The 58542-nt window shown below is 38.4% G+C and overlaps 2 protein-coding genes across 2 annotated transcripts; one reads left to right on the top strand and one right to left on the bottom strand.

Annotated features, from left to right (window-relative positions):
- Window positions 1-25308: 25308 nt before the first annotated feature.
- On the bottom strand, window positions 25309-29822 carry LOC107818556 (vesicle transport v-SNARE 13-like). The gene is made up of 6 exons (XM_016644589.2): window positions 29678-29822; window positions 28927-29036; window positions 27250-27308; window positions 26987-27175; window positions 25939-26109; window positions 25309-25702 (listed from the first exon to the last, which is right to left on the bottom strand). The coding sequence occupies exons 2-6, from the start codon at window positions 29018-29020 to the stop codon at window positions 25550-25552; spliced, it is 666 nt and encodes a 221-aa protein (XP_016500075.1). The 5' UTR covers window positions 29021-29036; window positions 29678-29822; the 3' UTR covers window positions 25309-25549.
- Window positions 29823-52433: 22611 nt separating this feature from the next.
- On the top strand, window positions 52434-54383 carry LOC142178410 (uncharacterized). The gene is made up of 2 exons (XM_075247751.1): window positions 52434-52896; window positions 53497-54383. Exons 1-2 carry the CDS (start codon window positions 52434-52436, stop codon window positions 54381-54383), a joined length of 1350 nt encoding a protein of 449 aa, XP_075103852.1.
- The last annotated feature ends 4159 nt before the right edge of the window (window positions 54384-58542 follow it).

The following is a 58542-nucleotide window of genomic DNA, read 5'->3' as shown; positions in this document are numbered from 1 at the left end:
CTCCAGTACAGTTATAGCAAACTCTTCAGTCCTTTTCCCCGCACATTTACTCGACTCTTTACACTACAAAATTGTCAAACAGTTCGGCGAGGGAAACTTCGTTAAATTTTGAGTGTATGATTTGTCAATGTTATTTCCAACATGTTAACTTCATAACCATAAGGACTTGGCAATAATCCCCTAATCAATAAGTAAGCCTTAATCTATCTATATCTATATCTATCTATCTATCTATATTATTATAAAAGCATGAATACAATGTCAGTTTCCAAAAATAACCTTATAATATTAAGTATAATAACTCATAATAAAAGGATATAAACGGAATTCTAGATATTAACCTTATAATCTTATTAGTTTTAGGATATAATATTACACGTTAATATTTAGGACTTTAAAAGTTAACTAAATTTTAGTTATTAAATCTTTCCTTATTGAACTAGGTAAGAATTCTTAAATAAAAATATTAAATTTAACCTTGTATTGGAAGAACTTAAAGAGAGAATGGTCTACATACGTATGGAAAGGCTTTGAAAAAGTTTGGAGTTAAAAAAATCGAAAGATTATAAACTCAAGAGTCCACTTTGACTCAACGTTTAATAACTAATAATAGTATATATATTTTACCTTCTTTATTTATATTAGAAATTGAAGGAATGTTTTTTTTACTTTGAACAAAATACAGTTCCTTCATAAAAGTTGTAGTTGCATTTTATGTCGATTTTAATTAAAATTAGTTTTAAAATTATTTTAATTTATTTGTTGTTTGATCTTCATGATTTTTTCTATCTTTAATTATTTAAATATAATCAAAATTTAACATTTACAGAAAATTTTATTTACTTTTCATCTCATAAATCAAACATGTTGTTTAATGTAAAATTTACGTGAGTTTTCAACATTGAATAGTTATTGATGGGGTACATACACAATGCACATACCGAGATTAATCTATCCTTACTTATTTCTATTTTCATGTATTTTGAATTATAGTAAGTAAATAAAAAATTCTTAAAAATTATATCGTGACTCAAAGCTAATGTCATGTCCTAATGATGAGTAACCTAACTTGTCGGTTTATAAAAATAACCTTACAATATTAAGTATAACAACTCATAATAAAAGGTCATAATCGAAATTCTAGATATTAGCCTTATAATCCTATTAGTTTTAGGACATAATACTACACGTTAGGAATCCTATTAGTATAATTACTTTCGGACTGTCTAATTCATATAAAATTGAACAAGTAAATATCTTTAGTCATGTAATCCTATTACTTTTAGGATATGCTTCTTAAAAATTTCTATTACTATTTTAATTTGAAAAACGTATTATAATGTCCTATTACTAATTTAATTTGAGAATGTATTATATTGTCCAAATCCATTTAGACAAAAGAGAGCCTATATTATTATAAAAATATAAATACAATATTAATATACCAAATTAGCCCTAAAATATTAAACGGAAAAACTCATAGAGAAAGGACATAACTGCAATAACTGACTACAATACCTTCTATGCTAATTTTTAATATTTAAGATTTTAAAATTAATAAAATTTGGTCTATTGAATACTTACTAAAAAGCATGAATACAATTTCAGTTTACAAAATAACCTTATAATATTAAGTATAATAACTCATAATAAAAGGATATAAACGAAATTCTAGATAATCCTATTAGTTTTAGGATATAATATTACACGTTAATATTTAGGACTTTAAAAATTAACTAAATTTTGGTTATTAAATCTTTCCTTATTGAACTAGGTAAGAATTCTTAAATAAAAACATTAAATTTAACCTTGTAATGGAAGAACTTAAAGAGAGAAGGTCTAAATACGTATGGAAAGGCTTTGAAAAAATTTGGAGTTAAAAAAATCGAAAGATTATAAACTCAAGAGTCCACTTTGACTCAACGTTTAATAACTAATAATAGTATATATATATTTTACCTTCTTTATTTATATTAGAAATTGAAGGAATGTTTTTTTTACTTTGAACAAAATACAGTTCCTTCGTAAAAGTTGTAGTTGCATTTTATGTCGATTTTAATTAAAATTAGTTTTAAAATTATTTTAATTTATTTGTTGTTTGATCTTCATGATTTTTTCTATCTTTAATTATTTAAATATAATCAAAATTTAACATTTACAGAAAATTTTATTTACTTTTCATCTCATAAATCAAACATGTTGTTTAATGTAAAATTTACGTGAGTTTTCAACATTGAATAGTTATTGATGGGTACATACACAATGCACATACCGAGATTAATCTATCCTTACTTATTTCTATTTTCATGTATTTTGAAATATAGTAAGTAAATAAAAGATTCTTAAAAATTACACCGCGACTAAAAGCTAATGTCATGTCCTAATGATAAGTAACCTAACTTGTAGGTTTATAAAAATAACCTTATAATATTAAGTATAATAACTCATAATAAAAGGCCATAATCGAAATTCTAGATATTAGCCTTATAATCCTATTAGTTTTAGGACATAATACTACATGTTAGGAATCCTATTAGTATAATTACTTTCGGGCTGTCTAATTCATATAAAATTGAACAAGTAAATATTTTTAGTCATGTAATCCTATTACTTTTAGGATATGCTTCTTAAAAATTTCTATTACTATTTTAATTTGAAAAATGTATTATAATGTCCTATTACTAATTTAATTTGAGAATGTATTATATTGTCCAAATCTATTTAGACAAAAGAGAGCCTATATTATTATAAAAATATAAATACAATATTAATATACCAAATTAGTCCTAAAATATTAAACGAAAAAACTCATAGAGAAAGGACATAACTGCAATAACTGGCTACAATACCTTATATGCTAATTTTTAATATTTAATATTTTAAAATTAATAAAATTTGGTCTATTGAATACTTATTAAAAATATGTAGGAACGTTTAATAAAATAAATTTCATAAGAATCCTCCGTATTTGCAATACATTATTACTCCATAATATCCAATACCAAAAAAAATAAAAATAATATTAAATGGACCGCATAAAGAGTTGAAATTGAGGGGAAACAAATACCCCCACGACAATATACTTTTATATTATATTTGAACTATTTTCCTACTCAAATAATTATTTTTATCAATTTTTCGTGTAATATTAAAAAATACCCAATTATTAAACAACAACTAAGAAAATATTTAAAAATATAAATGTGTGAGAAAGAGAAAAAAAAATGATTGATAAGAGTCAATACCACTAATGATTCTACAAACATAAAGATCTAAAAGTGAAATGTCATATCAATATTTTACTCTTTGAAAATAAAATTTATGGTGTATAAAATTATAATTAAGATTAAATATTCAAAATAAGAGATGAACTAATATTAAGATCTGAATCAGCATAGAATAAATTATTTTTTAAGTTAAAACTAATAATTAAATCTTTTAATTAATTATTTAGCAAGAGAATCCAATTCAATTATTTTTTAAATTCATCATATGAGTAAAATTCTTATTCAAGTTTAAAAATCTTAGGGTACATAAATTTATTCCATAAAAAGAACATTAGTGTAACGACTCGGCCGGTCGTTTCGAGAGTTATAGCCCCATTTTCCCCATTTTTACTTTTTTTTTGTGTTATTCAGCTATATTATGTTATATCGGATTAGTTGGTTCGGGACCGGAGTGATTTCAGAGTGAATTGAGACACTTAGTCTCTTAAGTGAAAACTTAAGTTGGAAAAGTCAACCAGATGTTGACCTATGTGTAAACGATCTCGGATTTGAATTCTGATGGTTCCGTTAGCTCCGTTAGGTGATTTTGGACTTAGGAGTGCGTCCGGAATGTAATTTGGAGGTCCGTGATAGAATTAGGCTTGAATTGGCAAAATTGGAAATTTGGCAATTTCGGTCGGCAGTGAAAAAATTGATATCAGGGTCGGAATAGAATTTCGGAAGTTGGAGTAGGTTCGTAGTGTCATTTGTGATGTGTGTGCAAAATTTGAGGCCATTCGGACGTGGTTTGCTTGGTTTTGGCATCGGTTGCCAAATTTAAAAATTTAAAAGTTCTTAAGCTTGAATCAGAGGGTAATTTGATGATTTGATGTTGTTTTGAGTAATTCGAAGGTTCAACTAAGTTGGTATGTTGATATATGACTTGTTGGTATTTTTGGTTAAGGTCCCGAGGGTCTCGGGGTGATTCCGGGTGGTTAACAGATTTGTCGAAGTTGGAAAATGCAGCTGAAGTTGCTGCTACTGCTATTTCCGCACCTGCGGAAGAAAGAGTCACAGGTGCGAGGCCGCTGGTGCGCGTGGGGAGTTCGCAAATGCGGACAGTTCTGGGCTAGGCAGGATGCGCAAGTACGAGAAGTCTGTCGCATCTGCGAGCCCGCAGGTGCGAGACATGGGGCACAAATGCGGAAAATGGGAGGCCAAGTCTAGAGCGCAGGTGCGAGACCTGGGCGCAGGTGCGGAGGTTAAGAGTTTAAGTGATTCTCGCAGGTGCGAGGATTTTTGACTGCATGTGCGTCCTGCAGGCGCGTGGAATAGGCCGCGGGTGCGAAAATCTGGGCAGAATATATAGATAGCACTTCGCGAATTTTGGTTCATTTTCACCATTTTTCTATTCGGTTTTGAAGCTTTTGGGAGAGATTTGAAAAGGGAATCAAGGGGGTTTCATTGAGGTAAATTACTTGAGCCTTAATACTTGTATATATGGTGATTTTTCATTGTTTAATCATTGTAATTAGTGAAAATGAGGGGTTAGGGCTTGGGATTTTTGGAGAAGTAATGTAAGGATTTGAAGGACCAAACGATGTCGAATTTTGATAAATTTGGTATGGTTAGACTCGTGAGTGAATGGGCTTTCTAGTTTTGTAAATTTTGTCGGATTTCGAGACGTGGGTCCGGGGGCCGGGTTTGAGCCAATTTCGGGTTTTTGTCTAATTTTATAGCTTTTCTTGTGGAATTCATTCAATTAGCATATATTGATGGTATTGTACTGATTGTGAATAGATTTGGAGCATTTGGAGGCCGAGTCCAGAGGAAAGAGCATTGCGGGGTAGAGATTTGACCGGTTTGAGGTAAGTAACGATTGTAAATCTAGTCCTGAGGGTATGAAACCCAGGATTTCGTAACGTGCACTGTTGGGGATTGTGACTTGGTCCATCCCATAGCAACTGTAAAGTTGCATATTTTGTGGAAATTATATGATACTTATGTGTTTTTAGAAAGAGTTTCTGTTAATTGGGCTGAATGCCATGTTTGGGCCTTGTACCAGTGCTGTTTGGACCCTTAGGGGCCTTTTCTTATTATCCTCTCACTGTTTTCGATTGAAAATCTATACTCAATCATGGTTATACCTGTTTACTGCATAACTCAGTTTTATTACTCAATTTTGATGCATATAAATATTGTTTTGGGCTGAGCACCCTGTTTTTTCTGAAATGCCCGAGTGGCTTGAGAGGTTTATGACTGAGTGAGGCTGATAGCCTGATTTGTGAGGATATTTATGGGATCGGGCTGCACGCCGCAGCATGTTGCATATTTATGAGATTGGGCTGCACGCCGCAGCATGTTGCATATTTATGGGATCGGACTGCACGCCGCAACATGTTGCATATTTATGGGATCGGGCTGCACACTGTAGCATGTTTGATATAGGCCGAGGGCCTGAGTGATTATACCATGATTTGGCTTGATATAACGCTTGGGCTGAAGGAACCCCTCCGGAGTCTGTACACACCCCCAGTGAGCGCAGGTACCTACTGAGTGAGAGTGCCGAGTGCCGGATGCTGAGTGACTGGGAGGCATGAGTAATTGTGAGGTATGCCTGAGTAGCAAGAGTGATTGTGAGGTATGCCCGAATAGCAAGAGTGATTGTGAGGTTTGCCCGAGGGGCTGTTTATGATTTCATCATTTTTGCTCACCTTTGCATTTTTCCTCTGTTTGAAAGCTGTTGAAAAATATCCTTAAATGATTTTTACTGAAACTGGGTTTAAACGAGATATTTTGATTCAAATCCTAATTTTAAAAGCATGAGGTATTTTACTGAGATTTCATGATATGAACGTTATATGCTTTATTGCTCGTCACTACTGCTCAGTCTTTATTTATTGTTGTTACTTACTGAGTTGGCGTACTCACGTTACTCCTTGCACCTTGTGTGCAGATCCAGGTGTAGCTAGACACGGTAGCAGTTGTTGATTGTTCTGGTTGTAGATTTTCTCGGAGATAGCAAGGTAGCTGTTTGGCGATCGTAGCCCCTGCTCTTCTCCCGCTTATCTTCCTCTAGTTGTATTTAGCTATATTCTAGGCTGAGTTAGCCTTGATAGTGTTAGACAGATTGTAGTAGATGCTCATGACTAGTGACACCCCGATATCGGGCTTTTCCTTCTGCATTTTTATTTTGATTGGACCTCATTTACGAAGGTTTTTATGTTAAATAACATTAAAATTATCTTTGAAATGAAAATATCGGTTTGTTTTGGAAATGAGTCGGCTTGCCTAGTTCCACGATAGGCGCCATCACGATAGGGGGTTAGTTTGGGTTGTGACAGATTGATATCAGAGCCTAGGTTACATAGGTCTCACGAGTCATGAGTGGGTTTAGTAGAGTCTTGCGGATCGGTACAGAGACGTCTGTACTTATCTTCGAGAGGCTACAGAACCTTTAGGAAACTCCACATTCTTGAATTCTTGTCGTGCGAATCTATTGATTCTACTAACTAAACACCTGTTGTTTCATTATCTCACAGATGGTGAGGACTCGTGCTACCGGTCAGGAGGTCCAGCCACCAGTACCACCAGCCAGGGCCGCGAGAGGCCGAGGCTATGTTAGAGGCCGTGGTAGGGGCAGAGGTGCAGCTTGTACAACAGCTGGGACAGTACCTGCATATCCACCGGTTGTCCCAGATCAGGACCAGGTTCCAGTTGTTGATGCACCAGCTCTGGCACCACCTGTGCCTATTGTGATTCCAGGCCTTTAGGAGGCCCTAGCTCAGATTATGACAGCGTGTACCGGCCTTGCTCAGGCGGTCTCTATTTCGACGGCCGCAACCACTTCTCAGGCCAGGAGAGGCACTCAGACTCTCGTCGCTCGCACACCCGAGCAGGTTATTCAGGGACTTCAGATACCGGAGGCACCACCAGCCCAATCGGTTGCAGTTGTTCAGGATTATATGGTTCCTGCTATGCTTGAGGATGATCAGCGTAGGTTGGAGAGGTTTGGGAGACTCCAGCCACCACCTTTCAGTGGCACAGGGAGAGAGGATGCTCAGGACTTTTTGGATAGGTGTCAGAGGATACTTCGTACTCCTGGTATTCTGGAGACTTTTGGGGTCTCATTCACTACCTTTCAATTTTTTGGGACTGCACTCAAATGGTGGGAGACTTACGAGAGGCGTAGGCCTGTTGGCGCAGCATCCCTTACTTGGCAGCAGTTCTCCGTGGTCTTTTTGGAGAAGTTCGTGCCTCGATCCCGCAGAGAGGAGCTGCGCAGACAGTTTGAGCGGCTTCGCCAAGGTGATATGTCTGTGACATAGTATGAGATATGGTTCTCCGAGTTGGCCCGTCATGCGATTTGGTTAGTTCCCACGGACATGGAGAGGATTATGAGGTTTATTGATGGTCTCTCTTATCAGCTACAGTTGCTCATGACCAGAGAGAGGGTTTATGGTGCTACTTTTGATGAGGTTGTCGACATTGGTCGACAGATTGAGATGGTTCGCGGTCAGGAGAGGGAGGCAAACGGTTGTGATGACCCAAAAATGTCATCTTTAAATTTAATAATTAATTCTGTGTTCTAAGACCTCGAAAAGCACTATTTATCATTTCTTGACTTGCGTGCGCAGTCCGTAAAATTTTCTGGAAAGTTTTTATGGGAAAAATGGATTAAAATATGAATTAGAGTTTTAAAACTCAACTGAGTTGACTTTGGTCAACATTTTGAGCAAAAGGACTCAGATTAGTGTTTTGACAGTTCTGGTAGGTCCGTATCATGAATTGGGACTTGGGCGTATGCCCGAAATCAAATTCTGAGGTCCCTAGCCCGAGATATGGAATTTCGATAAAAAATTAAAAGTTTAAGTTCAAATAGTGACTGGATGTCGAACTATGTGCAAACGACCCCAGAATAGAATTTTGATGATTCCAACAACTCTGTATGGTAATTTTGGACTTAGGAGCGTGGTCAAAATTTTATTTGGAAGTCCGTAGTGGAATTAGACTTGAAATGCCGAAAGTTGAATTTTTGTGAAGTTTGACCGAGAGGTTGACTTTTTGATATCAGGGTCGAAATCCAATTTTGAAAATTTGAGTACCTCCGTTATGTCATTTATGACTTGTGTGCAAAATTCGAGGTAAATCAGACATGATTTGATAGGTTCCGGTAGGGGTGGGCATTCGGTATTTCAATTCGGTATTTAAGAATTTCGGTATTCGATTTATCAATTGTGTATACCAAATACCGTACCAAAGTATTTCGGTACAGTTCGGTATTTCTTATTTTGGTTCGGTACGGTTTCGGTTTAATAATCGTTAAATAAGCAACACTAACGAATGAAAATAATCGCTAAATTCAACACTAAGCAGTAAGCAACAGTGCACAGTTCAAGGCAACACTAACGAGTGAAAGTGTGCAAGTGCAACAATGCACAATTCAAACTTCAAAGCAAATGCAATAACGATTAAAGAGTGTACAATTCTGTGCAACAATGCACTGTGCACAATAATTAACGAGTGCAACATCTTCACAGTGCACAATTCAAACTTCAAAGGCTCAAAGCTTCCAATTCAAAGTGCACATTGCACAATTCAAAGTTGCCAACAGTGCACAATTCAAAGCTGCCAATTCTTCCTAAGTCACAAATAACCACAATTCAAATCTGCCAATTCTGCCTAACTCACAAATAACCACAATTCAAGTTTAACACAGTGCAGCAAAATTAAACAAAAAACAGAGACTCTAACAGTGCAACAGTAGCAACATAATTAACTTAATCTTAAATTATACCCCAAAATTCAATACTACAGCTACATCAAAATTCATACCCCAAAATTTAAAATAACATTCCTTCTCCAACAGTACAAATATTATTATAAAAAAACTGAAGATTGAAGAATGAAAAGTTATAAACTTGTTGAAGAGTTGAAGATTGAAGAATGAAGGTAAAAAATGAGGAAACCAGCAATCACACTTGAGAGTCGTCGGCGCCGAGGTCGTGAAGTCGTCGTGACATCGTCTGACTTGTCTCTATCGCGCCGAGGTTCTCACTTCTCTGAGTTCTCTCTCATAGTCACAGTCGATCTCTATTCTCTTAGGTTAGGTTTCTGCTTCTCCCTTTCTAATTTCCTATAGTGAAGTAAAACTAGGGAAAGACTAAAGAGGGTAAGAGTTGGGCCTTATTGGGTTGGGCACTAGGGCAGTGTAGAGAATTAGAGATACAACATATTGGGTTGAGCTGGGCAGCATAGGTCCAACATAAAATTCTTTAAAAATTCGATATTTCGGCATACCGAATTTTCAAGATCCTAATACTGAGGACCGTACCGTTATACCGAAATACCGAAAATATAATACCGAATTATACCGAAATACCGAAAAAACCGAAACCGAAATACCGAATTAATTCGGTCCGGTTCGGAATTCATTTTTTCGGATTTTATGCCCACTCCTAGGTTCCGGAGTCATTTTTAGAAATTAGAAATTTCAAAGTTCATTAGGCTTGAATCTATGTGTGATTCGTGTTTTAGTGTTGTTGGATGTGATTTGAAGGCTCGACTAAGTTTGTATGATGTTTTAGGACTTGTTGGTATATTTGGTTGAGGTCCTGAGGGGCTCGGGTGTGTTACGGATAGTATTCAGAGTATTTTCCTTCATTTTGGCACTGCTGGTAGCTGCTGATTTCTGGTATTTTAAACCTTCTTCACGATCGCGAAGATTGGGACGCGATCGCGTAGGCTTAGCTGAGGTAGTGTTAATTTTGTTCTTCGCGATCGCATGAGGTCAACCGCGATCGTGTAGGTTTGGCAAGCTGTGCATCACGATCGCGTGGCATTGTTTGCGATCGCGTAAGGTTAATTGAGGGCTGTTAAGTTTTGTGCTTCGCGATCGCGTGAAGCGGGATGCGATCGCGTAGCTTTGAGATCTTATGACTCGCGAACGCGTGAAGAGGACTGCGATCGCGTAGAGCTGGGAACTCTGTGCTCTGCGATCACGTGAGGATATACGCGATCGCGTAGAGTTAATTTGGGCAGTGATAATTTGTGCTTCGCGATCGCGTGTGGATGTTCGCGATCGCGATGAGTAAAAGCCTAGGCAGAATGTTTAAGTTCTGAAAATGGGACGAACATTTTTAACGAATTGGGGCTCGGATTGAGGCAATTTTTGAGAGATTTTCAAAGAAAATGTTGGGGTAAGTGTTCTTAACTCAATCTTTGTTAGATTACCCGAATCTATCACTGTTTTTAACAATTAATTGGTGATTTAAGTTGGAAAAATTCGAAAACCCTCTTGGATAGATTTGAGGATTGAGGGTCGAACTGCTATTGGAATTTAGTCATTTTGGTATGGTTAGGCTCGTGGTTGAAAGAGCGTTCATATTTCGTAACTTTCGTCGGATTCCGAGACGTGGGCCCCATGGGCCATTTTTGAGTTAATTTCGGATTTTTATTGAAAAATATAGTATTTTCTTATAGAATTAATTCTATAATTTTTGTTGACTGTATCGAATTATTTATGACTAGATACGAGTCGACCGGAATTGAAAAATTGAGGAAAAAACATACTACTTGATTAAATTGGAGCAAGTCGAGGTAAGTGACTTGTCTAACCTTGTGTGGGAGAAATCTCCCCTAGAATTGATAATAATGTGATTATTGAAATGTGTTGAAAGTCGTGTACACGAGGTGACGAGTGTGTACACGGGCTAAATGTGAAAGATTATATTTTTAAATTGTATAAATCATAGTTGTGCATTTATTAAATTATTAAATCTTGTTATATTCTCCATCATTGATTTGATTTATATACCTTAAATTTGCTTGACCTTTTCCTGCTAATTGTTTTACATGTTTAATTGAAACTTGATTTCTTTTATATTGTGCATTATTTGAAGGTTGATTTTCTTTAAATTAAATATTATTAATATGAAATATTTGACATTTCTAAATTTGATATTGAAGCAGCGTATTAAAGATTTTGAAATATTATTTTCCTGAATTATTTATTCCTAAATATTTTCGTAAGATTTTTGGTACTCATTGTGATGGAGCCGTGAGCTCTTTATTGTGGAAAAATATTATTGTTGAATTATTTTGACATGAGCCGTGAGCTCTTTATTGTGGAAAAATATTGTTGTTGAATTATTTTGGCAAGTTAAATTATTTGAGCACTTGAGGTGCAAATTGTGATATATTGTGATATTGATACGCATGCGGTGGTATAAGGTCTGGGTGTTGAAACGCATGCGGTGAGATAAGGGTGGCTTGATACGCGTGGCTAGTAGGGGAACTACTAGAAGTCATGCGGTGTGATAAGGGTGGCTAAAACGCGGGATGCTATTTCGGAAAAAATATTTTCTTTAAATAAATTGTGAAGGCTCCCGCGGTGATATAAGAAAATGAGATATTGTGAATTTATTTATGATTTGGGACTACGAGGCGGTACCTCGGGAGTGCCCTTGTTGATATTGATTTATGGCCATAGTTGCTTTCGATTAATTGTTGTGATTTTCATAAAGTTGAAGGAAATTCTGTTTTGATTCCACGAGATATTATTTGTAATTATTTGATGTCATTAAATGTGACATACTATTTGATTCATTTCCAATGTCATTTTATTTTACTACATTGATAAACATTTTACCATGCCATTATTATATTCCAGTAGGGCCTGACCTGACCTCGTCACTACTCTACTGAGGTTAGGCTTGGTACTTACTGGGTACCGATGTGGTGTACTCATACTATGCTTTTGTACATCTTTTTGTGCAGATCCAGGTACATCTTACCAATCTAGACGTCAGTGAGTTACCTGCGCACGGAGACTTCGAGGTATATCTGCCAGCGTCCGCAGACTCCGGAGTCCCCTTCTATCATTTTATATTGCTTCCTTATTTTTCTTTATACCTTGATACATAGAAACATTGAGAATAAATTTTTTAGAAGCTTGTGACTTATTTCTACAGGGTTTTGGGAGTTGTAATTATTTGAATTATAGTTTATTTATTTCATATATTTATGATTATTCCGCATTGATAGGCTTACCTAGTCTTCGAAACTAGGTGCCATCACGACCTCCTACGGAGGGAATTTGGGGTCGTGACAGCGGTGCTCCTTTTGGGGGTCAGTTCCAGCACGGTAGAGGTTGTCATTTCAGACAGGCTCAGTCAGCTCGGCCATTTCATCGGGGTGCATCATCTGGCCATGGTTCTCACAGTTCTCATCAGGGCCACTCATCACTTAGTTCCCTTCCAGCTCAGAGTTCGTCCCGTGCTCCACCAGTTCAGGGCTCTTCTATGCCAGGTTCTTCTACCAGTCATTCCGGTGCTAGGGGTTCCCTTCAGTTTCCGCCACCAGCACCAGAGAGTTGTTTTGAGTGTGAGGAGCTTGGGCATATGTGGAGGCATTGTCCTCGTCATCATGGAGGTCTATCTCAGCAGAGGAGTCAGCCTCCGACTTCAGCACCAGTTACCTTACCACCCGCCTAGTCAGCTCGGGGTGGAGGTTAGTCAGCTAGGGGTCGCCCTAGAGGGGGAGGCACATCAGGGGGTGGCCAGGCCCGTTTCTATGCACTCCCTGCCAGACCAGATGCTATTGCTTCAGATGCTGTGATTACAGGTATTGTCTCAGTTTGTCACAGAGATGCCTCAGTATTATTTGACCCTAATTCCGCCCATTTTATGGATATGCCCCGTGAGTCTTTAGTTTCATTTGTACATGTATATACTCCTGTGGGCGATACTATTATTGTGGACCGCATATATCGGTCATGTGTGTGACTATTGGGGGGTCTGGAGACCCAAGTGGACCTTTTACTGCTCAGTATGGTCGACTTTGATGTGATATTGGGTATGGATTGGTTATATCCATGTCAAGTTGTTCTAGATTGTCGCGCTAAGATGGTGACGTTGGCTATGTTGGGAATTCCAAAGGTTGAGTGGAGCGGTTCTGTAGATTATGTACCAAGTAGGGTGATTTCATATTTGAAGGCTCAGCGCATGGTTGAGAAGGGTTGCCTATCTTATTTGGATTTTGTGAGGGATGGTAGTGCAGAGACTCCTGTCATTGATTCTGTTCTAGTGGTACGTGATTTTCCGAATGTGTTTCCTGCAGACCTGTCGGGCATGCCGCCTGACAGGGATATTGACTTTGGTATTGATTTGGTGCCGGGCACTCATCCCATTTCTATTCCACCGTATCATATGGCACCGGCGGAGTTGAAGGAATTGAAAGAACAACTTCAGGTTCTCCTTGATAAGGGGTTTATTCGTCCTAGTGTGTCACCTTGGGGTGCACCGGTTCTATTTGTGGAGAAAAAAAATGGTTTTATGAGAATGTGTATTGATTACAAGCAGTTGAACAAGGTCACAGTCAAGAACAAGTATCCTTTGCCTCGTATTGATGATTTATTCGACCAGCTTCAGGGAGCGAGGGTGTTCTCCAAGATTGATTTGAGGTCCGGTTATCAACAGTTGAAGATTCGGGATTCAGATATTCTTAAGACAGCTTTCAGGACCCGATATGGCCATTATGAGTTCTTGGTGATGTCTTTTGGGATGACTAATGCCCCAGCAGCTTTCATGCATTTGATGAACAGTGTATTCCAACCCTATTTGGACTCATTCGTTGTTATATTCATTGATGACATCCTGGTGTACTCTCGTAGCCAGGAGGAGCATGCTCAGCATTTGAAGATTGTATTACAGAGATTTAGGGAAGAGAAGCTTTATGCAAAGTTCTCCAAATGTGAGTTTTGGCTCAGTTCAGTAGCATTCTTGGGGCACGTGGTGTCTAGTGAGGGTATTCAGGTGGATCCGAAGAAGATAGAGGCGGTGCAGAGTTGGCCTAGACTGTCCTCAGCCACGGAGATTAGGAGCTTTCTTGGTTTGGCGGGTTATTACCATCACTTTGTGGAGGGATTTTCATCTATTGCATCGCCCTTAACCAAATTGACCCAAAACGGTGCTCCATTTAGGTGGTCAGATGAGTGTGAGGAGAGCTTTCAGAAGCTCAATATTGCTTTGACCATAGCTACAGTGTTAGTTCTTCCATCAGCTTCAGGTTCTTACACTGTGTATTGTGATGTCTCGAGGATAGGCATTGGTTGTGTTTTGATGTAGGAGGGTAGGGTGATCGCCTATGCCTCATGCCAGTTGAAGACCCATGAGAAGAACTATCTTGTCCATGATCTTGAGTTAACAACCATTGTTCACACCTTGAAGATTTGGCGTCATTATTTGTATGGGGTTCATTGTGAGATCTATACTGATCACCGGAGTCTGCAGCATCTGTTCAAGTAGAAGGATCTTAATTTGCGTCAGCGGAGATGGTTGGAGCTTCTTAAGGACTATGATATCTCTATCATGTATCATCCGTGGAATTCCAATGTGGTGGCTAATGCTTTGAGTTGCCGGGCAGAAAGTTTGGGGAGTTTAGCATATCTTCCAGCAGCAGAGAGACCTTTGGCATTGGATGTTCAAGCCTTAGCAGGCCAGCTTGTCAGATTGGATATTTTGGAGCCTAGTCGGGTATTGGCTTGTGTGGTCTCCAGGTCTTCTCTTTATGACCGTATCAGGAAGCGTCAGTATGATGACCCCCACTTGCTCATTCTTTAGGACAGGGTTCAGAGAGGTGATGCTAGGGATGTGACTATTGGTGATGACGGCGTGCTGAGAATGCAAGGCCGGATATGTATGCCTAATGTAGATGGGCTTCGAGAGTTGATTCTTGATGAGGCCCACAGCTTGCGGTATTCCATCCATCCGGGTGCCGCGAAGATGTACTAGGATTTGAGGCAACACTATTGGTGGAGGCGGATGAAGAAGGATATAGTTGGGTTTGTGGCTCGGTGTCTTAACTGTCAGCAGGTTAAGTATGAGCATTAGAGACCGGGTGGCTTGCTTCAGAGATTAGAGATCCCAGAGTGGAAGTGGGAGCGGATCACCATGGACTTTGTAGTTGGGCTCCCACGGACTTCGAGGAAGTTCGATGCTATTTGGGTTATTGTGGATCGGCTGACCAAGTCCGCGCACTTCATTCCAGTTGGTACTACTTACTCTTCAGAGCGGTTGGCTACGATTTACATCCGAGAGATCGTTCACCTGCATGGTGTCCCAGTTTCCATCAGTTCAGATAGGGGTACTCAGTTCACATCGCAGTTTTGGAGGGCCGTGCAGTGAGAGTTGGGTAATCAGGTTGAGTTGAGCATAGCTTTTCACCCTTAGACGGACGGGCAGTCCGAGCGCACTATTCAGATATTGAAGGACATATTGCATGCTTGTGTCATTGACTTTGGGGGTTCATGGGACCAGTTTCTGCCACTCGCGGAGTTTGCATATAACAGCAGTTATCAGTATTCAAATGGCTCCTTACGAGGCTTTATATGGTAGGAGGTATAGATCTCCGGTTGTATGGTTTGAGCCGGGTGAGGCTAGGCTCTTAGGTACAGACTTGGTCCAGGACGTATTACATAAGGTGAAATTGATTCAGGAGCGGTTTCGCACGGCGCAGTCTAGGCAGAAGAGCTATGCGGATATGAAGGTCCGTGATGTGTCTTTTATGGTTGGGGAGAAGGTTTTGCTGAAGGTATCACCCATGAAGGGTGTTATGAGGTTTGGGAAGAGGGGCAAGTTGAGCCCCCCTGTTCATTGGGCCTTTTGAGGTGCTTCAGAGGATAGGGGAGGTGGCTTATAAGCTTGCCTTCCCACCCAGCTTGTCGAGTGTGCATCCAGTGTTTCATGTTTCCATGCTCCTGAAGTATATTGAAGATCCGTCCCATGTTTTGGATTTTAGCACGGTTCAGTTGGAGGGTGATATGACTTATGATGTGGAGCCGGTAGCTATTTTGGATCGGAAGGTTCGAAGGTTGAGGTCAAAGGATATAGCTTCAGTAAAGGTGCAATGGAGAGGTCAGCTTATGGAGGAGGCCACCTGGGAGACTGAGCGGGAGATGCAGAGCAGATATCCACGCCTATTCGAGACTCCAGGTATGTTTCTAGACCCGTTCGAGGACGAACATATGTTTAAGAGGGGGAGGATGTAACGACCCAGCCGGTCGTTTCGAGAGTTATAGCCCCATTTTCCCCATTTCTACTTCTTTTTATGTTATTTAGCTATATTATGTTATATCGTGTTAGTTGGTTCGGGACCAGAGTGGTTTCAGAGTGAATTGAGACATTTAGTCTCTTAAGTAGAAACTTAAGTTGGAAAAGTCAACTGGATGTTTACCTATGTGTAAACGATCTCGGCTTTGAATTTTGATGGTTCCATTAGCTCCGTTAGGTATTTTTTGACTTAGGAGTGTGTCCGGAATGTGATTTGGAGGTCCGTGGTAGAATTAAGCTTGAATTGGAGAAATTGGAAATTTGGCAATTTCGGTCGGTAGTGGAAAATTTGATATCGGGGTCGGAATGGAATTCCGGAAGTTGGAGTAGGTTCATAGTGTCATTTGTGACGAGTGTAAAACATTTGAGGTCATTCGGACGTGGTTTGGTTGGTTTCGACATCGTTTGCCGAATTTGAAAATTTAGAAGTTCTTAGGCTTGAATCCGAGAGTAATTTGATGCTTTGATGTTGTTTTGAGTGATTCGAAGGTTCGACTAAGTTGGTATGTTGATATATTACTTGTTGGTATTTTTGGTTGAGGTCCCGAGGGCCTCGGGGTGATTCTGGGTGGTTAACGGATTTGTCTAAGTTGGAAAATACAGCTGAAGTTGTTGCTACTGCTATTTCCATACCTGCGGAACAAAGAGTCGCAAGTGCGAGGCCGCTGGTGCGCGTAGGGAGTTCGTAGGTGCGGACAGTTCTGGGCTAGGCAGAAGCTGCGAAGGTGCGAGAAGTCTGTCGCATCTGCGAGCCCGCAAGTGCGAGACCTGGGGAGCACATGCGAAAAATGGGAGGCCAAGTCTGGAGCGCAGGTGCAAAGGATTTGGCCGCACCTGCGAGCCCGCAGGTGCAAGACCTGGGCGCAGGTGCGGAGGCTGAGAGTTTAAGTGATTCTTGCAGGTGTGAGGATTTTTGACCGCATGTATGGTCCCGCAGGCGCGTGGAATAGGCCGCGGGTGCGAAAATCTGGGCAGAATGTATAGATAGCTCTTCGCGAATTTTGGTTCATTTCCACCATTTTTTCTATTCGGTTTTGGAGCTTTTGGGAGAGATTTGAAGAGGGAATCAAGGGGGTTTCATTGAGGTAAGTTACTTGAGCCCTAATACTTGTATATATGGTGATTTTTCGTTGTTTAATCATTGTAATTAGTAAAAATGAGGGGTTAGGGCTTAGGATTTTTGGAGAAGTAATTTAAGGATTTGGAAGACCAAACGATGTCGGATTTTGATGAATTTGGTATGGTTAGACTCGTGAATGAATGGGCTTTATAATTTTGTAAATTTTTTCGGATTTCGAGATGTGGGCCCGGGGGACGGGTTTGAGCCAATTTCGGGTTTTGGTATAATTTTGTAGCTTTTCTTGTGGAATTCATTCCAGTAGTGTATATTGATGGTATTGTACTGATTGCGAATAGATTTGGAGCATTTGGAGGCCGAGTCCAGAGGCAAAAGCATTGCGAAGTAGAGATTTGACTGGTTTGAGGTAAGTAATGATTGTAAATCTAGTCCCGAGGGTATGAAACCCCGAATTTCGTATCATTCTACTATTTTGTAGTGACGCACATTCTAGGTGACGGGTATGTGGGCGTGCATTGTTGGGAATTGTGACTTGGTCCGTCCCGTAGCAACTGTAAAGTTGCATATTTTGTGGAAATTATATGATACTTATGTGTTTTTAGAAAGAGTTTCTGTTAATTGGGCTGAATGCCATATTTGGGCCTTGTGCCAGTGCTGTTTGGACCCTTAGGGGCCTTTTCTTATAATCCTCTCACTGTTTTCGATTGAAAATCTATACTCAGTCATGGTTATACCTGTTTACTGCATAACTCAATTTTATTACTAGATTTTGATGCATATAAATGTTGTTTTGGGCTGAGCACCCTATTTTTACTGAAATGCCCGAGTGGCTTGAGAGGTTTATGACTGAGTGAGGTAGATGGCCTGATTTGTGAGGATATTTATGAGATCGGGCTGCACGCCGCAGCATGTTGCATATTTATGGGATCGGGCTGCACGTCGCAACATGTTGCATATTTATGGGATCGGGCTGCACGCCGCAGCATGTTTGATATAGGCCGAGGGCCTGAGTGATTATGCCATGATTTGTCTTGATATAGCGCTTGGGCTGAAGGAGCCCCTCCGGAGTCTGTACACACCCCCAGTGAGCGCATGTACCTACAGAGTGCGAGTGCCGAGTGCCGTATGCTGAGTGACTGGGAGGCATGAGTGATTGTGAGGTATGACCGAGTGACACGAGTGATTGTGAGGTATGCCCGAGTGGCAAGAGTGATTGTGAGGTTTGCCCGAGGGGCTGTATATGAGTGATGCTTTGCCCGAGGGGCTGTTTATGATTTCATCATTTTTACTCACCTTTGCATTTTTTCTTTATTTGAAAGCTGTTGAAAAATATCCTTAAATGATTTTTACTGGAACTGGGTTTAAACGAGATATTTTGATTCAAATCCTTATTTTAAAAGCATGAGGTATTTTACTGAGATGTCATGATATGAACATTATATGCTTTATTGCTCGTCACTACTGCTCAGTCTTTATTTATTGTTGTTACTTAATGAGTTGGCGTACTCACGTTACTCCCTGCACCTTGTGTGCAGATCCAGGTGTAGCTGGACACAGTAGCGGTTGTTGATTGTTCTGGTTGCTAATTTTCTCGGAGATAGCAAGGTAGCTGTTTGGCGATCGCAGCCCCTGCTCTTCTCCCTCTTATCTTCCTCTAGTTGTATTTAGCTATTTTCCTAGCTGAGTTAGCCTTGATATTGTTAGATAGATTATAGTAAATGCTCATGACTAGTGACACCCCGATGTCGGGCTTTTCCTTCCGTACTTTTATTTTGATTGAAACTCCTTTACGAAGGTTTTTATGTTAAATAACATTGAAATTATCTTTGAAATGAAAATATCAGTTTGTTTTGGAAATGAGTCGGCTTGCCTAGTTCCATGATAGGCGCCATCACGACAGGGGTCAGTTTGGGTCGTAATAGTTAGAACACAAAGTAAAAATATTAGTATATTATTAAGAATCAAAATGCTATACAAGTGTGTGAAGAAGCACAATCAAAGCTAAATCCTAAAAAAGAACAAGCTTTCAAGACTGTATTATAAAGAGTCGACTCTGCTATAACATGAATATTCTTTGTAGATGCCTCTGGAGGAATCAAAATAATATTTCTATGTCATGCATTACTTGCAAATATCATATCAATAGGCATGACATTGTTAGCAATAATAGCAAGTGGTGTACCAACAACGATTTTATTGTGAGACAACCAACTTTAGATTTGATATGCCTCTTCATACAACTTAAATAACCATCACAAATATATCAAAGTAGAGCAAAGATGCTAACTTTATAAGGAAAGCAAAATTGATAATATGGAATGAAGCACTTATGGCTAAGTGTCAAACGATCGAAATAATTTACCCGGAGTTTTAGAGATATATTGGATATTAATGAACCGTTTGATGGAAAATTAATGGTTTGAGAGGTAATTTATGTCAAGTACTACCAGTAGTTTCAAAATTGACAAAAGAAGAGATTGTAAAAGCTAGGTTGGCAAAGTTATACTTCTGACCTCAAATGAAAAAGATTCAACAAACAAGAAATATAAAGTTAGAACAGATCCAGTATTCAGTGTCTTCTTGCTTTGTGTCGGAAACGAAAAAGAGCATCCAATAAAAGATGATTTGGGTCTTCCTGAATACTTGGTTATCAATCCCAATAATAATAGTAGTGCATTTAATAAGAGAAATATTTTTATCACTAGATTAAAACGCAATTTGTGCAAATTACATGATAGAATTAAAAAAGATATCTTAGCTAGCAGAAATGAATATGTTGATCGACTAAATAAAAGGTTGATTGCAAAATTTTATAGTAAAACAAAATATTTTTCTATTTTTGACTCAACAGATAATGATATGAATAATTACTACCAAGAAAAATACTTAAATACTTTAATACCAAATGGCCTTCTACCATACATATTTCTTGTCAAGTTTGTTATTTCTTACGTATGTTAGTGTCACCGTATATATATTTGACTAAGTTAAAAATTGATCTTCCATTGTATATATGTTGATTTTGAAGAAAAGGTTGTCCGTCATGCTACTGAAAAACATAGATACACCGAATAACTTATGTAATAGCACACAAATGGTATATAGAAGTTTTGACAATAACGTCATACATGCAAAAATTATGATACTGGTCAATGTGCTTCTAAGTATATTTTTATCCCTGAATTCAAATTTAGTCTTTCGAAACTAAGTAATATCCATTTAAATTTGTGTGAATAATTTTTAGTATGTTTATACTTTGCAAATATAATAAATAAAGCATAAGGACAAACATCCTAAATATTGGACTATATTTACCGCAATATATTTTCTTGCACGAATAACTGTATGTTTCAAGAGGGATATCAAGATCGACAACAAAAGTTCTGGTTAAGGCTGTCACAACCCAAAATCTCACCACAGGCGTCGTGATGGCACCTAGTCTCTAAGACTAGGTAAGCCGATTTCAATTACCTTTTGAAGCCATTTTTTATTTTATTAAATAGGTAATCAAAACTAACAGCGGAACAAATATGATATACAACCTCCCAAGACTGGTAGTACTGAGTCACGAACTCTAACTGAATACATGGAATGATCACGAGGACCGAATATACAATACTGTTTGATTACAAAATAACAGTACAATGAAATGAAAAGACTCCAAGGGACTGCGACGACCAAACAGCTCTACCTTGAATCCTTTCGATCCCGCTTTAACTCTGCTCAAGTCCGATATCTCTAATACTCGGCTCTGCACAAAAATGTGCAGAAGTGTAGTATGAGTACACCACGGTCGGTACCCAGTAAGTATCAAGACTAACCTTAATGGAGTAGAGACGAGGTACAGTCAAGATACTCACTAGTCTAATAACCTGTGCAATATAATATACAAAATACTAGGAAACATATAGCAATAAGGGCAGGATAAAACACCAGTGGTATGCGTAGCAAGACAACAAGAATACCATAAATATCACTCAATAATTAATAAATACATGTACGCCCAATTAATTCAAGTTTTTCAAATAAATATCCTCCACATATAATTCTTCCAAATAACCCTCTTTTAAATGTAGTTTTCTCAAATAATTATTTTTAAAAATATAATTCTTTCAATAAATCTTTTCAAATATAATTTTCTCAAATAAATATCTTTCAAATACAATTCTTTCATATAATTTTTTTTGAATAAAAATCCTTCCAAATAATTATTTTGAATATAATTCTTTCAATAAAAAAAAAAGTCACCATGTGACACCTCATTTCATAATCATAAAAATACGGGTCTCAGTCCATTTTCATATTTTCACGGTACCTCGTGCCCATAATTAAATCATCATATTTTTCCGGCACCTCGTACCCTAATTTCATCTCACAACTGCACGGATAATTCATGTGCCAAATATCATTATCATTTCATCACAACACATCATGCCCACATTTCATATCACAACTACACGGACAATTCACGTGCCAAATATCCTTATTATTTACTCACGGCACCTCATGCCCACATTTCATTTTATAATCCGCCTGGCAATAGCCATAGGCTCTCAATTTTAACATAAATTAGATTGTTATCAATTTACCAACAACAAGACAAATTGCACAAGGTATAAAAATAAACACAAGAAAATCACAACATCACATGAAAATCATCAACACTACAACCCTGCATCAACACTACAACCCTGCATCATCACATATCGTCCCTGACAATAGCCACCCTTATCACTCCACCCAGACAATATCAATAGCCACCCTTATCGCTCCTATAGCCACCCTTATCTCTCCGCCAGACAATATTCCAACAAACACAACAACAGTAAAATGCCACCCTTATACCCACATAATATCAACGGTGAAATGTCACCCTTATCTTCCCAAAATAATAACTCACACAACACAATAATTTACACTGCAACATAATAAAATCAATTCATATCACAATTTGCCAATGGCCACAACCAAATTTCAAAGATATAACAAAATCAATTAATTTCACAACAAATAGCCCAAGGCTCTACACAATATATATAACACCCAAAAACAATCAATAGAGATAGAAATTACTCAGCATAAAGCAAAACCTTCATTAATGCAAATTTAGATAATTATATTAATACTTATTCTTAAGCTCGCTTAAATTAATTATTTGCATAAGAAAATTCATATTGGAATTAATTTTCAAGAAATATTAAACTAACAATACTCACGAAATTTCATAAATATTTCAAGTAACAATCACATCAAATTATCATATAAAAACAAATTCAACAATAAGGATTTAGGCATGACAAACACAAACAGATGATTTAATAATTTTCCATAATTTTTTAATTTATTACACAATAATGCCTAAGACTTTAATTCAATGAATTTTGCACGTATAAGCCCGAGTACGTACTTGTCACCTCGCGTACAAAGCTTTTCACATTTCACAAATGGCACATAAGACTCAATGCCTGAGGGGTAATTCCTCCACTCGAGGTTAAGCAAGACACTTACCTTTTTAAAGTTAGGCCGATATTTCAAAATAGCCTTCTTGCTTGAATTGACCTCCGGACAGCTCAAATCTATCCAAATTAATTGTATAACTCCATTAAAATTCGTCGGAAAGAATTCCGGATAATAATACGTCGACTTAAAAATTTATTCTAAAATATCAACAAAAGTCAACGCGGGACCCGCTTCTCGGAACCCGATATAATTTTTATGAAATTCGAACACCCATTCCGATAAGAGTTCAACCATATTAATTTTATCGAATTCCAATAACAACTAGACCTCCAAATCTTAAATTTTTGTTTTTGGAAGATTTTGTAAAAATCTTGATTTCTTCCATTTAAATCCTAATTAAATGATGAATATAATCATGGATTCATGAAATATAAACACTTTAGGATATATAGCACTTACCCCAACCAAGCTTGTGAAGAATCCATCCAGAATCGCCCAAATCTGAGCTCCAAAAATTCCAAAACGAAATGTCCAAAAATGATCATTTTTGGTTCTTATGATTCTGCCCAGTTTCGCATCTGCGGTTACTGTTCACGCACCCGCGATTACTGTTCACGCACCTGTGATTACTGCTCCCGCAGCTGCGGTTACTGTTCACGTACCCGCGAAAAAAACAGCAGTTGCCCAGAAATTCCAGCAGCTTTTCTTCAAGTCCGAATTGATCTGTTAACCTTCCGAAATTCACCCGAGGCCCTCGGAACCTCAACTAAATATACCAACACGTCCCAAAATACAATACGAACTTAGTCGAGACTTCAAACCACGTCAAACAACGCCGAAATTACGAATCGCACATCGAATCGAATTATAAGTTTTCAAATCTTCCAACTTCTATATTTTGCGCCGAAACGTATCAAATCAATTCGGAATGACTTCAAATTTTGCACACAAGTCATAATTGACTTAATGGAGCTATTCCCATTTCCGGAATCGAAATCCGACCTCGTTATCAAAAATTCACCCTTCGGTCGGACTTTTCCAAAATCTTATATTTTCCAACTTTCGCAAAAATGTGTCGAATTGTCCTACAGACTTCCAAATTCAAATCCGAACATACGCCCAAGTCCGAAATCATCATACGAAACTATTTTCATCCTCAAAATTCTATTCCGGAGTCGTTTGCTCAAAAGTCAACTCTCCGGTCAAACTTCCCAAAAATTCAACTTTCGGCATTTCAAGCTTAATTCCACTACGGACCTCCAAATAATTTTCCGGACACGCTCCTAAGTCCAAAATCACCATACGGAGCTATTGACATCATCAAAATTTCATTCCGGAGTCGTTTGCTCAAAAGTCAACTCTCCGGTCAACTCTTTCCATTTAAGCTTCAAATTAAGGATTGTTCTTTTAATTTAATTCTGAATCTTCAGTAAATCAAACTTGACCACACTCGCGGGTCATAATACATATTGCGAAGCTGCTCGAGACCTTAAGTCACTGAACGGGGCGTAAATTCTTAAAACGACAAATCGGGTCGTTACAAAGGTAGAGCAATCAAAGCATTAGGAAGAAACATACACAAAAAAATATTGTCCACAAAGAAGTGTTGGTTAAGATACCATCACATTAAATACTTTTAAACTATAATACATAATTATCTAACTAACATGACAAAATTGATCATTTGTGTAAGTTTTGATGATGTCCTTTTATTTTAAATTCATGTATTATGCTAATGTAATAATATTTTCGGCATTTAAATGATTGTTGTATTATTATACATAAAATTTCTCTAATTAATTAAATTTTATTGTTCCTTCATATAAATAAACGTTTAAATCATCACGTGTCATTATTAACGTGCAACACACGATAGATACTAGTAGTACCCAAAAGGGGAAAATAATTTTGTTACAAAAAGAATTAGGATAAGGCATTCATGAACTCAAGCCACTTCAAATTCGGCAGCTTAACCTAATTGTTCCATCACGCAAATATTTGATAAAAGTATACAAGTTCATCCCTATAATACATAGCCTTGTAGATTGAAAAACCAGCTTATCTGTCTTCACAGATTAAAAAAAAAGGTTTAAATGTGAAGGACAATTGCAGGGTACATTTTTGACATGGCATACCCTGGAAAAGATCAATTATTGAGGGGATTATCTGTTATCTTTGCAACGAGAAGAAGATTAAATGAGAAATCCAACATTTTGTAATTACTTTGAAGCAGGCACAAATACAATGTTCAAGGACAACCATCTACCATATAACTTAGACAATTACTCGAGCTAGACGAACTCCTAACAGATGAAAATTTCTAAATCATCTTGGAGTTTATCTAATCCATCATCTGGAAAGAGATCCAATGCAAGTCTACGAATTCTTACATCAATCGAAAGGAGAAATAGGAGCAATATCGGTACCAATGCAAGGGGGGCGTCTTGGGGTAAGGTAACACAAAGAAATTACTTAGTTGCATAGACTTAAATACACGCTACTCGTAATCAGTCAGGGATCACTAGATCCAGACATGTTAATTGACAGCACGGAGAATTACTTAGGAGAAGCATGTTTAAGGTTTAGCGAAACACAAGCAGCAAAAAACTCAAACTGACCTCACGACCAATACGATGAATTCAAATCAACGCATCAAAAAAATACATGTTTTACTGTACTGAAAGCCGTCCATTGAGCTAATGGGACAGCTTAAAATAAAGAATTAAGAGGATTGCAAGGACCAACACAGCAACGATCGAACCAATGATCCATTTATTCCTGCTCATCCTCCTTGACATGGTTGTCAGTATCTTCTTGCTCCTACTAATGTTATCATCTACCCCATGAAGCTGTGAAACAAAGAAACTTGTTTGATCATCACATTTGCATATTTAGATACTCTAAGCTCGACCTTACTTTAACATTTACCTTCTTCACATGAAAACAGTAACTAAATTTTAGTTCACATCATATAGAATCTTTAGAAAAACAGCATATTAAAATTGGAGGATCTCTTTTTCTGTGTATGTCTTTTTCTTCTTAGTTCTTCATTCTAGCAGAGGCGACTAAAAGATAAAAGACATACTGTGTCATGTGCATGCAGGAGAGACTGACGTTGCCCATGCAAATCTTGAAGAATTGAGACCCCAAGCTCCTCCGTTTCGAGCATCATTTTTCGACCTTGCCTGATCCTGTCACTTGACTGGTTTAGTCTCTCTGTTGACATCATCAACCTTTGTCTTTGATCAGCAGAGACCTATATCGCAATGCATCAACATTTGATTGAGCAATTGCTTAATCTCTGATGAAAGCAATTTTATCACTAGAAGTAGAATATTACTCTCTCTGTGTCCCAATTTATGTCATACTTTCCTTTTTAGTTTCTCCCAAAAAGAATGTCAGACTTCCTCGCTTAGAAATAATTTAATTTTAAACTTCTCATTTTACCCTTAATGAAATGATTTTTAGTCACAGAAATGTCTATGGCTTATTTAAACCACAAGTTTGAAAAATCTTTATTTTTTTATTTTTTTCTGAACTCCATACACAGTCAAACACCATCATATAAATTTTTTATAAGAATTTTTTTTTTTATTAAGAAACACAGTCATATAAATTAAAACGGAGTAAGTAGCAAAGGGAGATAACACCATGGCCCAAAGAGCAATTCGAAGGAAAAGAAAGTCATAGATAGCTCAACAAGGCTTGTGGATCATAATAAAGAAGAGAAATAATCTTTTACAGTCAAATATGAACTGACCCAAAACAAAGATATTCTGAAATACAAGAAACAACTTCTTGGAAGAAAAAAAAAGGCCTAAGAGATGGGCTAATTATAGGAAACTATTAAACCTACTTTTTTTTTCTCTACTCAAATGACAGAAAAGACAACCTAAAAATGATATAGGATGGAGAACCCCAAGGTATCATAGTTGTACGACTGGAGACTGAAAAGTAGCAGCTTTTGTTTTTTCAATCAGTAAACAAGAGGAAAAAAGTAGCAGCATTTTTAAGGAGGAATCAAAGTAAGAGTGAATCTGCTTACGCAATCCTCTCAAGGGTTAAAATCAACTTATCGTTCCTTGGTAAAAAAATGAAAAGTGTTCAGAGAATGCTAGAAGAGAGCTGATTACCATCATGGCATCTGACATTCCAGATTCCAGCAACTCATCCCTTGCAGCTGGGTTAGCATTAGCTGATGTGATTCTTTTAACTTCAGTTTTCAAATTGTTCAGATCACTTTTGTATTCTCTTAACTTGGCAAGAAGTGTGGCCTTCACATTAGGTGGTAAGCTCCGAGCCTCTAGGTCCATTTTCCGAATCTGAAACGTGGATAAACAGAGTCAACAAACAGACAAGCAAAACATTTAGCTGACGGAACTTTTCTCTAAATTACCAATGCCTCAGCATCATCCAGACCAGCTTTTATTTCAGACACTTTTTGTTTCTTCTGTTCTGCGATCATGAAGAACAGACGACAGATAAGCAGTTAAGAGGAAACAACATTATGTAGTTGTTAAAATGCATTACACATGAATCAAGATTCAAGCAGCAAAAGATATCTGAAAAAAGTAACTTCTAAAATATGTTAGATGGTCCCACATTGATTGAAAAAATGGGATGTTGTCTTTCATATGGTCTTGGGAAATCCTCACCCCATGAGCTAACTTTTTGTGGCAAGATCCATTTTCCTAATATGGTATCAAAGACAGACCTATTCTTATTTTTGGTTTACCCTATGTTGAGCCCCGTGTTATCTTATCCATGCTACAATCACCCAGGCCAATGGGCAGGGGGTGTTAGATTGTCTCACATTGGTTGAGGAGACAATCCTTCCCCCATGAGTTAGCTTTTGAGCTTGAGTTAGACCAAAATCCATTTTCTTATTAAGAGAAGGGGTAATCTTGGATTAAGCAGCCTGGTAACTTAGCAGACAGCTAATGCATTGAAAAAATATCAAGGAAAATAAATCTAGAAAGCATGTATTTGTTTAGTTCATTTGACTCATAAATTCAGAACCATGGCATCTACAAGAATGTTCTCCCCAGCCTTATCCATTCGAGTTCTTGGATTTTGACTTCCTTCTCAAACTTTCTTTTGAACTGTTATAACCTATGAGTTACTTCCATACAAAAACCTTAACCAATGATGCATAGAAGAACAAGTAAAATAAATCAGAAGTATAACAACGTGGTGATCATCACAAAGAAAGTGCCAGTATATACTCCAAAGTTATCTGGCTAATAGTTAATCTGATTAATGCCGTAACTTGAAGATCTCTGACCTAATTCTAACAAAGTTATATAAAATAGCTTTTCAAGAAATAAGTAAAAAAAAAAAAACTTAGAATAAAAAAAAAGAATTATGTGTATAAAAGCTTAAGGTCATACATATAATATCTCCTTATTGTGCTGGCTATCTCCTTTCAGACTATCTTGTTTCCTATTCTATGTGATAGAGTCAAAGCATTTTGGACAGAATCCGAAATAAAGGTTACATTTTTTCCTTGTATAACAATTGAAGTGCACACAACTAATAATTTAAAATGCATGCATTTTGTAAAATTAAAATATATCAGAATTTGCTAAGAAATTCCATGAGAAGGTTAATCAAGTAGCAAATTCACTATACAACGCACCACCCACATTTTAGCTCAAGTTTTAGCCACCAATTGAACGTTTCATTATTAATTAAAAGTTGGTTGTACAAACACATCATGTATTCCAGCAAAGAGAGGGAAAAGCCACTCAATTGTTTTTTTTTTCCGATATTGAGGATAAATACAGTTGACCCCAACAAGCTCGGGCTGGCTTAGTGATTGTTGTTGTATTCTTTATGTATCAATCTCAAACTATGTGGGTTCGGCTATATGGGTCCTATGCGTCCATTCAACTCAATATTTTTCGATATTCTTTTTATGTCTCAATCCCAAATCAGTAGGTTTGAGTAACAGGGATCTACTGCATCCACTCTGCTCAAGATCTTTCCATATACCTTTTTATGCCAAGGATTGAAGACAATCAATCACAGATATTTGAGAAGAAAGGAGAAAGGGGCTATTATTGTTACTCACCTCCATCGAGGATACTAGCCGAGGTGCACTTCTTCGTTAAATTAGCTGAAAGCTCACAGTATTGTCGCTCATATCCTTCAAACACCTGACTCATCTTGTTCACAAATTACCTTCACATAATAAAAATAGCGGTAAATTCAACAAATTAAGCAACTTTTCTCCACAATAGATTCGAAATAAACCTAACCGAATACAATTTGTTTAATTGTTACTCAATCTGTTCACAAATAACCTAAGATTCACAAAAAGGACACATTAAATTCAATGAATTATGCACCTACTCGATTCACCTACTCATAAGATTGTTAACTTTTTACTCATTCTGTCCACAAATCACCTTAATATAGCCCAAAAAAACCGTAAATTCAACAAATTAAGCACCTTTTCTCCAAATAGTATAATCCTAATCGAATATAAATTCACAAATTTTTACTATATCTGTTCACGAATTACCTTAGATTCACAGAAAGGATAATTTCTCCATATTCGATTCGAAATAAACCTAATCGGGTAAGAGTTGTTTGCTTTTTACACATTTTGTTCACAAATTTACCTTCATATCACAACAAATAAGTAATTTCAACATACTGAGTATATTTTCTCCAAATTAGGTTAGATATAGACCTAATCGACCAGCAATTACCAAATTATCACTTCATCCTAACAAGATTTTTGGATATTAAATCTGAAAATATACATGAGTGATATTATAGGAAACCGAGATAATTTTCTAAGCAACAAAATTGTGTACCTTGATCGCCGGCCGATCGGATATCGTTCGGAGATAGAGAAATGACTTTGCTTGGTCGGCTTGAAGGATCTAGAATGAGAAATGGTCTTTTGGTCTTTGGCGATTTGCAGAACCGAATTTTTGTTGCTACACCCACAGAGAGACCAGGTGGACCTCTTTTCACGGTCTAAAGACTCTATTGCCCCTTGTAGCTCTGTGCGCCTACGTGTACTGCATTCTTTTTCCTTTAAACATTAAGTTGAATATTCATTCAATTATTCATTGCACTAACACTAAATAGGCACCCCTTATTTATTTTTATTAAGATTAAGACGTTTGAATCTAAATACACATCTGAATATTAATATACGTGTTAAGATTAAAACGTTTCAATCTGAATACACATATGAATATTAGGATGTTGTATTGAGATCTAAGACCGTTTGAGTAAAACTTGTTTTTATTTAAAAATTAAAAAGTGTAAACTCAAATTAAATAGTACTAATTAATCTAATATTATATTAATAAATTATTTTAAAAAAACTTATATGGTGGTTGGTGGTAATGATGGTTAACAGTGATGGTTGTGGGTGCCGACTGGATAGTGGCTGGTGGTGGTGGTTGATAGTAGTGATTATGGGTAGTAGATGGTGGACGACAATAGTAGTTATCTGTGGTGGTTGATGGTGGTGGAACTGATAACAGTGATGTGCAATATATAGTGGTGGTTGGTGATTATTGCAAATGATGGCTAGTGGTAATGACAACTGATATTTGTGCTTGGCCGTGGTGGTAGTTGGTGGTTATGGGGAGGATGATGGTAATGAATGATGGGTAGTGGGTAATGTGTGGTGTTAGTCTATTATGTTGGGGACAATGAAGTGGTGATGGTAATTAGTGGTGAAAGTATAGGAGTAATAGTGAAATATTACTTTTACATAAATTCTTGAATGTATAATATCTTAATGATATTAAAACTCTGTTATAGATTTTAATCATTAAGATCTATTCATACCCATTAAGTGGTTGTAAAATTGAAGAGAAAAAATAGACTTAATGGTTAAGATCTGAATGATTAAAATTCAGATCGATAAAACAAGACTCAAATTAAATTAAGATTCATACCTCCATTAAATGCAACTAAATGAAGTCTTAGAAGATGCTTTATACTAAAATTTAAACATTTATAAAAAACAATTATATGTATACTAAGATTATAAAAGGAAAACACTTTATTAAAAAAATATATACTAGTAATAGCTTTGTTCCTAAACGGAGATATATTCTATTTTAGGCAGAATACCCTTTTTCATTTAGGCAGGACCTTGAGATTCCCTTAAACTTGACATGTTTTATTTAGTGTACACCTAAATTATATTTGGTCATATAACTCCTCTGAACTTGGCAATTTCATAACGGTGCATCGTTTTATTTTATGTGACATTGTTGATGTAGGTTAAGAAAGAAAAAGATAATTTTCAAATTTGTAATCTAAGACAAATCATAAATATTAAATTATTTTAAAATATAAAAATTTATTATTTTTCGGGACAAATTTAAAAAGGGTGCATCACATAAATTGAGATAAGAAGTATGTAAAAAAGGATTAAAAATATTTGGGATTGCGGCTTAAGATTGCTTAAGGTTTAAAGCATCATTTATTTTCTTAAAGATTAAGACATCTGAATCTGAATGCACATTTGAATGTTACAATATGCATTAAGATTAAAATATTTGAATTTAAATACACATCTGAATATTAAGATGTGTATTAATATCTTAATATTAAATGATTAAGACTATTTATTTTTTTAACATCTGAATGTATAAAATTTATCTTTATTTAAAAATTAATGAATAAAAAATTAAATTAGATACAAATTTATTTAATTTTTTATTGACAAAATATTTTAAAAATAATAATATGGTAGTTGGTGGTGGTGATGGCTAATGGTAATGCTTGTAGATGCCAACTGGAGACGGTGATTCATGGTGGTTTTGGGTAGCTAGTGGTGATTGATATGTTAGTTGTAGTTGAGGAGGATAATGGTGGTTGATAGTAGTTTATAATGATGGGCAGTGGCAGCTATGGTTGATGATGGTGGTAGAGGTGGTACTTGAAGTGGGTGGATGGTTGATTGTGGTTGAGGATAATTGTAGTGGTGTTAACTGATAATGGTGGGGTGATGGACGGCAATAGTTGATAATGGCGGCGGCGGCGTCTATGTTTGAGGATGGTGGCGGTCGGTGACAATAGTTAAGTATGGTGGCGGTCGATTATGGTGGTTGACTATGATGAGGTGGGTGGTACATGTAGTAGGTAATAATAAAGAGCAGTGGCGGCAGATAGTAGTGAATGTGGATGATAAATAAAATTAAGTCTTTGTTATAAAATTTTAATCATTCAAACGTATTCCGAAGAAGGTTCGCACCCCAAGGGGTGTGATAAAGAGAGCTTACCCTAATGCAAGCATTAATGACTGCTTCCATGGCTCGAACACATGACCTATAGGTCATTCGAAAATAACTTTACCGTTGCTCCAAGGTTTCCCTTCAAAACTCGTTAAGTAGTTGTAAAATAAGAAAAAATAAACATACTTAATGATTAAGATTTGAATAATTAAGATTGAGACTTAAAAATTAAACGCACTTAATATCTGAAATCTGATGATTAAGATTTAGACCTCTATTAAATGCAAACAAATGAGGAGACTTTATCATATTAGAGAAAAATGCCTTGCAAAACTAACGGTAAGGGTTTACGCGCGACCTCTCTATCGTGTATCTGCATCAAAGAATAGGGTAAAATGCAATGCGGTGATTAAAAATCACGCATATCATAATTTCCCAAAAACCTGATTAGTACACATGAATGACCTAACAAATAAGATGTTATATCATTCAAGATGAGGGACATAATGACTCAAACTAAAAGACTACAACCGCAATAACACAGTTGAATCTCAGAAGTGAGATATGGGGAGGGTAGTGTGTACGTAGACTTTACCCTTACCCTGGAAGGGTAAAGAGATTATTTTCAATAGATCCTCGGCTCAAGATAGAGAAAAGAAATAGTGAAAACAAGTAATATCAATAAATAGGCCGGAAAGATAGTAACAACAATCTCGAAGTCAGAAATAGATGAAAAGAAGTGGTAGCAACCACATGCAGTAATAACAATAGGTACTAAGAGGCCGAAGCGGAGAAAATAGGAAAATAACATGAAATACTAGCAATCTAAGATAAAAATTATCATACTAACCCTAATACCCTCGGTCCGTAACAGAAATACGCTCGACTACCTTCTAACCTTCTACCCAGTCCTTGTCCTTCTCTCCCTCCTATCAAAGGTCATGTCCTCGGTAAGCTGCAACAGTGCCATGTCTTGCTTGACCACCTCTCCCCGATATTTCTTAGGCCTCCCTCTACTTTTTCTCATACCTACCAAAGCCAACTTATAGGGTTGAGTATTTCAGGGTCATAGGCTAGCTAACAATCTTGTTGCGTTCTTGGGTTAAAATGACTAATTGATTTATCTGGATTGTTGATTGACATGGTTGATATTACTCATAAGAATCTGTCGAGTTCTTACTCGCCTATTCAAGCTAACTTAATGCCTATATGTCTATGGAATTAAGACTAACAAGAATGCATTTATACTTCTTGTATTTCAACCAACCAAGGCAATTATGTATATTTCTATCCTAATTGCGAATCTGTTCCCCAATACCCAGGTTCAAGAATTTACTCTATTTAATTCTATATGCAATCTAGAATTTTCACTTTCGAGTTCAACTCTAGATTCTTAGATAGTATTTCACTGTTAACTACTCAACAAAATAATTAAAAACAGAATTAAATAAATAACCCAATATGATAAAATCAAATTCGTCAATTTAAACTCCAAACATCAATATTCATGTAGCACCCATGACCCCAGAACAATAGGGTTCTTAGCCACTCATATTCATACAGTCATCAAAAATAATATTTTCAAACATAAAATCAATGAATACTAGAAGAAGAATGGAAGAATTGATCAAATGCGTGCTCCCGAGTATTTCATACTTTTGTTTCTCTCTCAAAGTCACGTCATCATGCTCAAAATAGGTTTAGGTTGTCTTTTATATGAGTTGTGGGCGTCTTGGGGTCGAAATAACCTAGTCCCAGTCGAAATAGGACACGCTCACGTCTTGAGAGTCTAGGGCAGCTTGGGGCGCTGGCCCTGGCGCTCAACTTCTTAACATTCTATTTTGTGCGCCACAAGTAGCGCCCCCGCTGCCTGTGGCGCTCAAATGGCCACTTTTGCATTTCCTTCCCATTTTCGCTCCAATTCGCGCACTTTTGTCCTAAAACGCATCCGAATGATTCCTACACATAGAAATATCACAAATTAGAATAAATCATTATATTATACATCCGAAATCTACGAGACATGAGCATAATGCGAGGCAATATACATCAAAATATGCATACACTAAGCCGAATATCAACACCCCACACTTAGACTCTTGCTCGTCCTCGAGCAATGGAACTATATTAACACCCCAAAATGTACCACTCACCATGAAAGAGCAATTCACATTGAACTCAATCACACACTCTACCTTTTGACTATGGTTGATACCGGCAATTAAGCATGAATACACGAATTTCGCATTCTTCTCATTTTTTTTAAAACTAGGCCAAGTATACACAATGCTATTCAATCAACTCAAGCAACCTCTACACAACCACCCTACCTCAAGAGACGACTCGTTACCACTAAGCATCCTCAATTCACGCACTCACCCAGCAAAAGAAGTGTACAATATCACCAATCCGTCATGAGACCAAGTGCCCTCACCACAAGCAAAAGAGTGAATATAAAAGTAGCCCGTATGTTCAAATATGCGATTGAACATAAATTGAGGACATCATACAATTGAACAGAATTTACTCACTCTCACAAAGATTTCATGTGCATCTCGTGGTCATACCATAAGCTTGCCCATAGTGTACATCTTTACTAATCTAAGCTAGCCAATTCTAGGATCAATTAGGACTTTAAAGTTGTAATGTAGGCTAAGGGACGGGTAGGATACATTTAGGAATAGTGACTAACCCTCCTAAACACTTTAATACACTACACTCAAACATCGAGCACATCTTCTTTTCAACCAATTCACTTGTCATATACCATATATAACATAACCCTATTTTCAATTAAGCACCTATATATTCCCACTAGCACGAATTCGAAGGATTAGGAAGTGTATATTTTTCTACATTATTTGAAATACTATTTTTTCTTTGCTATTTTTTTCTTTCTTCCATTTTTTTTCTTTTCTCCACACACTCCATACATTAAGGCTCATTGGCTAGTGACATTTTTTTACAATCTTAGTGCACCTTAAGGGCCCTTCCATGGTTCCACTCGAAAGCCACTCCCTAATCTCTCACATTACTTCTTTTAGCGACTAAGTGTCTTAAGAGGTAAATGTTCAACAAGCTCAAATTAAAAATAAAATAGGGATACGACTTGTAGTGTGGGTGCCAAAGAAAAGGTCTATAGGCTCAAAGGGGCTAGCAACAGAAATTTTTTATTTGTGAGTGACAAGCACCTCTATGGTCAAGCAAGAAACACCTACGTCATCTTCTAGACTAGCACAGCTAAATGATTTTGCTTCGATTAACACACGGGGCAAGTTGTATACTACACAAGATAGCACAAAATATCACTAATCCTTACACACACATTGCACTTGACTCAATCAAGACGGTTCTGTTCGACTCCCAAGTCAAGCAAGCACATCGAGTTGAGAATTTTTAAGCAATAATGCACTAGGTGGAATACAAGTCAAACAACTGAGAATAAGTATCAAAGAGTAGGCTACTTACTTTACTCGGGCATTAAAATTTAGATCAAATATTCAGGAAGACAGAGAGCATGTCATAGCTTAATGTGCCAAGACCAAACATGTCAACAGGTATCTCAGAGCACTTCAGTTTTCTCCCTATCCTACTCCCAAAAAAATAAAATAATAAAACAAAACCCGGTTCGAGCTACACCCTTGAAAAAGAACCGGCGTCCAAATAAAAATCAAGGGATACTACCTAACTATCCTAAAAAGAACGAAAGAAAATATTTTTGATATTTTTAATCGGACTTTAATCCCTCAAGAAAATTGTCCAACCAATCCATCATCAAGAAAGTCCGAGCTTTTTCTGATTTTTATTTTATTTATTTTACATTACTAGCTAATTAGACTACGTGAGTTCTAAACTAAGCTAACAAATAAAAAAAACAATAACAATAAAAATCTTATACAATTATAAGTCAGGAAGTATTCCCCCACCCTACACTTAAACAGTGCATAGTCCCCGATGCATAACAAATTCAAAACAAAGTAAGGTGGAAAGAAAGAACTCCCTGCTAATCGGAGTCCGCCTTCTTAGAATGCCCACCAGCTTCGGCTATGGGCTCATCATCATCATCCGCTTCTAGGGGCACCAAAGCCATGGGCCCCGTGACTTCATCACCCATCTCATCCTCATCATCATATCCTTTGTATGTGTTCTCGTCCTCAGATGGGTGAATAGGACTGCCCAGTGCAATGCCCAACATCTCCTTAGAAGAACTGGAGAGATCATTGCGGAACTGCATGCGCTCCTCATCCGAGACCCCTAGCCTGCACATTATCACATTTAGGGAACTATAAAGATACTTGTTGAAGTTTTCATCCCTCTCATTCCTCGCAAGCTGGCTTAGCTTTGATGTGGACTCCAGCAAGGATGTAATGTCTAGCAATTCCTTTGGTGCCTTTACTACCTCATCATTACCAGGGTACTCCGGTCCCCACAGGATAGCATGTACTGCGTCAAGAGGTTACCAAAGAAGAACCTTTTGATCCTTTTCCCAAAGCGGGTGCGAGCTATCTCCCTTAGCATGATCTCACCCACATTTATTGTTCGCCCAGTCATTAGAAAGAAAATCACACACACACGAGCTCGAGTGCATTCACTGTTATGCTCGATGGGCATCAATCTAGCCTGCACGAAGTTTTGCCATACCTTAGCCGTCTTGTTGAAGTTAAAACAGAGCATCTCAAGGTGGGAATCTCCCTTAGTCCATTTCCACTTGGCATTAGAATCAACGCCACAAAGAGTGTGACGTATTGTCCGGTAGCGTGGGTTTTTGACGAACTTTTGGAGCCTCCGTGGATTCGGGTTATCAACTCCCAAAAATGCACACAAAAATCTCCTGTCCAGTAGTATATCCTTCCCTCGGACACATGATTGGAATAAGTCTGCATTCCAATCGGCGTATAGCTCGCGCACCATGCTCAAATTCGCAGGGCCCAGGCATTCTATGATTTTCTCTATCTTTATTTCTACCAACCGGGCAAGCACATCCGGGAAATTTCTTTCTAGAGCTTTCACATTGATCCCCATTTGGGAGACGTACTGCCCATATGGCACGAAGTCCCTATGCCATGTGATAACAGCATCACTGACTAATTTCAAACGAGGCCTTAGTTTCAAAGGTGCCTGTTGTGATCCTTCGGCAACTTGTTTCCCTCTAGCCTGCCTAGAAGATCCCTCACCTTGCTTGCGTTTTTTGAGAGAGGCAGTAGTGGAGGACTTTCCTACCCCTTTGCCTTTTGCGGCACTGTCACGAGCCATAGCAACCTACACACGATAAAAACAAATGTGAGAATGGATCAAGAAATTCGCCCAAGGTCATTGTGAGAAGCCAAGATGACCCCACACTTAAAACCGAAGGCTATGTATAATCTACTCACAATAGTGGTTCAAAGTGCATGAATATTTCATCACGAGGAGATAGGTACTAAAAACTTCCCCATGCCACAATTCAAGTAGTCAAAATGGCCATAACTTAACCGTAGTGCAAGCAAGCAATGCTAAAATTCACATTACTACACTAATATAGTGCACTAACTACAACTTAAATAGTTAACAACCAGATACACTACCCCCCAAACACCCCACCTTCGCCCAACATCATATACAACTATACTCGGCTACTTAGAATTAACAGGTGTTCAATTCACTCTTTTAGGCATTTTAGCAAACACCTTGTGGGCATCAATTTTGCTTCTCTTATTTAACAATGGTGGAGCAAAGTGGCCCCCGAATTTAAATGAAGTAGAGGAAATTATAGTTTACTACTTAAAATATATCTTCACAACCAATATTTGCAACCAAATTCGTGCATATTAGGACCACCATAACAACAAGATATGTCAAAGAGACCTATGGGATTTTGGGGGTCGTTTTAGAAGGAGGGCTAGAAATACATTACGAAATTACAAATTACAAGAACAAAGTTAACAAGAAGGTCATATATTTGAGTCTTGAGATGAAAGTGAGCACAAAAAATTGAGAACTTGAGAGGGGAAGAGAAGAAGCAGCAGGGAGGGCTGGGAGTTATGGTGAGAGAGAGCGAATGATGTTTTGGGTTAGAGTTATTCTCATTTAATTGGGGGAAGGGTTTGGGTATTTGGGTATGGGTAAGTGTGTGTATGTGTGTGTATGGATAGTTGGGTCGGGTTGTATGGATTAGGAGTATTTTTAACAAAAATGAAAATAAAAAAAATAAAAAACTTACTTGTTGACCCCCCAGCCCAGCGCCCCACACTAGGCTTGGCACTGGGATTTTTGATGTTTCTGTAAACTGCGCCTCATGCAGCATGGGGCACTGGCCTAGGCGCTCGTTCGCCAATTTTTTTATTTATATAAACAACCCTTGACCCGAGCATTCAATACATACATTATACACACCCCACACCATTCCCACCTATGATTTCTATAACTTCAAAGAAAACAACAAAAAAAACTAGTCTACCCTGACTAAAAGAAAACAAAAAGCTAAGCTACGAAAGCATTAAAAATTGGGTTGCCTCCCAACAAGCGCCTGATTTAACGTCGCGGCACGACTCAACACGTTTTCAAGCATTGGACAAGTCCAGTGAGGTCTTGTGATGTGTAATGTCGCCACCCCAATAATGTTTTACTCTCTGCCCATTTACCAAGAAGATACTACTTGAGCTCGTTTCACGCAATTCCATCGCTCCATAAGGCCTCACACTTACCACAACGAAAGGACTTGCCCATCGAGACTTATGTTTTTCGGGGAAAAGCTTCAACCTCGAATTAAACAAGAGAACTTCTTGACCTAGCTCAATCTCGCGATGTTGGATGTGCTTGTCATGCCACCTATTGGTCTTTTCTTTGTACATTTGGCATTTTCGTACGCGTGCAATTGAAACTCATCAAGCTCGTTGAGTTGTAACAACCTCTTCTTGCCGGCTAAGTCCATATCCATATTTATCTTTTTAATCGCCCAATAGGCTTTGTGTTCAAGCTCGGCGAGTAAGTGGCACGCCTTCCCATAAACCAACTTATATGGAGAAGTACCTATGGGGGTCTTGTATGCAGTTCGATATGCCCATAATGCGTCGTCCAGCTTTTCGGCCCAGTCCTTCCTATTTCCACTTACCGTTTTCTCCAGAATCTGCTTCACCTCTCTGTTTGACACTTTCACTTGACCTCATTTGTGGGTGATAGGCGGTGGCAACCTTGTGCTTAACTCCATACTTTGCTAGAACATTATTCAATAATTTGTTACAGAAGTGAGTTCCTCTATCACTTATCATCACCCTTGGAGTCCCAAAACGTGTGTAGATGTGCTTCTTTACAAAGTTTACCACTACCTTTGCGTCATTAGTAGGAAGAGCAATGGCCTCCACATTCTTAGACACATAGTAGACCTATACCAAGATGTACCTATGACCATTAGAGTATGGGAAAGGTCCCATGAAATCAATCCCCCAAATATCAAAGAGCTCTACTGCTAGAATATTTTGCAAAGGCATCTCGTGATTCTTCGTGATTGTTCCGATTCTTTGGCATATGTCACACTTTTTCACAAAGGCGTATGCATCCTTAAACAATTTTGGCCAATTGAAACCCGATTGCAGCCCTTTTTGGGCGGTTTTATCCCCACCGTGATGACCTCCATATGGAGAAGCATGACAGTCATGCAATATTGCATTCACCTCCTCACCAGGGACACACATTCGTACCAACTGATATGCGCACTACTTATATAGGAATAACTCATCCCATATGTAGAGCCTCACATCATGTATAAACCTTCTTCTTTTATCGGGTGTCAATTCTGGTGGTGCCACCCCACTTGCAATAAAATTCACATAGTCTGCATACCACGGGGCTTCACTTGAGGTGATTGCCAATAAATGATCATCCGCAAATGTCTCCTTAATTGAACCTTCCTCAGCCACATAGTTTAGATTTTCTAATCTGGACAAGTGATCAGCCACTTGATTCTCTGTTCCTTTTCGATCTCGGATCTCCAAGTCGAATTCTTGCAAGAGGAGAACCCATCGAATTAATCTCGGCTTGGCGTCTCTATTTTCAAACAAGTACCTTATAGCTGAGTGATCTGTGTAGACGATGACTTTGGTTCCCACTAGATAGGATCTGAACTTGTCAAACGCACACACTACTGCAAGCAACTCTTTTTTAGTAACAATGCAGTTCATCTGGGCTGGATTCAGAGTTTTGCTCGCGTAATAAATGGAGTGAAAGATTTTCTCCATCCTCTGCCCCAGATCAGCCCCGATTGTTATGTCACTCGCATCACATATCAACTAAAATGGCTACGCCCAATTCGAGGCAATGATAATTGGCACAGTCACCAATTCTCCCTTCAGCTCCTCAAATACTTTCAGACAGGCATCATCAAACTTGAAGGGGATATCTTTCTCAAGAAACCTACACAGAGGAGAAGAAATTTTTTAAAAAATCTTTAATGAAACGACGATAAAAACCTGCATGGCCCAAGTAAGTGTGAATGCCCTTGACGGATGTTGGTGGGGGCAATTTTTCAATCGCCTCCATCTTTGCTTTGTCCACCTGCAAACCATTTTTGGACATCTTGTGCCCCAAGACTATACATTCTCGTACCATGAAATGATACTTTTTTCCAGTTTAACACCAAGTTTGTCTCTTCACGCCTAGCAAGCACTTTATCAAGGTTCATTAAACAATTATCAAAAGAATACCCAAATACAAAAAAGTTATCCATGAACACTTCTACAAATATTTCAACCATGTTAGTAAAAATATCCATCATACACTTTTGCAAAGTCACAGATGCATTAAGAGACCAAAGGGCATTCTCTTAAACACATACGTGCCATAGGGACACATAAATGTACTTTTTCTCTTGGTCCTCTAGGGCTATAGCAATCTGATTATACCCCGAATATCCATCTAGAAAACATTAGCATTCTTGTCTGGCTGATCTATCAAGCATTTGATCAATAAAGGGATAAAGGGGAGGGGAAAGTGATCCTTTCGGGTGGCATTGTTTAATTTTCTATAATCTATGCAAATTCTCCACCCAATCACAGTTCTTGTAGGAATCAGGTCATTATTTTTATTAACCACTACAGTCATTCCCCCCTTTTTAGGCACATATTGGACGTTGCTTATCCATTTGCTATCAGAGATTAGAAATACAATACATGCGTCAAGCCATTTAATCACTTCTTTTCTTACCACCTATTTCATGATTGGATTTAGGCGACGTTGTTGCTATACACTTGGCTTGTTCCCTTCCTTCATTAGGATTTTATGCATGCAGAAAGCTGGACTTATGCCTCTAATGTCAGACATCATCCACCCAATTGCTCGCTTGTCATCACATAGCACTCTCAACAGCTTTTCTTCTTGCAATTTAGACAAGTCAGAAGAAACAATAACAGGTAAAGTGTCATAACCACCCAAATAAGCATATTGAAGGTGAGGAGGCAAGGGTTTAAGTTCCAATTTTGGAGCTTCTTCAATCAATGACTTTGGAGGAGGCCCACTTGGCCTATTTAGGGGCTCAAAGGGGTTAAATCCCTGCATGTAAGCACAAGATGCATCTAGTATATGCATCATCTCCTCAACCTCGTCATCAATCTCTAAGATATCGAACAACATGAGTGCTTTATCTAGAGAAGCTTCTAGATATACACTCGTATCGATAAGTTGCTCATCCACCTGTACAACAGATATCATAAAGAGCTCCTCAATAATGGTAGGGAAGTTGGATCGCCTTGTAGACATTAAAAACTGCTTCCTCGTTGTCCACCCTCAAAATCATTTTTCCCTCTTTCACTTTAATAATCGCATCACCTGTAGCCAAGAGAGATCATCCCAAAATATGATTGGAACTTGTTCATCAGCCTCATAATCTAGGATAATGAAGTTTGCTAGGAAGATGAATTTCCCAATTTGCAGCAACACATCTTCAATCACTCATTCAGGGTAGGCTATGGATCTGTCCTCTAGTTGCAACATCACAGTGGTTGGTCTTGGAGCTCCCAGATCCAATTGCTTGGATAAGGACAATGGAATTAGATTTATGCTTGCCCCCAAATTACAAAGAGCACGACCCACATCAATATTACCAATCCGCACAGGGATGGTGAAGCTGCCAGGATCCTTAAGCTTTTGAGGAAGCTTGTTTTGGACCTTTGAAGTGCACTCCTCAGTAAGTGTGACTATTTCGAATTCAGTCAATCTCCTCTTATGAGCCACTATATTTTTGATGTACTTTACATACTTTGGAATTCTACACAATACATCCACCAATGGAATATTAAATTAAACCTGGATCAATATAGAGAGAAATTTTTTGAACATACGATCATCATTCTTCTTCTACAATCTTTGGGGGAAGGGTGGTGGAGGCCTTACAGCAGTCACTAGCTCTGAACTTGTGTCATCTTTCTTTGACTCATGTGTTGCTTTAGGAATCAACTCCCCCTCAGGTATAGGCTTGTCCTTTCTCTTCTTTGGCACTTCTTCTAATTCTCTCCCATTTCTGAGTGTAGCTAAATTTATTTGAAGGTTCTTTTCTATATCACTGGGAAGAGCACCTGCAGGTCTAGTATTTTGATTTGATGCTAACTATCCCATTTGTCTCTCAAGATTTTTGAAATTGGTCCTGAGTTGTTGATTATCAAGCAACAACTTCTTCAATAAGTCATTCGTGCTCTCCTCTACTTGCTAGGGTGGCTTCTGAGGTTGATTAAAATTTCCTTGGGGCCTATAATGATTCTAAGTCGGCTGATTTTCACCCCAGGAGAAGTTAGGATGATTCTTCCAATTTGGATTGTAAGTATTCTCATATTGTGCATGATGATTTATCGGACCTCTGCTCCGTTGCCCCACATAGTAAATAGATTTAGGATTCGTGGGGCATATGTAACTCATGTGACTGTCACCACATAATTCACAGCAAGTAGACATTTATTGTACATGTTGCATCTGTTGTGTTTGGTGCATTGTCATTTTATTCATCTGATTTGCCAATTTTTCTATACCTACTCTCATGGCCGAGAAGTCATCAAGCTCAATTACACCGGCTGCTTTATGTTTAATTGTTCTTCGAGATTTCCCATCTTCTTGCCAATTATGATCATTAGCAGTGAAGCTGTTTAGCAGGAGCTGGATTTTATATACGGCATCGCCATGCAACTACCCCCACAAGTTGAGTCAAGATTCATCTTTGATGTCTCGTCTAGCCCATCAACAAAAGTATGACCCAACACCTCATCAGCCTGACAATGATGCGGGCAGTCTCTGAGTAGCTTCTTGTATATTTCCCAAGCTTGATGAAGAGTCCCGCCATCCCATTGTTGGAACCCAAGAATCTGGCTCCTCAACGACTTTGTCTTCTTAGTGGGGAAAAACTTGATTAAGAATTTTCTTGCTAGATCATTCCAAGTGTAGATTGAGTTCACGGGCTCCTTTTGCAACCACTCCTTAGCTTCCCCCATCAGTGAAAATAGGAACAGTGTCAGCGTGACGTAGTCCTTGGAAATGTTCGGATAATTGTAAGTGTCTATAATTTCTAGGAAGTTCTGAATGTGCCTCTACGGGTCTTCAGGAGATAGACCCACATATTGCCCTGTGGACTGAATCAACTGTACTATGTACTATTTGAGTTCAAAGTGACATGTGATATCAGGCTTCACAATAGCCTGAGTCATATTAGCAAGAATGGGCCTTGCAACTTCTATCACCGAACGCTCTTCATTACCTTCCATCTCTATTGACTGTGGTTGAACTACGATATCCAACTCTCTTTCTATTATAGTTATAGCTTCGACTTCCCTGCTCACTCTGTGAAGTGTTCGTTCAATTTCAGGATCAAGAGGAAGGAGGTTGTTTGCGCTTCTACTCCTCCGCATTCAAGAGAAGAGCCTGCGTTAACACAAACAAGGCAAACTGAAAATTAAAACTTGAACAAATAACTAATAAAAGCTTAACTCAGACAAGTAGCTAATTTCTAAGTCCCCGACAACAGCGCCAAAAACTTGTTGCGGCCAAACGCACGCGCAAGTATACACGATCGTCAAGTAATAAAGTGATAAGATAGAGTGTCGAACCCACGAGGACTTGTTATCAACTATTAACTAAATTAAACTATCCCAATTATCTAAACAAGAATTGAACCCAAAAGTAGTGATGCTAAAGTAATTAAACTCAAAAGAAAATAAATAATAAAATCTGAACAAAGGAAGATTTTTATGTTATCAATATAATGAAAACGATTCAGGGTTATGGGTTATCTAACATTCCTATTGTATTCTTCAATTGAATTGACTAACTAATTCATCTAGATTATTAGTTGACAGGGTTAATATTGCTCATAAGAATCTGTCGAGTTCTTACTCGCCTATTCAAGCTAACCTAACGCCTATATGCCTAGGGAGTTAGAACTAGCAAGAACACATTTATAATTCCTGTACATTAACCTAGCAAGGCAATTAGCTATATGTCTATCCTAACCGTGAATCCGTTCTCCAATGCCCGGGTTCAAGAACTTACTCTACTCAATCCTATGTGTAGCCCAGAATTCCCATTTTCGAGTTCGACTCTAGATTCGTAGATAGTACTTAATTGGAGATCAACAAATCAAATAATTAAGCGCAAGATTGAATAAATAAACTAATATGATAAATAAGAAATCAAAATCAATATTCAAATAATAATAGTCATGAAAGAACCACAACTCTGGAACGTGAAGTTTAGCTCCACATAGATATGGTAGCCAAACAACAAATCATATAAAGGAACATAAAAATTACTAAGTTTGGCGGAAGAAAGATGGAATTTGGTGAATTCCGGCCTTCGCGACAACTCTATGCTTGTGTTTTTTCTCTCAAAAACGTCCCACCCTCCAAAATAGGTTTAGGTTGGCTTTTATATGAGTTGGGGCCGTCTTGGGGTCGAAATAATCGAGTCCTGGTCGAAATAGGACACGTTCATGTCTTGAGCGTCCAGGGCAGCGTGGGGCGCTGGCCCTGGCGCTCAACTTCTTAACATTCTGTTTTGTGCGCCACAGGTAGCGCCCCACGTTGCTTGTGGCGTTCAAATGGCCACTTTTGCATGTTCTTCCCATTTCGCTCCAATTCGCGCATTTCATCCCAAATCGCATCCGAATGATTCCTACACATAAAAATACCACAAATTAGCACAAATCATTATATTATACATCCGAAATCTACGAGACATGATCATAATGCGAGGCAATATATATTAAAATATGCATACATTAAGCAGAATATCACTAACCCTAATACCCTCGGTTCGTAACAGAAATACGCTTGACTACATACTAACCTTCTACCCAATCCTTGTCCTTCTCCCCCTCCTATCAAAGGTCATGTCCTCGGTAAGCTGCAACAGTGCCATGTCTTGCTTGACCACCTCTCCCCGATATTTCTTAGGCTTCCCTCTACCTTTTCTCATACCCACTGTGAGCACCTAATTTTTGACTATATTTAAATTTTTATCACCTTCTACTATGTAAATATTTTCAGAATTTAATATATATTTTTTTATATGTTTTTTTTATCTTTGTTACACTTATACATATATATATAGAAAAAATTATTAATAATTTAAAAGGTAAATTATTACTATTAGTATTATTTTTATTATTATTTTTATCTTTATTTTTAAATAAAATGAATTAAAAACCTAAAATAAATAAAAATTATTATTATTATTTTTCTTTAAAAAAATAATTCGGATGGGAATTAAAAAATAGGAAAAGTAGAAATATAAAATTAAAAAGTAAAAGTAAAAGTAGGTAGAAATTGTTTAATAAAAAAAAGTAAAAGAAAGTGGAAAATTAAAAAAATAAAAGTAAAAGAATGTGGAAATTTTAAAAATAAAAAGTAAAATAAAGTTGGAATTAAAAAATAAAAGTAAGGGTATCTGATTTTTGTTTTTAAAAAAAAAGTAAAAGTAAGTGGGAAATAAAAAAAGAAAAGTAAAATAAGTGAAAAATAAAAGTAAAAAAGTGAGATTTTAAATATTTTAAAAGTAAAAAAAAGTGAGAAATTAAAAAATAAAAGTAAAAGAAAGTGGGGAATTATTTCTTTTTAAAAATAAGAAAAATGGGAAGTGGAAATTCTTTTTAATTAAAAAAAATAAAAATAAAAAAATGAAATTTTCGAAATATTTTTTCTATAAATAGAAGAGAAATGTGATGAAAAAGAGAGAGAGAAAGGAAAGAATAGGGAGGAAGGAATTCAGAAAAAATTATTTTCTTCTTCTAGGATAAGGAAATTTCTACTCGTGTCATTCTTTCTTTCGAAAATTCACCAGCTTCACCACCCCAAAACCCTTGACCACTTTTGAGCCATCATTAACCCCCTCCTCCCCCCCCCCCCCAAAAAAAAAGCTCCAAAAATAGCCACTAAATCGTCAGTTTTGCAAGGTCGATTGAGGTTGCAAGTTGAGATCTGCCGCTCGAGTTTTCCGTGGTCTGAAGGGTCCAGTTGAGAGTTATCCGATCATTGAGTGGTTGTAATTTAAATCCAAAATCATCAATACAAAAGTTCATTTCTCTTTCTATTTTATTTATTTTTTCTCATTAATGTTTTGGGTCACTCTGTTTTAATTTAACTTTGAGTATGATATGATCGAGTTCGCATCTGAGTGTGCTAAGATTAATTTGTTCATGTTGAGTATTTGTTAAGATTAATTTATTGTTCCTTTTAGTAGTTCATATGGTTAATTTTATTGATGAATATGTATTAATTCGTTACTTTTCTTGTTTATTCAATGAAGTAATGGCTTTCTATTTTAGTATGCTTTAGTTTCATTTTGATCTCCTATCTTAGTGACTAAATTGATCCTGCTTGTATCTATCTATTCTAGCCATAAATTTAGTCTAGTTTCAAATATTGGTTACCAGTAAAATTATAAGAGATTAGGTTGGGCCATGATTGGTGTAAGACTTTAATTGGACTTCCCTAACGTATTTATGGGCTAATTATTGCACATGACCAAAAATAAATAAACATTCACAAGCTAGCCAACTTTTTTCCGTAATTAATTTACTTCATTTCCTCCATAACAATATACATACCTCATGACCTTACAATAATGTCAAAAAAAATAATTAGTAATTGAATAATATTCTAACATCATAGCTTGATTTAGGCGCGATTAATAATAAATTATCGTTGACTATGGGTACGGTTCCCGTGGCATAGTCATGATACGTAAACCCCAATTCAAGTGCGCGTTACACGCGACTCGACTTCAACTTCGAATAATAATAAAAATAAGCATGTTGTAAATCGCGGGTGCGTTTCACGTGCCGCGATTCGCAATATGTACAAAAACAAAATGAGTGTGCGACATCGCGACTTGTTCAAATAAGTTCCATAAATAATTAAAAGCGATTAAAAGTTAAAAATGCACAATAGGTTTTAAGCATGTATTAAATCAGATAATTAGGCCAATCATTAATAGTTGAGCGACCGTGCTAAAATCACGAAACTCGGGAGTGCCTCACACTTTCTCCCGGCTTAACAGAATTTCTTACCCGATCTTCTGTGTTCGCGGACCATAAATAGAGTTAATTTCCTTGATTTGGGATTTAAAAATAAATCGGTGACTTGGGACACCATAACTTATTCCAAGTGGCGACTCTGAATTAAATAAATAATCCATTTCGAATAATGTCACTTAAATTGGAAAAAACTCCTACCCCTACCCCCTCGGGAAAAAAGAGGTGTGACAGCTCTGGCGACTCTGCTGGGGAACGAACCCAGAATCTCTGGTTTAGGGTTCAAAATTCGAGCTTAGAATAACTGTTATACTTGCGTTTTGTTTATTATCTAATTTTTTTTACGTGTTTGAGCCTAATGTGCTAAATGCTGCTTTTTACCGCTTTGATATTATTTGAACTGTATATAAACTGTACGAAACCCTCTTCTCTCTGAGTCTTCTGAATCTTCTGGGAAGCGTGCACTTCGCGTGGCTTCTTTTCTGTTAGAGTCATATCCCAATTTTAGAACGAGGTTCGGACAAGTTGCAAAGCCGGTAAAGCTTCTGTATTCCCGGTACGCTTCCCCCTCCCCCCCCCCCGGCTCGAGTTGTCTGCTCGGGTAAGCCAGGTCTAGAACAACACACCTAGGATCTAAACCTAGAATAACATAGCCTCATGCCGGATCCCTAGTAGGAACGTGTATTTGCATCACGTGCATTTGACTTTGGGGACTCAACATAGGGGTTGGGTCCGTCTAGGATAGGTGTACCTAATATATTGGACCATCTTGATGCATTTTACGTGCTATTTGTGCATATGTTTATTTCGGCTTGCATGTTGACCGGCTTCTAGAATAGGGAAATGGAACCAAGAATAAACAAAGAGTGAGGTAAAAAAAAAAACAATTTTACCCGGTTTTAAAAATTCAGGTATTTGAAAAATACTGAAACTCTGGAAAAAAAAAGTCATTTTCAAAATAAGTCGTGTTTTCCTATTGCTCCAAAACCTACTGAACTACGCGGGTCTGATTCTCACCAGATGTGAGATACGTAGGCAACCCCTATCAGGTCCGACCACAGTTTTTTCAAAACTAACCAAAATAAGAACCTTTTGAAACATGATCATCACCCGGGGTCGTTCTTGTCAAAATAGCCTTAAAACATTCTCCTGGAGCGCCGAAAAGTTGTTTTCACAAGAATAGCCACAAGGTAAATCCAAGTCAGTCTTTTCTCCTATAACCAACCTCAGTTGGCAGAAACAACCCTAAAAACTTTCCTCAAGTGCTGAAAAAGGGTCGTATTTGCAACAAAAAAAATGTTACGAAATTTACTGATTTGAATTTTTAAAATTAACCACTTTGTGTTTTTGGAAAATGTGTCGGTTTTGATTTTTATCCTCAATTTGTGTGAAGAATGAGCACCGTTGAGAATTTACCTTTTCGGGTCGTAGATGAGATTCCACTGGGACTCCACATGTGGTGGAATGACCTGGGGGAGGTCAACAAGCTTTATGTGACAAAGGCTTTAGGTGGGCTTACCGGGATTCTGAAAATTAAACCAAGGGTTGATATTATTGAAGCTTTGATACCGTTTTGGGACCTGACGCACAATGTTTTCCACTTCTCTGATTTTGAGTTGACCCCTTTGCTAGAAGAGATGGCAGGTTATGTTGGTCTTGACGGGAATCTCAGGCACCAATATCCAGTAGCACCAAGACCTGTAACTCCTCATAAGTTTTTGGACCTTCTGAGCATTAGCCGGCAGGTTAAAGATAGAAATTTGGCCAAAGGATTTTGCACATTCCACTTCTTATACAGCCGGTATGGGGATCCCCGGGGATTTGAGGCTCCGGACAATGGTTTGAGTCATCAGGGAAATAAAAACAAATGGGAAGCACGTAGAGGTTAAGCCTTCTTAGTTGCCTTTTTAGGCACTCTGATATGCCCAAGGAGTGACAGACATATAGAGCTAGGACTTGCAGGAATGGCCGACTTTATGGTGAAAAAGGCCAACGGCACTCTTATACCGATGATTCTCGTAGAAATCTATCGAGCTCTAACTGCCTGTCGAGCTGGGACAAAGTTCTTTGAGGGTTGCAACTTGCTTTTGCAAATATTGCTGGTGGTACATCTTTGCCATCGCCCGAGGTACATGAACTACGGTCTGACTGGACTCGATTGCATTGAAGAATACGAAAACCGGGTAAACGGTCATGAGTTACCGGAGGGTACTGAGGCTTGGTTCGCGTATTTGGGTTTTTTGACCACAAACCGAATTGAGTGGACTTTCAGTTGGCTCACGGTCAACGAGGTTATTTACATGTCTGCCGGAGTGTGCTTTATTTTATTGATGGGACTTCGGAGTATTCATCCATATGCTCCGCATCGAGTCCTATGCCAATTAGGAAGATACCAAACAATCCCTTATGATGAAGATTTGAGTCCACAGGTTATTGAACTATGCCCAAAAGCTGCATTCCCAGAAGAAAAGGTTCGCCAGATTTGGCACCAATGTAGGTTTCTGGAGCCACAAACTCAAGTACGGGATTGTTCCTCGGGTAAAGTAGAATCTAACTACACAGCCTGGTATGGTAAGAGAGTTCGAGTCGATCAAGAGACAGAACAGCCTGCCAAAAGACCCCATGTCCAACAATTCACCGATGGAGCGCGAGAACAGTGGGTTTGGTTAGCTAAAGAAAAGGAATACCGGACCACCATAAGCAAGCTAGAGGATCAAATCAAAAACCTCAAATTTAACAGTAGTTTGCAGGCTGCTGAGGATGAAGGAGAAAAGAAAAGGTTGGCCCGAGAAAATGAAGCCCTCCGAGCTCAAATTCAGAAAATGAAAATAGTTACTGAAAACCCGGTAAAAAGCAAAAAAAATGAAAGACTCATAAGCAATCTGAGACGGAAAGTTCATGATTATGGGTTTGATTTGACAAAGGCCGAGGATGAATTGGCAAAAGCTCGGGCAAAATTGGCGTATAATGCAGAAGAACGGGGAAGGTGTGTTCAGCATTTAAAGCAAAAGTATGATAGAGGGGTCACGATCTTAAGGGAAAAGCTAACTAATCTCGAAAATAAAATGTTCCAACAGACAAAGGATTTTGAAGCTGAAAGAGAGCATTGCTATACATTGATTTCCCGATTGGAAGAAGTCATACAATAATTGCAAGACCAAAACCATACTGCCACACAAGTGTTGGAGGTCCGGTCTCAACAAATTGGACGCTTGCTCCAAGAAAAGGGCGTCATTAGAATGAGGATTAAAGAAATCGTTGATTACGTCGCAATGAAATGCCATGAATGTGAAGATATGACCAGGTCCATGTTCTTTACTTCTGTGATGACTTTTGTCCGTCATGTGATGGATGATTTAGAGTACCTTCAAGAAGAGATTGCACGCAGGCCCACGTCGAGACCGAATGATGTACCACGTGGCCCCAGAGTAGTATTAGAGGCTCTTATGTATTCCTGATTTTTTATTTATTTATTATTTTTGGCTTTGAGTCTGTATTTTTTACCTTTTCGAGTTTTTTTTTGAGTATTTATGTTTAATCATCAGTATTCCCAAAATCTTTGTAATAGAAAAACCTAAAAAGATTTTATTTAATGAAATTCTGGAAAAAAAAAATCAAAAACCAAAATTTTCTTTTCTTTTATTCTGCATTTATTTCCTGAACTACGTAATGATCTGATTCATGCGGCGTCATGATACGTAGGCAATCCCCATTGTATTTGATCGTAGCTATAGACAATCTGAGTGAAAAATAAAGAAAAAGAGAGAAAAAGAAGGAAAATTGAGTGAACAAGAAAGAAAAAAGAGTGAAAAATAAAAGAGCAAAAACAACAGTAAGGGAAGGAAAAAGAAATAAGGATTCGAAATTTGAGAAAAGAGATAGTAAAGCCGGGATAAAACATACAGCCGTTGCAAAGACATTTAGAAACATTTAATTGTTTAAGTGCATTTCATCCCCAATATGCGATTCCTTATCTGTTAAATATCTCAAACCAACCAGGTTGTTGTGTGTGCAAATATCAAAGGTCCTATTAAGGTGGTTGGTTTTGTGGTAATCTGGCTTCCCATCCTTACTTCACGAGATCTAAAGGCAGTGTTCCTATGACCTCTGAAAGTCATCTACCAATTATTGAGCCTGAGGATAGTCCTGTATCGGATATTCCACAGTCAGAGTCTACAGCCACTGAGGAAAATAGGAGGCTACGCGTCCGCATGTTAGAAATGTGGGACGCTTGGTCTAATGGCAAAGAACCACCCAGTATAATCCCCGGATTTCCTGAACTGCTTCCCTGGACGAGTGGAATCTCTAATGTCCCCATCCTCGTAACAAACCCATTCATCCCGTTTGGGTACCCCACTATATCGGCCAATTTCACCGGTATGCCTTCTGAGGTTCGCCCCCAGGCACCGTTTTCAGGGGTACCTTCTACATTATTCACCGCACCACCAGTCTCTACTACGACACAACCAACAGTTCCCAGGCCATGCTTCGAGCATTCAGCTTTCACTTTTCAAGTCCTGCAATTTTATCTAGACAATGCTCATGTTACCCCAAACTCTTACCCTCAACACCCGCAGTTTGAGTCTCCTATAGAACAGGAAAGAGCTATGAGAAACCCCGAGCAAGAAGAGATGGTTCGGAAGATGAAAAGCCTCGAAAAAGGTCTAAAGAACATGCAAGGCCTGAGTGGCCAAAAGAGTGTCTCCTACTCCGATCTGTGTATGTTTCCTCATGTTTATTTGCCCGTTGGTTTTAAAATGCCAAAATTCAAAAAATACGACGGGCACGTAGACCCGATCGCTCATTTGAAAAGATATTGCAATCAGTTGAGAGGGGCAGGTGGAAAAGAAGAACTTTTGATGGCCTATTTTCGGGGAGAGCTTGATGGGAATTGCGTCAGAATGGTACATAAATCAGGACATCTCCCATTGGCATATATGGGATGACTTGGCTCGAGATTTTGTCAGGCAATTTCAATACAATATTGATATAGCTCCATATAGGAATTCTCTAACCAATTTCAAGAAGAAAACCACGGAAAGCTTCCGTGAATATGCTATCAAGTGGCGTGAGCAAGCATCCAGAGTGAAACCGCCTATGGATGAGGCAGAAATGGTCAATGTTTTCTTGCAGGCCCAAGAGGCCGATTACTTTCAAAACATGATGTTTGCAATGGGCAAACTTTTTGCAGAGGCCATAAAAATCGGAGAAATGGTAGAAAATGGCTTGAAAATTGGCCGAATCATAAGTCAATTTGCTTTGAGAGCCACCTCCCAAGCCATCCAGAATGGCTCGGGAGGTTTAGCAAATCGAAAGAAGAGGGAAGAAGGAGCCTTGATGACTTCAGGTTTGAGAGGCCCCCATCGATCCCGCGATCATTCTTACCTTCCTTCCAGAACCCCACAACACTACTACCCCCATCAAGATGCAGCATATGCCGTGGCACCGCCTCCCTATGCGGTGATGAATGTCCAACCTTATGCACGGCCACAACAACACTACAACTAAAATCGAGCTCCACCTCCCAAAAATAACCATCCTTACCAAGCTCCATATAACCCCCGTACCCCACAAAACAATTACCAACATGATACACGCCCTCGTGAGCATCCTAGGAGAAACGACTTCACCCTTATTGGTGAGTCCTACTCTAGCTTGTTTCCAAAATTAGTCCAGATGGATCTATTGCAACTTGTGCCTCCAAACCGGCAAAATCCGGAATCTCCATCATACCGGCCCGGTACTAGGTGTGCCTATCATTCAGGGGCAGAGGGTCATGATACAGAGGATTGTTGGACTCTCAAGAGAGCCGTTGAGAATTTGATAGAACAAAAACGAGTGGTGCTGAGGGACGAGGAAGTCCCCAATGTGACTAACAATCCATTACCGACTCACAACAACGGGCCGGTCATTGGAATGATTTGTGATGATAAAGAGTTTTATCTAGCTTTGAAAGCTATCATCGCCATTGTCGATTCAGAGGCAAGACCTAAAACGGTGTTGAAACAAGCCAGAAAAGAGAAGAAAATCACTCTAACTCCTCAAGTTGCAGAAACAAATACTGGGGCAGCACCAGCTAAGGACGCAATTTTCTATGTTCCTAGGGCCCTAAGGAAAGAACAACTCATGTTGAACACTCCCAAAAGATTTGAGCAGAGGAAAGTCACGCTAAATGTGTTAAAGTTGTATGTGCCAAAAGAGACTTATGTGGCGCGGGGGCCGGTAATTTCACCAAGGCTGAATAAGCCCGTGGTTATTAGCCGCGCACCACAGAGCCCTATGAGAGACCCCACTGCAGTCCCCTGGAATTATAGCAAAACAATGGTTACTTACAAGGGGAAAGAGATTATGGGAGAGGTGAACGAAATGAACCAACCTAGGAAATACCCCAACCCAGAAGAGCAAAAGATGTTAAAACTGAGCAAGGATAAACGGTTTCCGCCTAAGAAGCCTGTGAGTTCTGAGGAAGTAGAAGAGTTTTTTCGAAAAATGAAAACTTCGGAATATGCAATAATTGACCAGCTCAGGAAGACTCCTTCCCAGGTTTCACTTTTATCTCTTTTTATTAGCTCAAATGAACATCAGAAGGTACTCCTGAAAACATTGAACGAGGCATATGTCCCGGTTGAAATTTCAGTTGAACAACTGGAAAGAATGGCTGAACAATTCTTTGAAGTTAATAGGATTTCCTTCAGCCGTGATGATTTGCCCCAAGAGGGAGCCGCCCATAACAAAGCCCTTCACTTGACTGTCAAATGCAAAGGTTATTATATGAAGAGAGTCATGCTAGATGGTGGGTCTGGGGTCGACATTTTCCCTCTCTCAACGCTCTAGAGGATGAAAATTGGAACAGAAAGAATCCGACCAAACATTGTATGTATGCGCGCTTTTGATGGTGTCAAACGAGACACAATAGGGGAAATTGATTTGATTTTGACCATTGGCCCTGTGGATTTCGAGGTAACTTTCCAGGTTCTGGACATGGATACTTCATATAATTTTCTCCTAGGAAGACCATGGATTCACACTGCAGGAGCTGTGCCCTCCACTCTTCATCAAATGGTCAAATTTGAACATGAAAACTAAGAAATTATTGTCCACGGGGAGGATGAATAGTCCATTTACAGGGACCCTTCAGTCCCATGTCTCGAAGCTAGAGAAGGAAGTGAGCACATTGTCTACCAAGCCTTCGAAATTGTGATCGCTGATCAATGCAAAGAAGGGGCCCCGTTCCATCAACCTTGCTTATCTAATGCCTCGGTCATGGTCGCCACTGAAATGATTAAACATGGGTACAAGCCCGGAAAGGGGCTCGGGGTATATCTACAAGGCATCATAGAGCCCGTTACGTCAACCGCCAATGAGAAGTTCTTCGGCGTAGGTTTCCGAGGTACAGAGGCCGATAGAAAATAGGCTGACGAGCGCAAGAAAAATGGGTGGGTCCTGCCTCAGCCCGTTCCGCATCTCACCAAGTCATTTATTGATCCCAAATATGTAGAAGAAGAAGAAGAAGAAGAGACCTTCACGGCTGAAAAGATTGAGGACATTTGTGAAGCCATGAAACGAATATTGTATGAGTCCCACATGGTCCAGCCGGGGGAAGGAACGAGCACTGTTGAGGTGTTATCATGGGGCCAAATGCCAAGCTTCAGAATTGGAAAGCTACCCCATTCCCTGTCAGGCGGGAATCCCGGTAGTCCAGTCTTGCCATCTTTTCTACATTACGAGTTATTTCAGGGTGTAACTCGAATATTTTTATTTTATTGTCTTTTGATTTCGATGTAAACCCTCTTATCTTCAATTCAATGAAATGAAATCAATATTTCATCATCAATGGATGTTTCCTTTTTCTTTATTCTAATTTTGCTATTTTTCTTATCTTTTCCTTTTCAGTTCTAATAATGCGGACTTAAATAACATGACATGCTTGCGGACTTCATGCCCAGATCCTAAAATGATGTCTAACTGTGAAATAATGAATCAAGATCCAGAATATGATGAAGATGAGGCTTTTAAGGAAATAAATCGAGAATTGGAACAATTTGAGAATAAGCCTAAGCCAAACTTAAATGAAACCGAGCTAGTTAATTTGGGCAGTCCAGAAGAGGTCCGAGAAACCATGATAAGCATTCACGCCGATGAAAGAACTAGGGATGCATTGATCCAACTTTTGTTTGAATTCAAGGATGTGTTTGCATGGTCCTATGATGATATGCCAGGTTTGAGCGTTGATTTGGTAGTACATAAATTGCCAACTTATCCCGGTTACCCACCCGTACAACAAAAGCAAAGAAAGTTTAAAACGGAAATCAGTGATAAGATCAAAGAAGAAGTCTCTAAACAATTAAAAACTGGTGTGATTCGGGTGGTCCGATACACCACGTGGTTGGCTAATGTGGTCCCAGTGCCAAAGAAAGATGGGAAAACCCGAGTGTGTGTTGATTATCAGAATTTGAACAAAGCAAGTCCCAAGGACAACTTTCCACTGCCAAACATTCATATTCTTGTTGACATCTGTGCCAAACATGAGATACAGTCTTTCATGGATTGTTATGCTGGGTATCACCAGGTTCTGATGGATGAGGACGACGCAGAAAAGACGGCTTTCACCATGCCGTGGGGCACTTATTGTTACAGAGTTATTCCATTTGGTTTGAAAAATGCCGGGGCAACTTACATGAGAGCCATGACTGCCATCTTCCATGACATGATGCACCGGGAAATTGAGGTATATGTGGATGATGTGATCATTAAATCCAGAACACAAGAAGGTCATGTGCAAGATCTGAGAAAGTTATTTGAGCGTCTGTGCAAGTATGATTTGAAATTGAATCCAGCCAAATGTGCATTCGGAGTTCCATCTGGGAAACTTCTGGGGTTTATAGTCAGCCGGAGGGGTATTGAGTTAGATCCGACAAAGATAAAGTCTATTCGGGATTTGCCACCTCCGAGAACTAAGAAAGAGGTCATGAGTCTGCTAGGGAGATTGAATTACATCAGTAGGTTCATTGCTCAGCTTACTACCATGTGTGAGCCCATATTTAAGTTGCTGAAGAAAGATGCAGCGATCAAATGGACAGATGAATGTCAAGAGGCTTTTGATAAGATCAAAGAATATATGTCAAATCTGCCAGTGTTGGTTCCACCCGAGCCAGGAAGACCTTTGTTCTTGTATCTGACAGTCTTGGAAAATTTCTTTGGCTGTGTCCTGGGGCAACATGATGTGACCAGGAAGAGAGAGAAGGCCATATACTACTTGAGCAAGAAGTTTACCATTTATGAAGCCAAGTATACTTTGTTGGAAAGAACTTGTTGCGCCCTAACTTGGGTCGCCCAGAAGCTCAGACATTATATTTTGGCCTACATCACATATCTCATAACTAGAATGGATCCTCTGAAGTACATATTCCAGAAACCAATGCCCATGGGAAGGTTAGCAAAATGGAAAATCCTGCTCCTGAGTTCGATATTGTCTATGTCACCCGTACAGCGATGAAAGCTCAAGCCTTGGCAGATCATCTAGCTAAGAACCCGGTTGATGATGAATACCAACCCCTAAGTACTTACATTCCGGACGAGGAAGTAAATTCAGTTGAAGTAATTCCAGAAGACACCAATTCTTGGAAAATGTTCTTTGATGGAGCTGTAAATGCAAAAGGTGTCGGGATTGGGGCAATTTTGGTTTCACCCACCGGTCAGCACTACCCGGCCACAGCCCGGCTTTGATTCTTCTGAACCAACAACACCGCTGAGTATAAAGCCTGCATTATGGGCATGAATATGGCAGTTGATCTGGATGTGGAAGAATTGTTAATCATGGGAGATTCAGATTTGATCATTCGACAAGCCCAAGGTGAATGGGAAACTCGAGATATCAAGCTTATCCCATATAGGCAACATGTGGAATATCTTAGAAAATGATTCAAGTCCGTCGAGTTCAAGTATATTCCTCGATTCCACAACGAGTTAGCTGATGCATTAGCTACTTTGGCCTCAATGCTGCCGTATCCGGGCAATGTCCATATTGACCCGCTGGAAATCCAAATTCGAGAGAGGCCTGGTTATTGTAATACAATTGAAATAGAACCAGATGTTCAGCCATGGTATCATGATATCAAAAGGTTTATGAAAATAAAGAAATATCCCGAACAGGCTAGTGGAGACCAAAAGAGAACCATTAGAAGGCTTGCCAGCGGTTTCTTCTTGAGCGGAGAAATCTTGTACAAAAGAACTCCAGATCTGAATCTCTTGAGGTGTGTAGATACCCTAGAAGCTGAAAAGATCATGAACGAAGTGCATTCGGGAGTATGTGGACCTCACATGAACGGATATGTCCTTGCAAAGAAAATCCTTCGGGCAGGTTATTACTGGATGACCATGGAAAATGATTGCTTCAGTTTTGTCCGGAAGTGTCATCAGTGTCAGATACACGGTGACCGGATTCATGCACCGCCTTTAGAGTTACATCCTATGTCAGCACCTTGGCCGTTCGTTGCTTAGGGTATGGATGTCATTGGGCCAATCGAGCTGAAAGCTTCAAATGGGCACAGATTCATCTTGGTTGCCATTGATTATTTCACAAAGTGGGTTGAAGCAGTCACTTTCAAAGCTATTACCAAGAAAGCGGTGGTGGACAATGCTACAAATCTGAACAACCACTTGATGAGGGAGGTATGCGAACAATTTAAGATTACGCATCGTAATTCTACCCCTTATCGGCCCAAATCTAATGGCGCTGTTAAAGCTGCAAACAAGAATATCAAGAAGATCCTCAAGAAAATGATTCAAAGTTCTAGACAGTGGCATGAAAAGCTGCCTTTCGCATTATTGGGATATCGCACAACCGTGCGCACATCAGTTGGGGCTACGCCTTACTTATTGGTTTATGGCACTGAAGCCGTAATACTTGCAGAAGTTGAAATTCCCTCTCTTCAAATCATTGTTGAAGCCGAGATCGAGGATGATGAATGGATCAAGGCCCGATTGGAAAAAT

Source organism: Nicotiana tabacum, chromosome 24, assembly GCF_000715075.1.
Source record: "Nicotiana tabacum cultivar K326 chromosome 24, ASM71507v2, whole genome shotgun sequence".
NCBI lineage: Eukaryota > Viridiplantae > Streptophyta > Magnoliopsida > Solanales > Solanaceae > Nicotiana > Nicotiana tabacum.
Note: the sequence above shows the minus strand (reverse complement) of the source record. Positions and strands in the feature narration are given on the sequence as shown.

What these genes read in the sequence shown, in the direction of transcription:
- LOC107818556 (XM_016644589.2), bottom strand. Translation starts at nt 29,020, where the DNA reads ATGAGTCAGGTGTTTGAAGGATATGAGCGACAATACTGTGAGCTTTCA. An exon ending in TGGATGATGCTGAGGCATTG is followed by an intron (nt 27,176 to 27,249) that starts GTAATTTAGAGA and finishes TCCACGTTTCAG; the next exon opens with ATTCGGAAAATGGACCTAGA. An exon ending in TCCTGCATGCACATGACACA is followed by an intron (nt 25,703 to 25,938) that starts GTATGTCTTTTA and finishes TTTGTTTCACAG; the next exon opens with CTTCATGGGGTAGATGATAA.
- LOC142178410 (XM_075247751.1), top strand. Translation starts at nt 52,434, where the DNA reads ATGGGAATTGCGTCAGAATGGTACATAAATCAGGACATCTCCCATTGG. An exon ending in AGGAGCCTTGATGACTTCAG is followed by an intron (nt 52,897 to 53,496) that starts GTTTGAGAGGCC and finishes AGTTTTATCTAG; the next exon opens with CTTTGAAAGCTATCATCGCC.